At 45.6% G+C, this 70807-nt stretch overlaps 3 protein-coding genes across 23 annotated transcripts; 1 reads left to right on the top strand and 2 right to left on the bottom strand.

Annotated features, from left to right (window-relative positions):
• The first annotated feature begins 15980 nt into the window (after positions 1-15980).
• Positions 15981-18353, top strand: PGAM2 (phosphoglycerate mutase 2). The gene is made up of 3 exons (XM_006074767.4): positions 15981-16449; positions 16571-16751; positions 18150-18353. Exons 1-3 carry the CDS (start codon positions 16036-16038, stop codon positions 18314-18316), a joined length of 762 nt encoding a protein of 253 aa, XP_006074829.1. The 5' UTR covers positions 15981-16035; the 3' UTR covers positions 18317-18353.
• An 857-nt stretch (positions 18354-19210) lies between these two features.
• Positions 19211-31886, bottom strand: DBNL (drebrin like). Of its 6 annotated transcripts, none has more exons than XM_006074768.4 (13): positions 31699-31885; positions 27658-27713; positions 25761-25873; positions 25104-25178; positions 24028-24174; positions 23132-23209; positions 22642-22793; positions 22471-22519; positions 21974-22067; positions 21284-21379; positions 21069-21181; positions 20723-20819; positions 19211-20244 (listed from the first exon to the last, which is right to left on the bottom strand). In XM_006074768.4, exons 1-13 carry the CDS (start codon positions 31779-31781, stop codon positions 20105-20107), a joined length of 1293 nt encoding a protein of 430 aa, XP_006074830.3. In that variant the 5' UTR covers positions 31782-31885; the 3' UTR covers positions 19211-20104. The 6 variants fall into 6 exon arrangements, with proteins under 6 accessions (XP_006074830.3, XP_006074831.3, XP_025128382.3 ...); XM_006074769.4 differs by having other exon boundaries at positions 22471-22516; XM_025272597.3 differs by having other exon boundaries at positions 21974-22049; positions 31699-31884.
• Positions 31887-38375: 6489 nt separating this feature from the next.
• On the bottom strand, positions 38376-64085 carry LOC102389850 (ubiquitin-conjugating enzyme E2 D4). Of its 16 annotated transcripts, none has more exons than XM_044934289.2 (10): positions 62151-62214; positions 61855-62065; positions 54490-54553; positions 50606-50637; positions 50439-50516; positions 47131-47236; positions 45331-45424; positions 43817-43858; positions 42913-42943; positions 38376-40638 (listed from the first exon to the last, which is right to left on the bottom strand). In XM_044934289.2, the coding sequence occupies exons 2-9, from the start codon at positions 61885-61887 to the stop codon at positions 42916-42918; spliced, it is 477 nt and encodes a 158-aa protein (XP_044790224.1). In that variant the 5' UTR covers positions 61888-62065; positions 62151-62214; the 3' UTR covers positions 38376-40638; positions 42913-42915. The 16 variants fall into 16 exon arrangements, 14 of the variants coding, with proteins under 14 accessions (XP_044790224.1, XP_044790223.1, XP_044790227.1 ...); XM_044934288.2 differs by having other exon boundaries at positions 38376-40063; XR_006547521.2 differs by having other exon boundaries at positions 45287-45424.
• Positions 64086-70807: the final 6722 nt, after the last annotated feature.

Here is a 70807-nt window from a genome sequence, read left to right as displayed (position 1 = left end):
ATACTGTTTTTCCTAAACTAACAGACTAAGAGATATATAAGCAAAAATGAAGAAGCAGAGGAACCACTCTCAGTTAAAACTAAGAAAATTCCTCTGAAGGAAAAGTGAAATAAACCTCTTCAGTCTAACAGACACTCAGTTCAAAAAGAAGGTAATAAAAGTGCTGAAGGAATTAAGGAAGGATAGTGACAGAAATGAAGATTACTGTAAAAAGGAACTAGAAACTATAATGAGGACACAAGAAAATTTAGAAAATCCATTTGCCAAGATGAAATCTGAGCTCAAAGGAATGAATAGCAGAATGAATAATGCAGAAGAATAAGTGACCTGGATGATAGACTAATGTAAATTACCCAATCAAAACAGCATACAGAAAGCAAAAAAAAAGAAAAGCAAGCAATATAAGAGACCTAACATATAATATAACACAGGACAATCTATACATAATACGGATTCCAGAAAAAGAAGAAAGAGAAATGGGATTAAACATGTATTTGAAGAAATTATGGCTGAAAATTTCCAAAATCTAAAGAATATATTCAGAACAGATACCCAGAACAGAAAGCACAGATGGTTCCAAACAAAATAAACCCAAACAGACCTACACCAAGACATATTATAATAAAAATGACAAAGATTAAAGATAAAGAGAGAATTCTAAAGCAGCAAGAGAAAAAAGAGTTCCTTACCAAGAAACCCTCATAAGGCTATCAGGTGATTTCTCTATAGAAACACTGTTGGCCAGAAGGGAGTGGCAAAATATATTTAAAGTTTTGAAAGAGAAAAATCTGCAACCTTCCCACCAAGATTATCATTTAGAATAGGAGGAGAAATAAAGAATTTCTCAAATAAGCAGAAGCTAAAAGAATACATTAATACTAAACCTATCCTAAAAGAAATAATGAAAGGTGGTCTCTACATAGAAAAGAAGCAAGAAGAAAACAGGCGGGAAGAAATCACAAGTAAGTCACTTAAACTGGGCTTCCCAGGTGGCACTAGTGGTAAAGAACCTGCCTGTCAATACAGGAGACATAAGAGACAAATAACCTATTTATACGGAGAAGGCAATGGCACCCCACTCCAGTACTCTTGCCTGGAAAATCCCATGGATAGAGGAGCCTGGTAGGCTGCAGTCCATGGGGTCGCTAAGACTCGGACACGACTGAGCGACTTCACTTTCACTTTTCACTTTCATGCATTGGAGAAGGAAATGGCAACCCACTCCAGTGTTCTTGCCTGGAGAATCTAAGGGACGGGAGAGCCTGGTGGGCTGCCGTCTATGGGGTCGCACAGAGTCGGACACGACTGAAGTGACTTAACAAGCAAGCAAGCAACCTATTTATGAAAATAATGATAAACACAAGCAACAGCAAAAGAACAAACACAAATATGTAAAAAGGGACATCAATATCATATAATTCAGGAAAGGAAAATAAGAAAATGAAGATTCTTTTTTTAGAATGTGTTTAAGTCTATAGGACTATTAGTCTAAAGCAAGCAGATATAGGAAGGGGTTAACATAATTTAAAAATGGCAACCCCAAATCAAAAACAATAGAACAGATTCACAAAAACCTAATAGAGAATACAAGCATTAAAAAGAAAGAAATCGATCAAACCACAAAAAGAAGCCAAAAAAAAAAAAAAAAAAGGAACAAAGAAGAAACAAAGAATCAACCAGAAAACAAGGTTTGAAATGGCAATTAATACATATGATTCATGTCAATGTATGGCAAAAACCACAATATTGTAATCAGGCTCCAATTAAAATAAATAAATTAATTTTTAAAAATCTATTTAATTGTAAGAAAAATACATATGCATCAACAATTAACTTAAATGTCAATTGACCGGATATTTGGCTCAGCTGGTAAAGAATCCACCTACAATGTGGGAGACCTGGGTTTGATTCCAGGGTTGGGAAGATCCCCTGGAGAAGGGAAAGGCTACCCACTTCAGTATTCTGGCCTGAAGAATTCCATGGACTGTACAGTTCATGGGGTCACAAAGAGTTGGACATGACTAAGCAACTTTCACTTTCACTTTCTTTCCAATCAAAAGACAAAGAGTGACATACTGGTTTAAAATAGAAAACACAAGAGCTTATAATATTCTGTTTACAAGAGATCCACCTCAGGACAAAAGACACATACACTGACAGTGAGGGGATGGAAAAAAGATATTTCGTGCAAGTGGAAATGACAGGAAAGCAAGAGTTGCAACGCTTATATCAGACATAGTAGACTTTAAAGCAAAGGCTATAAAGAAGGACATATATAATGATAAAAGGATCAATATAAGAAGATATAAAGATAAAAGGATCAATACAAAAAGAAGATTTTACACTCATTAACATATATGTACTTAACATCAGTTCAGTTCAGTTCAGTTGCTCAGTCATTTCCGACTCTTTGAGACCCCATGAATCACCGCATGCCAGGCCTCCCTGTCCATCACCAACTCCTGGAGTTTACCCAAACTCATGTCCATCGAGTCAGTGATGCCATCCAGCCATCTCATCCTCTGTCATCCCCTTCTCCTCCTGTCCCCAATCCCTCCCAGCATCAGAGACTTTTCCAATGAGTCAACTCTTCACATCAGGTGGCCAAAGTATTGGAGTTTCAGCTTCAGCATCAGTCCTTCCAATGAATACCCAGGACTGATCTCCTTTAGGATGGACTGGTTGGATCTCCTTGCAGTCCAAGGGACTCTCAAGAGTCTTCTCCAATACCACAGTTCAAAAGCATCAATTCTTTGGCACTCAGCTTTCTTCACAGTCCAACTTTCACATCCATACATAGAAGAACCCAAATAATAAAACAAATACTGACATAAAGGGAGAAATTAATAACAATACAATAGTAGTAGGAGACTTTAATATCCCACTCATACCAATGGACAGATCTTCCAGACAGAATCAATAAAGCAACAGAGGTCCTAAATGATACAATATAACAATTAAACAATTAATATTTTTCAGGACACTAAACCCCAAAAAACCAGAATACACATCCTTTTCAAGTGTACACAGAACATTCTTTAGGACTGAACACATCCTAACACAAAACTAACCTCAACAAATTTAAGAGTACAGAAATTATATCAAGCATTTTCTCTGATGCCAATGGCATGAAACTAGAAATCAACCACAGGAAAATAAATTAGAAAAAAATGATTACATGGAGACTAAATAACTTTCTATTAAAAAGCAAATGGATCAAAAAGGGAATCACAAAGGAAATTTAAAAATACCTTGAAACAAATGACAATGAAAACATAATCATACAAAACCTATGGTCCACAGCAAAAGCAGTTCTTAAAGGGAAGTTCACAGTGATATAGGCCTTCATTAAAACAAACAAAACAAGAAAAATCTCAAGTAAGTCTAACCTATCACCTAAGAAAATTAGAAAAATAAGAACAAACAAAACCTAAAGGCATCAGAAGGAAGGAAATAATAATAATCAGGGAGGAAATAAATAAAATAGAGATTAAAAAATAATAGAAAAAATCAATAAAACCAAGAGCTGGTTTTGAAAGAGTAAACAAGATTGACAAACTTCTGGCCAGGCTTACCAAGAAGAAAAGAGAGGAAACCAAATAAACAAAATAACAAATGAAAAAGGAGAAATCTCAACTGTATCACTAAAATACAACCATTAAAAGAATACTGTGAACAATTATATGACAACAAATTTGACAACCTAGAAGAAATGGACAACTTTTTAGAAACACACAGCCTACTAAAACTGAATCAAGAATAAACAGATAATTTGAACAGACCAATCACTAGAAATTAAATAGAATCTGTAATAATAATAATAATAAATTTCCTACAAACAGAAGTCCATGACCAGATGGCTTCACAGGCACATTTTACCAAACATAAAAAGAAAGTATACTAAAAAAAAAAAAAAAAAAAAAAAAAGTATACTGACTATTCTCAAATTCTTCCGGAAGACCGAAGAGGAAGGAACATTCCCAAAGTCATTCTATGAAGCTACCATCACCCTGATACCAAAACCAGACAAAGACACCACCAAAAAAGAAAACTACAGGCCGATATCCTTGATGAATATAGATGTAAAAATTCAACAAAATATTAGCAAACTGAAGCCAACAAGATATAAGAAAGATCATACAGGGGATTACTCTGGTGGTCCAGTGGTTAATACTTAACCTTCCAATGCAGGGTGTGCAGGTTTGACCTCTAGCCGGGAAGGTAGGACCCCACATGCCTCAGAGCAAAAAAAAAAAACAGAACAAAAAAACAAAAAAACAAACAAAAAAAAAACATGCCTCAGAGCAAAAAAAAAAAAAAACAAAAAACAAAAAACCGTAGCAATATTGTAACAAATTCAATAAAGACTTTAAAATATGGTCCATTTCAAAAAAAAAAAGATCATACACCCTGACCAAGTGGGATTCATCCCAGGTTCACAAGGGGATGCTTCAATATATGTAAATACATCCATCAATGCAATACACCAATCTATCCTAAAGGAACTTAGTCCTGAATATTCACTGGAAGGACTGATGCTGAAGCTGAAAGTCCACTACTCTGGCCACCTGATGCGAAGAACTGACTCATTTGAAAAGACCCTGATGCTGGGAAAGATTGAAGGCAGGAGGAGAAGGGGATGACAGAGGATGAAATGGTTGGATGGCATCACCACCTCGATGGACCTAAATTTGAGCAAACTCTGGGATTTGTTGATGGACAGGGGAACCTGGACAGATGGACATGCTGCCATCCATGAGGTTGCAAAGAGTCAGACATGACTGAGCAACTGAACTGAACTGAACTTTATACTAACAATGTATCAGAAAGGGAATGTAAAAAAAACCAATACCTTTTAAAATTGTACCAAGCCCCACTCAACCTAGGAATAAAACTGACCAAGGAGGCGAACAACTTATACACTAAGAACTATAAAACATTTTAAAAAGAAATAAAAGATGATTTAAAAAAAAAAATGATTCCAAGAAACAAGAAGATATCCCGTGCTCTTTGACTGGAAGAATTAATACTGTCAAAGTGGCAATAATACTCAAAGCAATCTACAGATTTGAGTCCTATCAAATTACCCATGACATTTTTCACAGAATTGGAACAAATAACCCAAAAATATATATGGAAAAATAAAAGACCCAGAATTGCTAAAGCAATCCTGAGGAAAATGAACAAAGCATAAGGCATAACTCTCCCAGACATCAGACAATACTACAAAGCTAGAGTATCAAAACAGTGTGGTATTTAGTACAAAAACATGTATATGGATCAATGAAACAGAATAGAGAGCCCTGAAATAAACTCACATGCCTATGGTTAATTAATCTTTAACAAAGGATGCAAGAATATAAAAGGAGGAAATGACAGTCTCTTCAGCAAGAGCACTGGGAAAGCTGGACAGCTGCATGTAAATCAATGAAGTTAGAATACACCTGCACACCATGCACAATAATAAACTTAAATGGCTTAAAGATTTAAACACAATATATGACACTATAAAACTCCCAGAAGGCAGCATAGGCAAAACATTCTCTGACATAAGTCATGTTTTCTTAGGTCACTCTCCCAATTCAATAGAAAGAAAAACAAAAATAAATAAATGGAACCTTATCAAACTTATAAGCTTTTGAACAGCAAAGGAAACCAGAAAAAAACAAAAGATAACCCCACAGAATGGGAGAAAATATCTGCAAATGATACGATAGACAAGGGCTTGATCTCCAAATCGCTCATCAGTTCAGTTCAGTTCAGCTGCTCAGTTGTGTCCGACTCTTTGCGACCCCACGGACTGCAGCACACCAGGCCTCCCTGTCCTTCAACAACTCTCAGAGTTTACTCAAACTCATGTCCATTGAGTACGTGATACCACCCAACCATCTCATCCTCTGTCATCCCCTTCTCCTCTCACCTTCAATCTTTCCCAGCATCAGGGTCTTTTCATATAAGTCAACAATAACAAAGATTGGATGAAATCTCAAAAATGACAGAATGATCTCTGTTTGTTTCCAAGGCAAACAATTCAGTATCACTGTAATCCAAATCTATGCCCCAACCAGTAACGCTGAAAAAGCTGAAATTGAACGGTTCTATGAAGACCTACAAGACCTTTTAGAACTAACACCCCCAAAAGATGTCCTTTTCATTATAGGGGACTGGAATGCAAAAAGTAGGAAGTCAAGAAACACCTGAAGTAACAGGCAAATTTGGCCTTGGAATACAGAATGAAGCAGACCAAAGACTGATAAGAGTTTTGCCAAGAAAATACACTGGTCATAGCAAACACCCTCTTCCAACAACACAAGAGAAGACTCTACACATGGACATCACCAGATGATCAACACCAAAATCAGATTGATTATATTCTTTGCAGCCAAAGATAGAGAAGCTCTATACAGTCAACAAAAACAAGACCAGGAGCTGACTGTGGCTCAGATCATGAACTCCTTATTACCAAATTCAGACTTAAATTGAAGAAAGTAGGGAAAACCACTAGACCATTCAGATCTGACCTAAATCAAATCCCTTATGATTATACAGTAGAAGTGAGAAATAGATTTAAGGGCCTAGATCTGATAAATAGAGTGCCTGATGAACTATGGACTGAGGTTCGTGACATTGTACAGGAGACAGGGATCAAGACCATCCCCATGGAAAAGAAATGCAAAAAAGCAAAATGGCTGTCTGGGGGAGGCCTTACAAATAGCTGTGAAAAGAAGAGAAGTGAAAAGCAAAGGAGAAAAGGAAAGATATAAGCATCTGAATGCAGAGTTCCAAAGAATAGCAAGAAGAGATGAGAAAGCCTTCCTCAGCGATCAATGCAAAGAAACAGAGGAAAACAACAGAATAGGAAAGACTAGAGATCTCTTCAAGAAAATCAGAGATACCAAAGGAACATTTCATGCAAAGGTGGGCTCGATAAAGGACAGAAATGATATGGACCTAACAGAAGCAGAAGATATTAAGAAGAGGTGGCAAGAATAAACAGAAGAATTGTACAAAAAAGATCTTCACGACCCAGATAATCACGATGGTGTGATCACTGACCTAGAGCCAGACATCCTGGAATGTGAAGTCAAGTGGGCCTTAGAAAGCATCACTATGAACAAAGCTAGAGGAGGTGATGGAATTCCAGTTGAGCTATTTCAAATCCTAAAAGACAATGCTATGAAAGTGCTGCACTCAGCAGCAAATTTGGAAAACTCAGCAGTGGCCACAGGACTGGAAAAGGTCGGTTTTAATTCCAATCCCAAAGAAAGGCAATGCCAAAGAATGTTCAAACAATAACAAAAAAACTCCCTAAAAAATCCATTCAAAAAATGGGCAGAAAAACTTTAGATGTTTTTCCAAAGAAGACATACAGATGGCCAGCAGACACATGAAAAGATGTTCAATATCAGTGATTATTAGAGAAATGCAAGTTGAAACTACAATGAGGTATCACCTCACACCAGTCAGAAAACACAGCCTTCAGAACGAGAGAAAATAATAGCAAACTAAGCAACTGACAATTAATCCCAAAATATACAAGCAGCTCATGAAGTTCAAAACCAGAAAAATAAACAACTCTATCAAAAAATGAGCCAAAGAACAGACATTTTTCCAAAGAAGACATACAGATGGCTAACAAACACATGAAAAGATGCTCAACATCACTCATTATCAGAGAAATGCACACTGAAACCACAATGAGGTACCATTTTATGCTGGTTAGAATGGCTGCTATCCAAGAGTCTACAAACAATAAATGCTAGAGAGGATGCAGAGAAAAGGGAACCCTTTTACACTGTTGGTGGGAATGCAAACTAGTACAGCCACTATGGAGAAAAATGTGGAAATTCCTTAAAAAACTGGAAATAGAACTGCCTTATGACCCAGAAATCCCACTGCTGGGCATACACAGCAAGGGAACCAGAATTGAAAGAGACACGTGTACCCCAGTACACAGTGTTCACAATAGCTAGGACATGGAAGCAACCTAGATGTCCATCGGCAGATGAATGGATAAGAAAGCTGTGGTACATATACACAATGGAATATTACTCAGCTACACAAAAGAACACATTTGAGTCAGTTCCAATGAGATGGATGAAACTGGAGCCTATTACAGAGAGTGAAGTAAACCAGAAACAGAAACACCAATACAGCATATTAACATATATATATATGGAATTTAGAAAGATGGTAATGATGACCCTATATGCAAGACAGCAAAAGAGACGCAGAGGTAAAGAACAGACTTTTGGACTCTGTGGGAGAAAGCAAGGATGGGACAATAGGAGAGAATAACATTGAAACATGTATATTACCATATGTAAAATAGATGACCAGTGCAAATCCGATGCATGAAGCTGGACACTCAAAGCTGGTGCTCTGGGACAACCCAGAGGGATGGGTGGGGAGGGAGGTGGGAGGGGGCTTCAGTTTGGTGGGACACATGTACACCCATGGCTGATTCATGTCAGGGTATGGCAAGAACCAGCACAAAACTGTAAAGTTAATTAGCCTCCAATCAAAATAAATACTTTTTTTAAAAAGAAAAAAAAATTTAAAGCTATAATTCAAAAAGATATATACACCCCTATATTCATAGCAGCACTGCTCATAGTAGCAGCACTGTTCACAGCAGCCAAAACATAAAAAGAATCAAAATGTCCATCAACAGCGGGACAGAGAAAGAAGATGTGTACATACATATGATGGACTGCTACTCAGCTATAAAAATTAATGAATAATGCCATTTGCATCAATACAGATGCAACTAGATTATTATCGTAAGTCAGAAAAAGAAAGACAAATAACATATGATATCACTCTGATGGGTTCGATAAAGGACAGAAATGGTAGGGACCTAACAGAAGCAGAAGACATTAAGAAGAGGTGACAAGAATACACAGAAGAACTGTACAAAAAAGATCTTCATGACCCAGATAATCACGATGGTGTGATCACTCACCTAGAGCCACACATCCTGGAATGTGAAGTCAAGTGGGCCTTAGAAAGCATCACTATGAACAAAGCTAGTGGAGGTGATGGAATTCCAGTTCAGCTATTTCAAATCCTAAAAGACAATGCTGTGAAAGTGCTGCACTCAATATGCCAGCAAATTTGGAAAACTCAGCAGTTGCCACAGGACTGGAAAAGGTCGGTTTTCATTCCAATCCCAAAGAAAGGCAATGTCAAAGAATGCTCAAACTATCACACAATTGCACTCATCTCACACGCTAGTAAAGTAATGCTCAAAATTCTTCAAGCCAGGCTTCAGCAATATATGAATGGTGAACTTCCAGATGTTCAAGCTAGTTTTAGAAAAGGCAGAGGAACCAGAGATCAAATTGCCAACATCCACTGGATCATTGAAAAAGCAAGAGAGTTCCAGAAAAACATCTATTTCTGCTTTATTGACTATGCCAAAGCCTTTGACTGTGTGGATCACAATAAACCGTAGAAAATTCTGAAAGAGATGGGAATACCATACCACCTGACCTGCCTCTTGAGAAACCTATATGCAGGTCAGGAAACAACAGTTAGAACTGGACATGGAACAACAGACTGGTTCCAAATAGGAAAAGAAGCACGTCAAGGCTGTATATTGTCACCCTGCTTATTTAACTTCTATGCAGAGTACATCATGAGAAATGCTGGACTGGAAGAAACACAAGCTGGAATCAAGATTGCTGGGAGAAATATCAATAACCTCAGATATGCAGATGACATCAGCCTTATGGCAGAAAGTGAAGAGGAACTAAAAAGCCTCTTGATGAAATTGAAAGAGGAGAGTGAAAAAGTTGGCTTAAAGCTCAACATTCAGAAAACGAAGATCATGGCATCTGGTCCCATCACTTCATGGGAAATAGATGGGGAAACAGTGGAAACAGTGTCACACTTTATTTTTCTGGGCTCCAAAATCACTGCAGATGGTGACTGCAGCCATGAAATTAAAAGACACTAACTCCTTGCAAGGAAAGTTATGACCAACCTAGATAGCATATTGAAAAGTAGAGATGTTCCTTTGCCAACAAAGGTCCATCTAGTCAAGGCTATGGTTTTTCCAGTAATCATGTATGGATATGAGAGTTGAACTGTGAAGAAAGCTGAGCGCTGAAGAATTGATGCTTTTGAACTGTGGTGTTGGAGAAGACTCTTGAGAGTCCCTTGGACTGCAAGGCGATCCAACCAGTTCATCCTAAAGGAGATCAGTCCTAGGTGTTCTTTGGAAGGAATGATGCTAAAGCTGAAGCTCCAATACTTTGGCCACCTCATGCGAAGAGTTGACTCATTGAAAAAGACTCTAATGCTGGGAGGGACTGGGGGCAGGAGGAGAAGGGGACGACAGAGGATGAGATGGCTGGATGGCATCACTGACTCGATGGACGTGAGTCTGAGTGAACTCCGGGAGTTGGTGATGGACAGGGAGGCCTGGCATACTGCGATTCATGGGGTCGCAAAGAGTCAGACACGACTGAGCGACTGAACGAAACTGATCACTTATATGTGGAATGACTTCCCTGGTGACTCAGACAGTAAAGCATCTGCCTACAATGTGGGAGACCTGGGTTCGATACCTGGGTCGGGAAGATCCCCTGGAGAAGGCAATGGCAACCCACTTCAGTATTCTTGCTTGGAAAATCCCATGGACAGAGGAGCCTGGCAGGCTACAGTCCAGGAAGTCGCAAAGAGTCGGACACAACTGAGAGATTTCACTTGCCATATGTGGAATGAACCTATCTGCAAAACAGAAACAAACTCATAGAAACAGAGAACAGATTATGGTTGGCAAGGTAGTGGGTAGGGCGAGACAGGGGCCAGGAGTTTGGAGTTGGTAGATGCAGACTGTTACATTTGCACTGGATAAACATAAAGGTCTGAACGTACAGGGAGCTATGGTCAATATCCTGTGGTAAACCATAATGATAAAGAATATTTAAAAAGAATGTATATATGTGTATAACTGAGTTATTTTGCTGCACAGCAGAAATCGGCACAACATTGTAAGTCATCTATACTTCAATAACAAAACTAAGATAACAAATAAGGACCTACTGTTTTCACAGGGGACTCTACACAACACTCTATAATGGCCTATCTGGGAAAAGAATCTAAACAGTGGATATACATACATATATATAGCTGATTTACTTTGCTCTCTCTCTGTATATATATAAACACACACATATATAAAGAGATGTAGAGGTTATTGTATAAAGATAAAAGGGTCAATCCAACAAGGGTAATTTTAAATATTTACTCAGCTATTAAAAAGTATGCATTTGAATCAGTTCTTATGAGGTAGATAAAACTGGAGCCTATTATACAAAGCAAAGTAAGTCAGAAAGAAACACACCAATACAGTATATTAACACATATATATGGAATTTAGAAAGATGGTAATGATGACCGTATATGCAAGACAGCAAAAGAGACGCAGAGGTAAAGAACAAACTGTTGGACTCTGTGGGAGAAGGCAAGGGTGGGATGATTTGAGAGAATAGCATTGAAACATGTATATTAACATATGTGAAATAGATCACCAGTCCAGGTTCGATGCATGAGGCAGGGTGCTCAGGGCTGGTGCACTGGGATGACCCTGAGGGATGGGATGGGGAGGGAGGTGGAAGGAGTTCAGGATGTACACCCATGACTCATTCATGTCAATGTATGGCAAAACCCCCCACAATACTGTAAAGGAATTAGCCTCCAATTAAAATTAAAAAAAAAAAAGATGAATACCCCCCAAAAATATTTTGTACCTGCATTAGGGAAAGCAAATATATATTTTTTAATATATGTATATTATTATATATTTGTATAATTTACATCTTTATTAAATATATTTATGTTTATATTAACAGACATTAAGGGAAAATAGAAATACAGAGTAATAATTGGGGACTTTAGTATCCCACTTTCAACAAAGGATAGGTCATATAGACAGAAAACAAGGAAAAATTAGACTTAAAACTATGTATTACACCAAATGGACTTAACAGACATATACAGAACATTTCATCTATCAACAGAATACACATTCCTCTCAAACACACATGGAATATGCTCCAAGATAGGTCATATCTACAGACAAAGTTCTTAAACAATTTTCTTAATAAATTTCTTCTGCAAGAAGAAACCTGGAAAATTCACAAATATGTGGAGATGACATAATATACTCCTGAATAATCAATGAATCAAAAAAGAAGTCAAAAGAGAAAGCAAAATATATTTTGAAACAAATGGAAATGGAAATACAACATACCAAAGCATATGGAATGCAGCAAAAGCAGTTCAAGAGGGAAGTTCATAGTTATATACACCTACATTAAGAAAAAGAAAGAGCTTAAATAAGCAATCTAACCTTACACCTCAAGGAACTAGAAAAGTCCAAAGTTAGTAGAAGGACAGAAGTAACAAAAATCAGAGCAGAAATGAATGACCAGATAACAGTAAATATCAGTGAAACAAAGAGCTGGTTCTTAGAAAAAAGAAATGAAGCAGACAAAACTTTAGCTACTCATCAATGAGAGGAATCAAACAAAATTATAAATGAAAGAGGAAGAGGATACATTACAACTAAGAACACATAAAGGATCTTAAGAAACTACTACGAACAATTATATACCAACAAATTCAACAATCTAGGAGAAATCTAGAACTGTCAGAACTAATAAACTCAATGAAGTTTTGAAATACAAAATATACAAGTATCAGTTGTTTCTATATACTAAAAAATAGCAGAAAAAGAAATTAAGAAAACAATCCTATTTACAATTGTATCAAAAAGAATAAAATAACTAGAAATAAATTTAACCAAGGTGGTGGAAGATCTATACACTGAAACCTAAGACACTGATGAAAAATTTGAAGATGATACAAATAAGTGTAAAACTATTCTATGCTCATAGACTGGAAGAATTAATATTGCTAAAATGTCCATGCTACCAAAAGCAATTTATAGATTCAATACAGTCCCTATCAAAATTCCAGTGGCATTTTTCTCAAAAGAGAAAACAAACAAACAAAAAAGCTAAAACTTTGTATGGAACCTCAAAAGACCATGAATAGTTAAAGGAATTTTGAAAAACAGGAACAAAGCTGGAGATACACAGCTGTTTGTAACTATATTACAAAGCTACAGTGATCAAAAAAGTATGATATTGGCATAAAACACACACATAGGCCAACAGACAGAATAGAGAACTCAGAAATAAACCCATGAGTGGTCAACTAATTCACAACAAAAGAACCAAGAATAGACAATAATAGGGAAAGGACATGCAATAAATGGTTTGGGAAAAACTAGACTGCCACATACAAAATTGTCCTAGGTATTTTGGATATTGAGAGTCCGTTTAAATTCTAAGGAGAACGTTGATCTTATCATTTTGGCAGATAATCAGGTCACCAATGAGTTAGTCTAGGTCGAAGCCCACAAGTGCAGGGACCCAGGAATTCACTTGTAAAACTGTACTGAATCACTCACTGAATCTGTCTCTTCTCCATGCTTACCCAGATACTTGACAGTTCCCTGGCCCCTGCTTTTCAAGGCCACTGGCCAGCAATTTAGGGTCTTATTCCTCCTCCATCCCCCAGCTTGTTGCACAGCTCCTGTAGCTGCATGCAGTCCTCAGCTGCAGGAGAGCAGAGAGAGAAAGCAGTGGGTAGTTGCCATGCACTCTTGCAGACTCTCCTCCTCTGGCTAGAGGGTAGCTCTTCTCTCAGGGTTTTAGGTACCTGCCTGGCTGACAGGGCCACCTCCACATTACTGCCCAGGAGCTGTGGTGGTAAGAAGGGGAGAAAAGGAAGGGGCTTGTAGGAACTTTATTTCTATTCCTTGGACCAGAGATATTCTCTGGAGCCCTTTCTGTCCACATTGGGCACACTCCTAGTTTTCAAGTTGGGCAATTCTGGAAGAAAAAACATGCAACTTTGAATCTGACCCGCTTCATCTGCCTGATACTTTTCAGTTCTCTGAGATCTGCATTCTGCCTCTGTCCAGGATTTACAGCTCTGCTCATGGGGAGACCAGTGGAGGGTGCTCACTCCATCCTCCCATTAAAGAGCAGTCCTCCTGCCCTCTTGCTTGCTTCTCCATGGACCTCTTAACTGTCCACCATGCTACACACATCATGTTGTTGTCCATGTCCCATCACTGGGATGGAGACCCCCCCAGGCAGAGCCTTGCTTGCCCACTGCTTGAACAGCCCTGGCACACTAGACATGCCCAGCAAATACTTTTTTGAATGAACGAGACAGGTTGAAGTGTGCCACGATTGAGGAGCTGTGTGTCTTCTCGATCTTAAAACTTCGAGGTCCCCTGTTTTCTCAACATACCTCAGACAGACAGAAAGGCATGTCCCATCTCTTCCTTTGATTTGCAGTAAGCCCACTGGCTCCCCAGTCTATCACCTCCTCACCAGGCCATCTGCACCCAGCCCAGGCTAAGCAGCCTCATCTGCACCTAACCCAAAGCCACCACCTCTACCAGGGCCGTTGGCTTGCAATCCTGCCCCCACAGCTGCAACTGACTTTACAGCCATGCTTCAGACTCTCCAGTGATTCTCACTCATTAGGGCACATGACCCAGGCCCTCCATGCCTCTTTACCACACACTTGTTTGCTGTTCTATAGACTGGTTCTTTGCTGGTGCAGCTGCAACTTGGCATCTTAACCCTGCCCCTCTGCTTGGCTTCTTCACTGCCAAGACCCCAGAGGCCCTTGTCCCCCCAAAAACTGAATGCAGAAGTCCTGGGCCTGTACCCAACTCTACTGCCCCCAAGTCCCAACCTCAGCTGACCTCTGTATGCTTCTGTTAAGTTGGGTACAGACCTAATACGCAGTACTTCTGATTCTGAGTCCTGGGTTTCTTTTTCTTTTTAAAGGTACTTTCAACTGAGAATATGCCTGTCTTGCATGAAGGCAGGTAGGGTGGGAGAGTGTGGCAGATGTGGGTAAGAACTTGACAAAAGGATGTGAAAGCTGAAAACCTTCTGCCCCTCTTTGGCCCAAGCAGCCAGGCCGCAGCTCTCATTTGTCCTGGAAACCCACCTCAGCCCTTGCCCCACGCTGCTGCCACTTCCCACAGGGCCAGACCTCTCCCTTCAGGGCTGCGGCCCTCACCCATTCCCTCATTCTGTCCACAGCACCCTTTCCTTCTCCCCTGTCCTTTGAAGGGATTAGTGGAGATATCAGAGTTCCTCCCAGCCTGGCTGTCAGCCAGAGGCTTCTATACGACCCATCCTGTGAGCAGGTAAGGCAGAGCACGAGTCTGCCAGGGCAAGAGGGACCTGAGGAGGGAGGTCAGGAGTGCTGCGGAAGGTCCCCTGCCAATATACAGACCCCATTCATAGGTTAACAGAGCACAGCCACAGGCGGAGCCTTGTGGCAGCTCACATGTATGCACGTATGTGAGCACACAGGCAACATAGGTGTGAGTGCAAGGCACAAATATGTGTACATGTAGTATATGCATGCACACACACACGTCCTCACAGGCACACACACGTGGGTGGGCAAACACGTGTGCATACTTACATACTTTGGTTCCTTTGACAGCATACTAGTATCCTTACTGAAATGCAGGCTTGTGCCCCAATTGTGTTGAGTGACTTGAAGAAAGCAGTTAGGATTTTATTGTGCCTCTGCCTAGGAGTGACAAGTTCCCTGGGAGCAAACAGGGTGACAGGGCTGGGAGCGCCAACCTCTGGGGGTCTTTCCCCAGAGTCCCTCTGTTTCTGCTAGCCCATGCATCTCAGGTTTGTCAGAAGCCCTGGCTTCTGTTCTTCACACCCAGCCCTGCTCAGCAGCCCCACCCAGCCTGGGCTGTGGGCAGTGGGGACTGGTGAGGCTATTTTAAGTCCAGCTCTTGGCCTGCCTTACACCTAACTCTGCTACTGGCCACCTGCCGCCGCCTGTCAGGCCTGGAATGCTGATTGGCAGTTGGCTGGGGCGGGGGCTGGGGACAGACCGTTATAAAGCTGGGGCACCCTGGAGTCACCCGCCCCTGTCCACAGCCCACCAGTCTCTACCACCATGTCTACCCACCGCCTTGTGATGGTTCGGCATGGCGAGAGCACCTGGAACCAGGAGAATCGCTTCTGTGGTTGGTTTGATGCAGAGCTGAGCGAGAAGGGGGCTGAGGAGGCCAAGAGGGGGGCCCAGGCCATCAAGGACGCAAAGATGGAATTTGACATCTGCTACACATCGGTGCTGAAGCGGGCCATACGCACCCTCTGGACCATCCTGGATGGGACGGACCAAATGTGGCTGCCTGTGGTGCGTTCCTGGCGCCTCAACGAGCGGCACTATGGGGGTCTCACTGGCCTCAACAAGGCAGAGACAGCTGCAAAGCATGGGGAGGAGCAGGTGAAGATCTGGAGGCGCTCCTTTGACATCCCACCACCCCCCATGGATGAGAACCACCCCTACTACAAGTCCATCAGCAAGGTGAGGTGCTGGGCTGTGGGAGGGCAAAGGGAAGGCCTGGGGACCAGGGCTTCAGGGATGGAAGCCGGGTTGAGGCAGGGGTGCCCACGTGGGGAGTGAACAGCAGCATGGATGCCCCCAGGAGCGTCGGTATGCAGGCCTGAAAGCCGGGGAACTGCCCACGTGTGAGAGCCTCAAGGACACCATTGCACGGGCCCTGCCCTTCTGGAATGATGAGATTGCCCCTCAGATCAAGGCTGGCAAGAGAGTGCTCATTGCAGCCCACGGGAACAGCCTACGGGGAATCGTCAAGCACCTGGAAGGTGAGGCCCATCCTCACATTCGGAATGGGCAGAGGCGGGTGGGATGACACATTCCCATGAACCCATGAACCAATCAGCCCCCGACTGCTCTTTTCATAGAAGGGACAGTCACTTCGTTGAGGCAGCTTTGTGGACATTAGCATCAGGGTAGGGTTTTTTAATTGTGAACTCCAGTTCACAGGAGGGTTGAGAAACCTCTGTTTAAAAAAAAAAAAAAAATTTCTCTGTGTACTGGGACACCATGTAACATGAGTCTCCTTCTAAAGATTCTGGGTGAAAATGTCTGCCACCAGACTCAGGGCTCAGGCCCTGTACAGGGGTCCACTGGCCTGGATTCCCAAACTCAAGCCCTAGGTGAGAAGGGGGAAGGCCCAGGGGCTGGCATCCTGCTGAAGGACACCAACTCCTGAAAAGACAGGGCTATCTGGTTCTAAATCCCAGTTTGCTGAGTGAACTTGGTCAAGTCATGTTAATGGTAACCAAGGGCAAGGTCCTGCCCACACCCCGGCTCACACCCACTCCAAACAGATTAGTCAAAAGAAGGGAACAGGGTATGGAGAACACTAGAGACCTTAGGTTTGTAACTTGGCTTTCATTAAAAGAGAGCAACACCTCCCAGCATGACAGGCTCCTTCATGGACGCCCCAGCTGCCTTTCTGATGCTGAGTCCACACAAGTGCCTCACATTTGGCGTTGGGCCTAGCGGATGGAAAGACCACCTGCCCTCCCTCCTGGGACTTCCTGCAGCCTGGTCTAGGAGAAATGAATGCACTGAGGCAAAGCTGATTGGGATCTTGCACTGACCAGAGCATGTTCTCTTAAGCTCTCCTTGCATTAAGAGTGGGGTGACAGGAATACCAAAGGTCGAGCTGCTATTCCAGGCCACGGACTGGAGGCCAGCAGGCTTGGGTTTCCTCGGAGATCTCTCCTTTACACGTGGCAGGACCTCCCATCCGCCGTGGCCATAAGCAGCCCTTCTCCCTGTCCCTCCCTGCCCCCTCCCCCTCCCCAATGCACCGGTGCTCCTTTGCTTAGAATGTCCAGAAACTAGAACTCTCTAGAAACCAAATGGCTGTTTTCCCTGATCCCAAACATCCAGAGTCTGGCCAGAGTTCACGCTGGGCCAAGGGGGCTGATGGCATTGCCCCAGATCAAGACAGCTTGGGGTGGAGTGAAGTCCCTGGTTCGCCACAGCTATTTCTGTAGGCTGCTGTCTCAGTGCTGCCTTGACCTTCTTCGGGCATACTCCTGTGGCCTTGCTGTCAGGGCCAGTGGGAGGATTGCTGCCTGGCTGACGGCACTGTGGCCCATAAAGGTCACGAAACCTGCTAAATGCACGAGCAGGTGGCTAGCTGGTCAGCAGGCTGGACGGGGCTAAGGACTGTTCCTCTGGTCTAGGGATGTCGGACCAGGCCATCATGGAGCTGAACCTGCCCACGGGGATCCCCATTGTGTACGAGCTGGACCAGGCGCTGAAGCCCACCAAGCCCATGCGCTTCCTGGGGGACGAGGAGACCGTGCGCAAGGCCATGGAAGCTGTGGCTGCCCAGGGAAAGGCTAAGTGAAGGGCGGGCGGTGGCAATAAAGGCACCTCCTTCCACAGCGTCAAGTTCAGCATGGCCCCAGACGTCCAGCAGGTGGCTTGGCAGATGCCTACCCTCTACCCCAGCACTCACTCAGGGCTAGTTCCACAGGTCTGCAGCCTGGGATGCCACAAGCACAGCCCCAGGCCCGTGCTGCCTGCCCAACCCACCCCCAGTGGTGGTGGCCAAGACACTCCCTATGCCTGGCTATCAAGTGGCTCCTGACAACTCACCACGTAACCCCTGAAGCTGAAGAGCCACTTGGTAGCCTTCCTCTAAATTAAGAGTGCCCAAGGTCACCTAAGGGGTGTCCAAATGATGCAGCCCACCCCGTGGTGAGCCAGGACTGCAGCCAGGACACCACTTCCTTCACACTGGTTGTCCTCTACTATCTTTGCAGCCCCATGGTGGGAAGGGCAAGATGGTACCCTGGGCCCTGCCCTATGAGTGTCCCCTTGTCCAGGGACAGATAAGCCCACACGTGGCCTTAAAGCTGGCAATACATGATTCATGGAGCTCCCATGGCTGGGTTGAGCCTTGGAGTTTGTCCTAGGAAATCGGGACATGGTGGGACCTGCCTGCAGCTCAGCCTAAGTAGACATAAGTGCCATCTGCAGCCAGACAGGTGAGGGGGCAGTGGGGTTGGCCACCGGCCCCATTGGGTGGGGCTGGCAGCCTCCTCAGCACATCCTTTGTCCTACGCTGCTTCCGTCCGGCACTAGCAGGAGGAGCTGTAATTGCCCAGATGTGGTGGTGCAGGTGCCTCGCTCCATGCACACAGGGACATGGGCTGTCCTGGGTGAGGGGAAGTTCCCTATGGCAGGGATCAGAGTGGTCCTCGGCCCCTCCCAGAGAACTGAGATGCAGGAGGCTGACTTCAGTCACATGTAGATCTTTATGCCTCTTCAGGTGGCTAATGGTCGGTCAGAGGGTGTACACGTGAGGGCTACAACAGGGTGGATCAGAGCTAGCGCCTGTGTGGGGCAGGTGTTACTCCAAAGCAGACATGAGTGGGCTGGGGCAGAAATAAGGAAAGACAACAGCAACAGGCCACCAAGGTTACTTTTCCTGAACCTCTCAGGCACACTGGGGCCAGGAGACAAGACTGAGCCACATGGAAGGAAATGCAGTGTCTCTTGATGTTTTCACCTCCTCCTTCATATATTCAGATGGGGGCTTGGTTGTCCCTGTCTCCACTGCCTACAGCCCAGGCAGAGGGACAAAGAAATGGGGAGGACAGAGTAGGATCCAGAAAGACTGTGGTCAAAATTGTCATGACCCACTCTGACTTTGGTCATAAACTAAGTTCATTGTTCCCAATGATCACTGACATTCTAATTATAGAAATCATCCCTTGGAGCCAAGAGGAATAGGAAAAAAAGGCAAATGCAGGAGGCCTCGAGGTGCCCCTGCTCAGACCCCCGCCACCTGGCAGTGCCATACTCCAGGGGCAGAGGTTACTGAGGACTGGCTCTGGGCAGGCCTTGGCTCAGTGTCTTCTGTTGGGAGTCAAGGGCCAGGCTGGTTGGATCGAGTTTGGGAAGCTCTGGTAGCACGTTTGGAGATCACCAGCTTATTGCTGCATTTGGGGTAACAGAGGCCAAGCCACCCAAGCCAGAGGGAGCCAGAGGGCTTGTCCTCATCAGCAGATACCATTCCTGGAAAAGTGCCATATACAACCCTCACCCGACCTCTTCCAGCAAGAAGGAAATCACATCTGGGTGGGGAAGGGAAGGACAGCCCTTGGCTTCAGCCAGCAGTCGAGAGTCCTTACTCAATGAGCTCCACATAGTTGGCAGGAAACATGCCAAAGTGGCCATCTGGCCCATAGCCACGCCACCAGCCTTCGTCAATCACCTCAATGCCGGTGATGAGGTTCTCAGGGTCAAAGGAGATCTCGGTCTCGTCGGCTGCAAAGAAGGTGAGCCCAGATGCTGTGCTGAGAGCTCAGGGACCCTGGCCACCAGCCTGTCCTGATGCTGCTCCTGTGGCCAGTCCCCAAGGACACATCTTTCTACACAGTCTGGCTCTGGGACCGCTGTCCCAGTGAAAGGCTAGAGTATAGCACTTCCACACATCAGCCTGCTCCCCGAAGCCTCCACCCAAGGTCAATGGGAGGGGTACCAGCATCCAGGCTTGACCCATCCCTCTGGTCATATTTCTAGTTCCGGAACAAAGTGGGCAACCAGGATTCACACCAGTGGACAGCAAGCAGCTGCTCAGAGCATGTGGGGAGGCCTGAGTTGTGCAGGACACCCACCCATTCTTCCTTCTCACCCTCCTGTTTTCATTTCCGACACCTCCCAGGGCTATTTCCTTGAGGGGACCCCTAAATCCTGCCTCCTGATCTTGAGCCCTGTGGTCTGAGGTGGTTGGACAGCACATTACCTGCCTGGTAGTCATACAGGGCCCGGGCACAGAGCCCTTTCCCACTCAGCCCAGGGTAGTGGTCAATGGGCTCAGAGCTGGCATCTTGCTGCTGCACCTGCCCATGGACGGGAAAGAAGAAGCAAAGTCTGAGGTCTTGATTACCTCAGATTCAACCCTGCTTGTGACCAGGGCTCACCACAGACTTGTGGGGAGGGCACGTGGGACAGGGCCTCCTCCAGATCTAAGCAAGATAATTCACAGGTAGTGAGTCACTGAAGTTAGGTGTCCCATGATGGGAGAGCCAAGGAGTGCATTTCTGGGTATGTGGCCCCTTCACAAATCTGCCCTGCTGCAGAGAACCCACCGCTGGAGGCTCCTCATAGAAAGTTTCCTGCTCTGGGGGCTCCTCATACACAGCCTCTTCTTCCACCTGCACCGAACACGGAGGGATGCTGGGCACCGGCTCCTCGCGGAGATCTGTGTGAGGGGACACAGCTCACTCTGATCCAGGGGAGGGGAGAGGACAGCCCACGTCTCCCTTCCACCCTCAACCCCCAACGGGGCAGCCAACAGCCTTGCCTGCCCTGGGCCTTGAGGTGGCATGAGGTGACTCTCTGCTGATGGGGGTATCTGGTTGAGTGAGTTGCTTCTGCAGGAAGGGGCTCTTCAGCTTGCCTACAAACCAATGGCAAACATGTAAGACATGACACAGCTGGAAAAGAGGAAGAAGCAAGTACTTGCTTTTTCTGTGCTCTGTATTGCTCAGAGTGGGGACCTGTTCTGGGACAGTGAGCATCACACAGGGAGTGAAAGTGGACATGCAACAGCTACAGGAATACTACCTAGCATGCACACATCATATACGTGTATCGTGGGCTTTGTACAGTGTTCGAGAGCTGGCCAGCAGTGTAGTCTGATACAGCCTTTGAGGGCCAGAGAGAGGACTGATCAAGGCCCCTGAGGCCCAGATAACAGCCCAGCACGGGAGGTGTGCCAGGTGTACAGGGCTAGGACTGGTGAGTATTCTTTCCAGAGCCACACATGGCCCCTCCTGTCCTACCAGGTCTCTGGAGGAAGAGGTCAAGAGCAGGAAGGTGACACTTGGGTCCCAGGCTCGCATCCCAGAAGCTACCCACACGAGCACAGGCTCTCCTTACTTATCCCTTTCACGTTCTGATACATCTGTCACTAATTCAGGGCGGCCTGTACTGGGACCCCAGACCCCTTCGGCCATCCCCTGCTTCACAGCTGGACCAAGGAAAGTCTCACCTGGCTGGGGGCTGGAGATGGATGTGGTAGACATGGCCCTCTCCTTCTGCTTGAAAATCTCCCGTGGGTGTGCTGGCTGTGGACAAACAAACTCCTAGAGGAGTGCACGTGGACCCGGTAGTGAATGAGGCCCAGGAGTCCATCGGCCTGCCTGGCTCCCTGCAGCTGTGCAGGGGCGTCAGGAAGCAACACCCCAAAGCTGAGGGGCTCACAGGTCTTTTCCAGGACCACAGGAGACCCACATCGGGCCAAACTTCTGCCCTCAGCCTCCTCTCCACTGCCAGCTCTGAGACACCACGTGTCCTGGGTTCAGATCTGCCTAGCCCCCTGCAGGCCCCTTAAAGGAAGCCCCTCCCTTGGGCCTGTGGGGCAAGATGAGTGCATCTGGAGGAATCCATATGGCTATCATCGCTCCCAGCAGGCAGCCTGCACACCTGTCCTGGACGAGCTTCCACGTATTACTTTGGCCTCTCAAGGTGGGAGCATCCAAGACTCACCTGCTCCTCTCTCTTCCTTGAAACCACCTCATGCTGTTCATACTTCCTGCTGGGAGGGGCAAAGGGAAGAGCTGCAGCCTGGCCTCAGCATACTCCTTACCTGCTTCTGGGGGACACTCCTAGGGAGAAGAAGAGTTAGCCCCTCTGGGTAGGTGCCAGCCCCAACCTCACCTCTGGAGGCCAGCCTCGCCTTCCTGCTCCTGATAGCGCTGCTCCCGGAGGGCAGCCTCACGCAGCTCCCGCTCCCGGCGCTCCTGCTCCAGCTGCTGCCGCTCCTCCTCCGCGCGCCGCTTCTCCTCTAGCCTGCGGTTCTCCTCCTCCTTCTGCAGGGAGAGTCGCACCCGCCTGTCCCACTCAGCCTCTGCACTGCCAGCAACATAGACCTGCCCTCTCACCCCTGTCCTATTCAGGTAGGCTGCATAGGCTGTGGTCAAGTGTGGGCTCTAAAGCGACGCCCACTAGCTATGTTACTTAACACCTCTAACCCTTAGTTCAACCATTTGCAAATGGGTGCTAAAAGGGTTATTTATTCAAATCCCTTACTGAACAAATATCAGTGAACTTATCATAAGAAATACTGAGATGTAGCAGCTCATGTTTGGTGTACAGACAATGCTTCATAAATGCCAGCTCTCATCATTATGCCCTGGGCAGCACTTACCTCTGCTTTGGCCCAGAAGCTGTCTTTGCCAACCCTTTTGATCTCAGACACAGCATTGGTCTTCTGGTACACTGAGCCCTGAGAGGGACAGAGAATTCACTACAGGGCCACTGACAGGAGCACAGAATGGCTAAGAACTGCTGTGATGGCCATGGCAGAAGCAGTGCGCTTGGCCCAGTGCCTCTTAAGGAGGCCTGAAACAAAAACAGCCTGAAAGGCCCTGGAAAACAAGTGGGGATGCTCAGCCCCAGAGAAAACTGGAGTCGTCTCTGGTTGCACCAGACCCTTGTGCACGGACGCCAAGGCAGGAAAGGCCCCTGGGCCTGCCTGAGAATCCTGGAAGCTGGGCCGTGCTGAGGCAAACTCTGGATAGGGGTCCCCTCAGACAGCTAACTGCAATGCAGCACCCACAGAATACCCAAGAACCTCAGCTTTGTGTTGGGAGACTCAGCTCCACACCAAGCACCAGGCCACAAGCCCAGAGGTGTCTGGCCACAACTCAAGAGAGGCTTGCCCTGTACACCAACAGGAGTTTCTCCAAAGCAACCACTGTCCAGGGCTGCACAGGATACTCTGGTGCCATGGCCTGGAGGGTGGATGGAATTTCTCTGTAGAGAACCCCTGACCACACAGGCGCAGCATAAGAGGCTCCAGCACCACCACACAGGGTGAAAGGCCACTCCTCACGCACACTGGTGCCTGCCTCAAGGAGGGAATTCCTGCTTCTGTCAGGCACAGGGTCACCACAGGCACCTCAATTGGGCTCCAGGACTAGAGGCCAGACAGGTGGCAGCCCAGTCCCTTTGGGAATAAAGCACTGAATGTGGGTTTAATCAGTCTGAAGTTAGGGATTGCACACTCCTGTCCGGTTGCCCTCAGGCCCACATAGCACTCACCACTGGGGCCTGGGGGCCCGTGTCCTGGAAGCGGCTACTTTCCTTGTGGAAGGTGTAGTTAGCACCTGAGGCCCTGGCCACCTTTTGCATGATGCACTCGGGCTCCACATCCTCCTCGGCCCTGGCATTGATGGTCACATGGGCCCCCTGCAGCAGGAGCAGGACTTGATGAAAAAAAACCATTGCAGCCCCGAGAGAGGACAGGCTGCACACCTCAGTCTGCACAGGGCTCAGGGTCAGGAGGCCTGGTCTCACCAAGGCCTCAGGAAAACAAGCTGAGGGAAACCTACTGTTCTTGTCCCAGCTTTCGTGGAAGGCCCATGCCCTCCACAGTGTGGCCTGTTCAGTGGTGCTACAAGACAGCCCTGGCATTAAAGAGCTTCTTTCTAGTGAATGAAAACTAACCTCAAAAGGCACCTGGAAACAAGCACATTTTCTGCAAAAAGCAAGTTACTATTTCTCCATGAGAAATGAGAACTATGACCTTATTGGTACTAAATACCAATAAGCTTGGGACCCTCTCTTTTACCTCCTAGATGGAGAAACTGAGGTCCATCTGAAGAAATGTTGGCAGAACCAGAAAACAAAGTCCTGCATCTCCTTGCCAGTAACCAAAGAAATGCAATGAGTAAGCTAACAAGTGAACAACAAATACTTTTTGATCACAATGCTTTTGAAATGAAACAAAGTTCCATTATATGATGACTAAAATAAATATATGCAGAAATGGACTAGAAAAAAAAAGCATTAAAGGGAACATGCACATTGAGGTTGTGGACATAAGCAACTATCCTTCTCCTCCAGATCCTGAAAGTACTGCTGAAAATTTGTACTCATTAAACAAGTGGAACCCAAGGCTTAGCCCTGCCGTAAGACCTGCTCCAGCATGGCCTCCTTGTGGTCCTTCGTCCCCAGTGAGACCAGCTTGCAAGGGCTCTGGCTACATCCTGGGCAAGAGTGGAGCAGCCTCAGATGTAAGGCACACTTCCAACTCTGGATGGGATTCCCGCTAACTCACACCCTGGAACCTGGGGATCTGGTGAATGCTGGAAGGCCCCGTACGGAGCAGCACTCACCTTCAAGAAGCCGGCCATGGTGCTGACGTGGTTGGCGCATGCTCCCTTCCGCACGTCATTCACGCCCTCACCGGTCTGCAACATAGCACATTCCTCGGTGTGACCCAGGTCTCCTTGCAAAGTCACCGCCCACCCCAGGGACTCAGCAGTTTCCCTGTGTTCCAGGAAAGAGAAAACTGCAATCCTAAAGCAGAGGACATGGTGAGACCCCAAAACTCCAAGTTAGGGGGAGTCTGGGAGAAGGATGGTCACCTGTGGTAAGTTTCCTTAGAATTCCGTAGTCCCCACCCAGGGGAGCCATTTCATTAGTCCCTGTCCTATACTCCCAGAGCCCTCCTAGCCCTTATCCAGGCCCTCTGCTCCCTCAGGATGACTACATTGAAAGGGACAAGGACAAGAGTGTCCTATGATTGCCTGTACTCCATTTTACAGGAGTAATTCTGGGCCAGGACAGTGAAGTCTGCACAAGTAAGGCCCCAGGTGCCCTTTGGGCCACACTGAATGAACCCACTATTCTGTTCAGTCACCAGATTCAAGCTGTTGGGAAGTCAAGTTCTCCCCTGCTCCAGTCACAAAAGGCAAAGAAGGAAATAAGAAAAGGGAGTTTTTCTGGATCACATCTAGATGAGAACTCGGAAGCCCTCAAGTTCTACATACCCAGTTGATGAGGACAAACTTGGGCAGGCCGGAATTGGGGTCCTTGACCCTGCAGAAGGCGTACATCACCTTCCCACTGTTGAGCTCCTCCACCATCTCCTCCAGGCCCCCCTCTGCAGCAGTCACAAGGAGAGTCAGAGGTGGCCCAGGCACCCCACGCCCACCCTGGCACCTAGTCCACCAGGAAAGGAAACCCAAGCTGCTTCTAAGCCAAGGTTCTCAGTTCTATCTGAAACAGAATCAGATTCCTAGGCCTATCCCCATGAAGCTGACTTATGAGAACTGGATGGAACCCAGGGTCTGCATTTGTGAAAAGCACCTCAAGTGATTTTTAAGCTACACTAGTCTAAAAATCACTCCTCCTGCAAACCCACAGGTAATTCTGGAAGTAAAAATGTCATTTCTGCTGCAAACCAGGCAGGCACCAGACCTCCAATGGAGGAGCTCTGCAATAGTTTTACCACAGCCTGAACTCCACTAACCGCCCTGGGACAGCAGGGCCTGCTGTGAGTCACCCTGTCCTTACATGTCTGCTCAGACTCCAGGGCTACCCAGAGGCTCCTGAGCAGATGTTAACTGCCCATAGCCATATAGGGGCTCAGCTCTTAGACTCTGAGTAGGGATAAGGGAATGATGTGGAAATAGGAGTGGACGACCCTATGCCACTCTACCCTGACACTTAGGCTGTAAGCCCCATCATGTACTGGAGTTCTGGATTCTTCTCAGGTACCCCAAACATTCCCAGGTTGTGAGAAGGTGCTGGATCAGGTATTTTATCTATTGGGCTCCACAGAACCTGGGGCAGTCCTGCAGCCCTGCTCTGGGCACCCACAGCGGAGCCTGTGAATACCACTGTGAATGGTGGCATGAAAACTGAACTCTGCAACTCTCAGTTCCCTATGACATCACAGTGCACCTGATACCACTGTCAATGGCAGTCCTTCTAGAAAGACGACCACCAAGAACAACTGCTCATGGAAGAGGCTTTCTACCAACAAGTTACTAGAATCATTCATGCAGCAAGCAGAGAACATGCCAGTGAGCATGCACTGAATAATGAAGCTATGTCACTCAGGTCAGGTGAGCTGGCCTTGAGAATTGAGGAGTCAAGGGTATGAGGTGGGGGATCTACAGTTTATAGCCCTCTGCCCAGCACTGGCCAAGAGCCTGTTCTTCCCAAGACTTCCTATCACTCTGTATTTGAACAGCATTTTTCCAGGTCACCCCATCCCAGCTGACCATATACACTGATGTGACCTCTCCCAGGTGAGGGTATGCCCAGCAGATATTCAGTCCATCAGAAAAGGGGCAGAAGGAAGGATGTGTCTGTACCTTCTCTTTCTCCACTAATACCCAGCTCTGTGGGACTGTCATCTTGTCTCAGCTACAGCCTGGGGATAAGGACAGAGCACAGGCCAGGCCTTGGGCTGTCTGCAAGCTAGAGAGGGCAGGCCTATTCCCCATTTCAGCTCTTCCCAATTATGACACAGAGAACACTGCTGCCTTGCACCTCCAGGCAGAGACAGCCAAAGAGTAGGTATTTGCACTTAGAAACATCTGAAACCCAAAGCAAGCCAGAAGGAGCTGTGGGCACTATGGACTCCACACTGCTGGGGGAAAGCCTCTGTCCTGCCTGGCTGGCTGCAGTCACTCAGATCAGGGGAGCAGGGAATTCCTCAACATTGACACTGATGTGAGGCAGGCTCCTCGTTAGCCAGGGAAGGTGCCACTGGTCATGCCATGTGCAGGGAATACATCTGCACCCTGAGTGTCCCTCCTCCTGCTGTGATGGCGTCAATGCCAGCAGAGAGAGAGCTCTGATGTCACAACTCTCGCGCCGCCCCCCATCTCCTGATGCTCTTGTAGCCCATCTACTTCCTCATTTGACCATACTCACCCCCAGTGCCAGCCACACGGATGTCATTGCTGTTTCCTTCGTAAGTAAAGAGGGCCCTGAAACAAAACACAAACAAGCTTATAACCAGTGCCCTGGTAACCTTGTGCCCTCACTGAACCCACCAAAGCTTCAAGCTGCACCCCAAGAGCTCAGCCTGACAGTAACAACTGGGCTGACACAAGCCCCACTCTGAGGCAGGATCTCAGTAGGCTGCTGGGGCTCCCAGAGCTGAGCCTTCTCATCTGGAACTAGCCCAACTTACCAGAGCAGCTTGTCGTGAGGACCAAATCTATGGAGATAGGAAGCATGCATCTACTTTGCAGAAAACTAGGCTGTGAAATTTTATGGCAAAGTTCTACACATTTATGCGTGAAACATTTACCTGGCTACCATGTATGTCAACGGTGGTGGTGGTTTACTCGTTAAGTCGTGTCAGACTATCGTGACCCCATGGACTGTAGCCTGCCAGGTTCCTCTGTCCATGGGATTCTCCAGGCAAGAATACTGGAGTGAGCTGCCATTTCCTTCTCCAGGGATCTTCTCGACCCAGGAATCGAAACTGGGTCTCCTGCACTACAGACAGATTCTCTACTGACTGAGCTATGAGGGAAGCCCACGTATGTCCATATGAACAAGCAAAAGATACTTGCATATTTCTGAAACCAGAGCACACCAAGGAGAAGTAGGGAAGAGAAATACGTGCATTTTTAATAACCAATGCCCTTGTGCATGTCTGCAGTCTTCTGGAAAGTCTGAAAGGTTGGTGGAGCAGGTCTGTCTGGGCTTGAAACTCTTCCAGCAAATGCAGAATTTTATAGGTTGCATTCGGCATCAGAAACCATAGAGGCCATGACTCAACATGAAGTCAGTTTCCTCACATGACAGGCTCCTATGGGCAAGTTCTATAACCTAGCAGAGCCGCAGGTCTCCACAGGTGACCCTGGGTCATACCTTCCTTCTATAAGACTATTCATAAGAACGCTGGCAAAGATTTGGGCTTTTAAATCTGTGCTCTGTAAGTGTTGAGAAGTATGGTAAATTGTATTAAATCTGGGCCATGGAAGGTCCTTTGACCAGAACAAAGGTTAGTCAAAGAGAACATTCTAGAAGAGACAGCATCCATGCAGTCCACATAAAGCCCAGCTATCAACCTGAACTCTGCAGAAGCTCAGCTCCAGAGAGTGCTGGCAGACCCCAAGGTGAAGGTGATAATCCATGGGACAGTAAGTCAAAGGCAAAACCCAGTCTGGTGTGTCATCTCCCCATGCTCCAGAGCACAGGTGTGCCAGACAGAAACTGCAGGGTCAACAGTCTGAGAGGAACCAAATCAAATTCCACTCAGCTTTCCAAGGGCCTAGAAAACACCACTGGGCAGAGCTGCCTAAGCCTAAGAAAGTCAGAAGAAATTATACCCAGGTCTAAAGATCTTGTAGACCTCCAGAATCTGGTGGCCAGAGTTCTGACCAGCCTTCCTCCTGGAGGAAAGAAGCCCATTCCTCTTGAAGGCCACAAACCTTGGCTGCAGAAGACAGGCACACTGGACAAGCACCAAGAAACAGAGACTGCGGCTCAGGCTTAGCTTTTCCAAGAAGAGCTCCAGCAGCTAACAAGCCACGCCCCATGCCTCCCATCTACCCCTCTGACTTCATTCCCCTTTATTCTAGGCTCCAGCCTAAGCCACCTTCTTGAATGTTCCCAGTTCAGAAGTTCATCCAACATTCAATCCAACAATGCTTCTTCTAAATCAACATTAAAAAAAAAAAAAAGAGAGATGTGTTGGCTTGTGCAGGCACACAGCACAAGGAGCATGGGGGCACTAAGTACCTTATCATTCAATCACTTTCAAAAACAGTCTGAAAACCTGTTACTTGCTAGTGATGGAATGCAGCTATGAATAATCCTTAAAAGGACATAACCACAGAACTTACTAATGGGAGACAAAACACACATGCAAACACATCACACTAACATATTGTCAGGTAGTGAAGTGGGTACAGAAAGTGAGCAAACATGCCACAACCCACGGGAAGAATGTGGTTTCCCCAGGAGAAAGACCCAGTATAGACAGCTGATGTTAGGTCTGCTCCCTATTCCACCTTGCTTTAGGGCCTGTTCCAATGCACCCACTCTGAATGTGAAATTTTATGACTGGAGACCACTTCTTCCTTCTCTGCCATTTTTCCTGTACTCCTCTCAGTACCCCTACACCTGGGACAGAGATGGGGCCCACCCTACCCTTTCTGGTGATGAGAAAAGGTGACAAGAAAATCAATGAGGATGTCTAGTGTGTGTCTGAGGAAGTCAACCAGGGAGATGGGAATATTTGACTGCAACCAAAGGGACAGGAATCCAGAAAGGCCTCTCCAAAAAGGCAATACCAGAGCTTGAGAAATAAAGTTTGGGGAGCCCCCTTGGATGATGTAGAAAGGCACTCCAGGCAGAGGAAGCAGAAAGAACAAGGGTTGTGAGGAACACCAGCTTGCAAGTTTAAGGAAAAGAAAGAAGGCTGCTGCTGCTAAGTCACTTCAGTCGTGGCCAACTCTGTGCGACCCCACAGACGGGAGCCCACCAGGCTCCCCCGTCCCTGGGATTCTCCAGGCAAGAACACTGGAGTGGGTTGCATTTCCTTCTCCAACACATGAAAGTGAAAGTGAAGTTGCTCAGTCGTGTCTGACTCTTAGCTACCCCATGGACTGCAGCCTACCAGGCTCCTCCATCCGTGGGATTTTCCAGGCAAGAGTACTGGAGTGGGATGTCATTGCCTTCTCGAAAGAAGGCTAGAGTTGTGGTAAACAGGTGGGGCAGTTAGGAGCCAGGTCATGCAGGGCCTGTCAGCCATGGCAAAGAGTCCAGGCTGTATTTATGCAACAGGAAGCCACTGCGGAGTTTAAGCAGGGAAGTGACATGGTCAGATATTTTTTCAGCAGGTCTGTACATGCAGACCTGCCCACACTGACGTAGCACCAGAGATTCTGCAGACCCAGGAAGCTGGTATTCTGAAGCTCTTCCCTAAAATGCCTGGGAGTGAAGGAAAGGATAGGCACTAGTGTTCTCAATATCCCAATAGTACACTGTACAAAAGCCACTGGGCTGGGCACCAGGGAAAGCAGAGATGAGAAAGCAGTAGCACTTGACAACTGGAGAAAGACACAGTTGTTCAGCCTCGCCCAGAGAGCCCTTTTCCGGGCAAAGGAATAACGCTCCTAAAAGCTGGTCACCTTACTTCTTTATACTTAGCATATTTCTTAGAACTATAAATGCTCAAAACTGGTCTGTGAATGCAATTTAAGACATATGGAAAGTAAAAGAATTACTATGCATACTACGACCCTTGCTGCAGGACAGAACAAGGGTCTATGTGTGGGCTACCCTGCGCTCTGCCAGAGATTTCAGATTCAGGCCCTTTGTGCTATAAAGGCCCTACTACCAACATTCCAGCAAAGGATGTTACTGGAGGTGGAGGGAAGTTGGGAGCTTTTTCCAAACACACAACCAGCATCTTCCTTTCATTCACTCCCCTATAGTTCACGCATATGAAGTAGTATTCTTCTTAATGAAAGGGAGGTTCTTAAAATCCCTGGAGAGCCAAGGACCTAAACCCCTGAATTTCTCTGTTTGACGCCCCCAAAGCAAGGCTCCCATTTCCAGTCTGGCTGCTAGACCACCCTTCATTCGGAATGAAGGCAGATGTAGCTTCCGCTTTCTCAAGGAGGCCTGAGAGGGCTTTCTCAAAGTGCCCCATTGTCCACGGAAGTCCCCGAGCAGGAAACGAGAACCTGGCAAAGCCATCAAGCACAGCCAGGCCCAGGCTCCAACAAGGCCTGCGGGCCGAGACCGGTGGCTAGCGGAGTGGAAGGGCTGGGGACTTAGCGGGCCCCCACCCGGGTTTAAGCTGCACAAGCAGTGGGGCACGGCGTGAGGGAGGTGGGAACCTAATCTCGCGGGGTGTGGCGCAGGTGAGCAGCAGTCAGCGCTCCGCGCGCCCTGGCTCCCCGGCCCCGGCCCGCTCCCGGCCCGCTCCCGGCCCGCCCCGTCGCCCACCAGTCGGTCGAGGACTTCTCGTTGACCACACGCTCGTAGGCCTCCAGCAGCTTCGGCCCATTGCGGCTCAGGTTCACAGCCATAGCCCACACCTCGGTCTCCGCTACACTATCGCCGCCACCGCCTCTGCCGCTTCCCCGACCTGCCTCGCAAGGCAGCCCAAGGCCCCGCCCGGCGGCCGGAAGCCCCGCCCTGACGGCCGGAAGCGGAAAGGGGGCCGGCGGGACCCAGGGTGAGCGGGCGAATGTAGGCTGGGCGTTTGTTGGGCTGCGGGCGGGTTGGAAGCCCTGGGGGGGGAGGGGGGCAGGGGAGTCGAGGTATGTAGATAGCTGTATGGGGCGATGGAGGGAAGGTGTGGCCTTCTGCGTGTCCCCGTGCTCTGTCCTGCCGAGCCAAGGCACGCTCTCTGAGTCTGGCCGAAAGATACTACCCAGCCCTTTATTAGTTACACTCGCGGAGCACTTTCTTACTCTTATTACGGTTAAAGGCACTTGTTAGAGGATCCTGTGACGGGCACTGGGGTCCCTTGATCGTCTATGTGAACTCCAAATAGAAGTTTTATCTAAGAATGAAGCATGTGTGAAAATTAATGAGCAGAAGAATAAAAATGAACACTAAGTGATGGCCACACTGCCACAAAGAAAGTGAAGTCGCTCAGTGGTGTCCGATTCTTTGCGACACCATGGACTGTAGCCTACCAGGGCTCCTCCGTCGATGGGATTTTCCAGGCAAGAATACTGGAGGGGGATGCCATTTCTTTCTCCTGGAGATCTTCCTGACCCAGGGATTGAATCCAGGCCTCCCGCATTGTCAGATCAGATCAGATCAGTCGCTCAGTCGTGTCCGACTCTTTGCGGCCCCATGAATCGCAGCACACCAGGCATCCCTGTCCATCACCAACTCCCGGAGTTCACCCAGACTCACATCCATCAAATCACTGATGCCATCCAGCCATCTCATCCTCTGTCGTCCCCTTCTCCTCCTGCCCCCAATCCCTCCCAGCATCAGAGTCTTTTCCAATGAGTCAACTCTTCGCATGAGGTGGCCAAAGTATTGGAGTTTCAGCTTTAGCATCATTCCTTCCAAAGAAATCCCAGGGCTGATCTCCTTCAGAATGGACTGGTTGGATCTCCTTGCAGTGCAAGGGACTCTCAAGAGTCTTCTCCAACACCACAGTTCAAAAGCATCAATTCTTCAGCACTCAGCCTTCTTCACAGTCCAACTCTCACATCCATACATGACCACAGGAAAAACCATAACCTTGACTAGACGAAACCTTTGTTGGCAAAGTAATGTCTCTGCTTTTTAATATGCTGTCTAGAATGGTCATAACTTTCCTTCCAAGGAGTAAGCATCTTTTAATTTCATGGCTGCAGTCACCATCTGCAGTGATTTTGGAGCCCAGAAAAATAAAGTCTGACACTGTTTCCACTGTTTCCCCATCTATTTCCCATGAAGTTTCTGAATGTTGAGCTTTAAGCCAACTTTTGCACTCTCCACTTTCACTTTCATCCATAAAAAAGTTCCTCTTCACTTTCTGCCATAAGGGTGGTGTCATCTGCATATCTGAGGTTATTGATATTTCTCCCGGCAGCCTTGATTCCAGCTTGTGTTTCTTCCAGTCCAGCGTTTCTCATGATAGGCAGATGCTTTACCATCTGAGCCACCAGGGATGTCCACAAACCTACCTCAAAGTGCAGTTGTGTTTCTCAGACCTCACCTGCATTTTCTAGAGAGGTCAAGGATGGGGTAAGGAAGGAAAGATGAGAATCTGCCCAGTGCTGGTCCTGTTACCCAGCCAAACTTGGGTCCACTTGTCCGTTGGTGCCAGTGCAGTAGAGGATGAGGTTGTGGTGGGAAAAGTGCAGCAGTTACTGTCAGCACCAAGCAAGGAGTCCAGGCAACTAGTGCCCAGACCACCCACTGGCTTTCAGAAGGTTTTAAAAGATAGGGTGAGTGAGGGGGGTTGTGGGGTTCAAGATCAGCTTGTGGACATTCTTCTGATTGGCTGGTGGTGAGGTAATCAACAATCAGCATCATCAACCTTCTGGTTCCAACCAGTCTGAGGTCTACCTGCCAATGAGCAGCATGCAGTCAACTTCTTCCACCTGGCAGGGGTTTCAGTATATGTAAAAAAAAAAAAAAAATAGCTCAAGGATGTAGCTCAGAATATTATCTATAGCTCTTAAAAGGAACTAATGGTCCTTGACTTTATTTAGTGATGAAACTAATTATTTCACCTTGTTTGACTTTTCCTTTGTTTCTGCATTGTCTCACTTCTCTGCTTAAATTTCTTCTTTGAAATTCAGGGAAGGCCTAGGAGGCTAAAGTTTTTCTATAGACAAGAGGCACGCAGAGGACCTGGTGGTGGTGGAGGAGGGGGTGGGTGTCTGTCCCAGGGAGGCCTCCTAGGGTCCTGCTGTTATGGTTCTTATTCTTTCCAGGCCCTAGCTGACTGATGGAAGGAGCTCCCCATGCGTCAATCTGCACCTGACTGTGACTGACCTATCTGGAGAGAAACAGAGACACATTCCTGGCCTATAGCAGCTCACAGCTTCCTTCTCGCCTTAGAGAACTCTCATTTCCCTAAAATTCATATCCACAGTCCCATAGCCCATTAGAATTCCATGTTTGAAATTCAGTCTTTCAGTTTTCAGAAAATATCAAGTATATCCTTTGTACTATATAAACCATACCATAGGATCCTGAGCAGAATCTGGTAGTCAAATATGTTCATTTTTCCGCAGCAATGTCTGAGAAATCAGTTAAGTGGCTTATAGAAAGACTCTAACAGCTTCATGACAGTTCAGGTCAGACTTCACTGCTAAATCAATTACCACAATCTTAAGGTGTTGGGGTCTGGACTGCATATTTAAGGACTTCTAAGCCTTATTTGGGGAAATATACTGTTCATTTGTTGCATCAATTTTCATTTCTGTTCACATCACCGCTTGTCTTACAGGCAGAAACTCTGACATCTCTCTGATGGGCAGAGCAGTTACCTGGTCCCACCCTGGGGAAACCCTGGGTCCTAGCCAAATACTCCCTCCCTTCAGCAACTCCGTCTGCAGCCCTCCCCCCTCCCCCAGTTCACCCTGGATCTTTTCTTCTACAGTGTACAGGTCTCATTTCACCACTTTGACTTCACAAATGTGTTTGCATCGGAAAAACCAAACACTTGTAAATAGAGGACTCCCAGATCTCCCAATCTCTAGTCTTTTTTGTTTTGCTCAGTAACATCTATGCTGTCATTTTTCCCTCAGACCCAACCTTCAGGTGACTTCCTGATCCACCACAGTTCAGTTCAGTCGCTCAGTCATGTCTTTGTCACAACTCTTTGTGACCCCATGGACTGCAGCACACCAGGCCTCCCTGTCCATCACCAACTCCTGAAGTTTATTCAAACTCGTGTCCATTGGGTCGGTGATGCCATCCAACCATCTCATCCTCTGTCATCCCCTTCTCCCGCCTTCAATCTTTCCCAGCATCACGGTCTTTTCTAAGGAGTCACTTCTTCGCATCACATGGCCAAAGTATTGGAGTTGCAGCTTCAACATCAGTCTGTCCAAAGAATATTCAGGATTGATTTCTATAGGATGGACTGGTTGGATCTCCTTGCAGTCCAAGGGACTCTCAAGAGTCACCTCCAACACCACAGTTCAAAAGCATCAATTCTTCAGCACTCAGCTTTCTTTATAGCCCAACTCTCATATCCATACGTGACTATTGGAAAAACCATAGCTTTGACTAGATGGACCTTTGTTGGCAAAGTAATATCTCTGCTTTTTAATATGCTGTCTAGAATGGTCATAACTTTTCTTCCAAGGAGCAAACATCTTTTAATTTCATGGCTACAGTCACCATCTGCAGTGATTTTGGAGCCCCCCAAAATAAAGTCTGCCATTGTTTCCACTGTTTCCCCATCTATTTGCCATGAAGTGATGGGACCAGATGACATGATCTTAGTTTTCTGAATGTTGAGCTTTAAGCCAACTTGTGCACTCTCTACTTTCACTTTCATCAAGAGACTCTTTAGTTCTTCCTCGCTTTCTGCCATAAGCGTGGTGTCATCTGCATATCTGAGGTTATTGATATTTCTGCCAGCAATCTTGATTCCAGCTTGTGTTTCATCCAGCCCAGCATTTCTCATGATGTACTCTGCATAAAAGTTAAATAAGTGCGGTGACAATTTACAGCCTTGATATATTCCTTTTCCCATTTGGAACCAGTCTGTTGTTCCATGTCCAGTTCTAACTGTTGCTTCTTGACCTGAATACAGATTTCTCAAGAGGCAGGTCAGGCGGTGTTGTATTCCCATCTTTTTCAGAATTTTCCACAGTTTGTTGTGATCCACACAGTCAAAGGCTTTGGCATAGTTGATAAAGAAGAAATAGACATTTTTCTGGAACTCTCTTGCTTTTTTGATGATCCAACAGATGTTGTCAATTTGATCTCTGGTTCCTCTGCCTTTTCTAAACCAGCTTGAACATCTGGAAGTTCACAGTTCACATATTGTTGAAGACTGGCTTGGAGAATTTTGAACATTACTAGTGTGTGATATGGAGAAGGCAATGGCACCCCACTCCAGTACTCTTGCCTGGAAAATCCCATGGATAGAGGAGCCTGGTGCGCTGCAGTCCATGGGGTCGCTAGGAGTCGGACATGACTGAGTGACTTCACTTTCACTTTTCACTTTCATGCATTGGAGAAGGAAATGGCAACCCACTCCAGTGTTCTTGCCTGGAGAATCCCAGGGACAGGGGAGCCTGGTGGGCTGCCGTCTATGGGGTCGCACAGAGTCAGACACGACTGACGTGACTTAGCAGCAGCAGCAGCAGTGTGTGAGATGAGTGCAATCGTGTGGTAGTTTGAGCATTCTTTGGCACACCTTTCTTTGGAATTGGAATGAAAACTGACCTTTTCCAGTCCTGTGGCCACTGCTGAGTTTTCCAAATTTGCTGGCATATTGAATGCAGCACTTTCACAGCATCATCTTTCAGGATTTGAAATAGCTCAACTGGAATTCCATCACCCCCACTAGTTTTGTTCAGAGTGATGCTTCCTAAGACCCACTTGACTTCGCATTCCAGGATGTCTGGCTCTAGGTGAGTGATCGCCAATAGCTGCCTAATCCCACCAAGCAATTTACTAGCCCTGCCCCTAATACACCCACTAGTACTACAAAAATAGTCAGGGGGCTGTAAAGAGCCCCCACCTGCCAACTGGTGGGACTTTCCCCACTTTAGCACATGTACTCACCTCACAGTATCCTGTACTAATCTTTGTCAGCCATTGGACTCATTAACTGCTCATAAATATTCCATGAATGTGCTGTGCTTAGTTGCTCAGTTGTGTCTGACTCTTTGTGACCCCAGGGACTGTAGCCCACCAGGCTCCTCTGTCCATAGGGATTCTCCAGGCAAGAATACTGGAATGGGTTGCTCTGACTTTCCTCCAAGGAATCTTCCCAACACAGGGCTTGAACCCAGATCTCCCACATTGCAGGCAGATTCTTTACCAGCTGAGTGACCAGGGAAGCCCATTCCATGAATATATACATCTAATTATAACAGACTAAATTATAGGAAGAACATGCACAGTAGAGCACCTTGTTATATAACCTGCAGCTATCAATCAATGACACCCCCTAATTACACAAATGACCCTGCCTTAAAAACTGTACTCCAGCCCTCCAGGGCCATTTGTTTCCCTTGCACGGCCCTCCTCCCGAAGTTTTCCTTCTGTACTTTTTTTGTGTATACTCAGTTCAGTCGCTCAGTCGTGTCCAACTCTTTGCAACCCTATAGACTGCAGCACACCAGGCTTCCCTGTCCATCAACTCCCGGAGCTTGCTCAAACTCATGTCCATCGAGTTGATGATGCCATCCAACCATCTCATCCTCTGTTATCCCCTTCTCCTCCTGCCTTCAATCTTTCCCAGCATCAGGGTCTTTTCTAAGGAGTCAGTTCTTCACATCAGGTGGCCAAAATATTGGAGCATCAGCTTCAGCATCAGTCCTTCCAATGAATATTCAGGACTGATTTCCTTTAGGATTGACTGGTTTGATCTCTTTGCTGTCCAAGGGACTCTCAAGAGTCTTCTCCAACACCACAGTTCAAAAGCATCAATTCTTTGGCTCTCAGCTTTCTGTCCGACTCTCACATCCATACACGACTACTGGAAAAACCATAGCTTTGACTATATGGACCTTTGTTGGCAAAGTAATGTTTCTGCTTTTTAATATGCTGAGTTGTCATAGCTTTTATCCAAGGGGCAAATGTCTTTTAATTTCATGGCTGCGGTCACCATCTACAGTATACTCAGTCTTGTCCAACTCTTTGTGATCTGTTCTTTCCTGATTGTTAATAAACTTCCTTGCAACAGGTAAGACCTTAGATTCTTCTTTGCATCCTTACCAAGAACTGAGGCCCATAGGAGAAACAGTCTTGAGACTCTCCTTCTGCTGACAGTTCATAGTGTTCTCACATGGCAAAAGGGACCAAGAAGCTCTCTGGGGCACCTCTTTTATAAGCACACTAATGCCATTCATGACGGCTCCACTGCTGTGACCTAACCACCTCCTAAAGGCCCCACCTCCCAATATCATTACCTTGAGGGTTAAGGTTTCAACACAGGGATTTTGAGGGTACATAATCATTGACACCACAACAATCGGTAGAAAACAATAGGTTTTTATTCAAAGTCTTCATCCACAGAAGTGTCAATTAGCAAGAAAATAATTTTCTTAAAAACCACCAGGATTACATTTCTATGCTCCAGCCACACATGGCCACATTACTACAGAAAGGGAGAAATGAAATCATTGGTTTTCCTGCCCTAATAAGAAAACTTATTTATGCTGCATGGTAAGTGGAATCCAGTAAGCAAATACTTCACATCTTGAGAAGATTAAAACCAAAACAAAAAACCCCAAACCTTCCTAGTTGAATCCCTGTTATGATTTAAACAGAGGGTAAGCAGTCAAGGGTAGAAAGGTGGAAAGGCTGCAATCCTGAGCTTGATCTGTGACTCAGGCCTGCAGGTAGGGAATGGCCAATGTGGTCTGTGTGTCATTTAAGGCTTGGCTATCAGGGTCTGCCACAAGTCAGTATGTGGTGTCTCACAGAAAGGGAAAAAACACCTCCTTCAGGAGAAGCAGTGCTCTTTCCTGCCATCCTAACCCTTTACAGAGAGGGCATACTTGCTGCTCACATAGCTCTTGCTGTGAGGGCTTCTAGCTTCTCAAGTCTTACCGAAGCCTTGACCTCAAAGACCTGGAGACATGTGCATCAGCCAAGCTCCCTGGTGTAGACAGATGGGCCCACAGCAAGGAGTCAGCAGAAATTTTAGGTTCAAAGGGAACAGAAGGTATAGGTGATGGGGATTTTGCAGTTTAACTACAACTCTGCCAACATTTTAAACCCAAAGATGTTGACAGGTTATTGTTAGTTCTTCCTGTTCCAGGATGGTGTCCTGAGCTTGCTTCTGGTCACATGGCATGTGGGATCATAGTTTCCTGACTAGGGATTGAACCTGTGACCCTTACAGTGGAAGCACAGACTGCTAACCCCTGGACCACCAGGTTATTCCTACTGCTGGATATTTGACAAAGAAGGAAGAACTAGCCAAGTTCCCTCAGATGGGTAGTTAGCCTTTCACCCCTTGCCTCTGCCACCCCCAACTTTACAGCCCATGCCTCCATCTACATCCTTATTTCTGGAGCTGGTAGATCATTTTGTCCATTGAGCATGCCTGGCCTTCTAGTGCCCTGGCCAGGTCATTATTGCTCCTGGGAACAAGCTTTGAGATGAGGCTGGGCCCAGGCCTAATGTCATTTCGTTCCTTTCTTCATGTGGATGGAGGAACAGATGTAGCTCTGTGCCCATGTCCTTGCCCCTACAAAGCCCCTGGCCCAGTGATGTGCTTGTTTCCCTGGGAGTCTATGGTGCAAAATGGTTTTACACACCAGCTTATATGAACTATGCCATCCACTTAATATGAAAATTGCTGTTCATCCTGCACTCCTCTGCCTTCAATGATTCTCCAGAAAGGTGAGCCCTGTGCCACCGAGAAGGTAACAGGGCCCCAATTTCAGAAGGGCCGTGTGCGGGAGTGTTGCCAGGTTGCTGAGTGAGGTCCCAGAATGTGCTGTGCTTGTTGGGGAACACAGTCCTTTGCCTGTAGGACCCTCCTTCCTATCCATCCATCAGGTCCTACCCTAGTTTTAGCTCCGTCCTGAGGCCTGTGTAGTTCCAGTGAACTCCCAGAAAGCAACCACATTTTCTTTGTATAATTCTTTTCCTTTCCCCTCCTCTTCACACCTTGCACTTGGCAAGTGCTCATTCATTGCCTGGATAAAGCCACCTAAAGTCAATAGAAAGTAATGACCAGCCAGTGGTGATGGACATTCCCCGTGACTAGCCCCTTGAGCTACTGTGGTGGTTGGTGGTGGTGGGGTGGGCAGCATGGGTGAGAGGCAGGCTCTGAGAGGGCAATTCTGTCATTACCTCCTAAAGTGGAGCCCAGTCAAGCCTGTGCACCCAGAGGTAAGCTCTGTTGCAGGGAGCTGGACAGCTCAAGTGGGCCTATCTGAAGGTAAGGTGTAGGAGCCTGGGAGAAGTGCAGTGGAGATGGGGTAATATGGAAACGTGACATTTTTTTAGGAAAATCAAGAAACCACTATTTGGTTTGAGAGAGGTTGTGCAGATTTTCTGTAGCTTTTTAGTTTTGTTTTTAATAAAATCCCTCTGCCAACAGAGGAGAAACCCCAATGGTGGTCATGATGCAGCCAGAAGACTGGCTGGGAAGATCACCAGGCCTGAGGGAGCCAGTGTGCGTGCCTGCCTGCATGGCACCAGGCTGCTGTTGTGAGGGTGCTGGTGAGATAGGTTGGGGCCTGGGTCCCTTTACTGGAGTGCTCGCACCTGGACAAACAGCTCTTTGAGCAACAGAACACAAAGAAACTATAAGGGACTAAAAATAACTTGATGAATGCACAGTTGGGGTCAATTCTGACTAATACAAAAAGACCAAAACCCAACTGTCATTTCTGAGGTACGGGGAGCACATAGCACCACCATGTGGGCTGGCAGACCACCCGAGCCACCCTTCCAACCTGACCCACTGGTCCACCCCACCCTCACCTCATTTAAGGGACCAGCTCGCCCTGCCACCTGCAGGGGTCAAGCAAGGGCACCGGTTCACTTGTTCTTACTCCCCACTGCTGCAGTGTGAGTTCCAGTAAAGCCTTGCCTAAATTTCTTGTCTGATCTCTTATCAATTTCTATTGATTAAAGAGTCCAAGGACTCAGGTTGATAACACTGGTAAGCCATCCTGTTTCTCAGACTAGCTTTCATGGCTAGATCTAATCCTCACTCAACCAGTGCTGCCAGGGAGGAAGCATGTGTCACAGTGAGAAGAGCTGGAGGAACAGAGGCACAGAAGAGGGGGCAGGCGAGGGCAAGAGGGACAAGTGGCCCGTGCTGCTCCCAAGGCTTTCTCTGCCTCTATTAGAACAGGCCTTCTGGCCAGAAGCTCTGTTGATCAGTCTCACAAGCACCTCTTTATCACTTTAGGATACTTTGTCCTGAATTTGAGGACAGAAACCTGCCCATCCTTGAGCCTCTGTGGTCAGGTGGTGTGGGATCCCATGGTGCTGACACATGGGTCAGCTGTGAGCTGCCAGGCCCATTGGACATGGGAGTTCTGGTGTTCTAATCCCTTGTCGGGAGATTTTGACCCTTTGCCATATTCTTGGAACTCCTGGGTCTTCCTGTAGTCTGCCAAAGGATCAAGATCACAGCTCCATCCAGCAAACTGAGACACTACTGGCCACAGTTAAGTCATTTGTTCATGTTGGATTAATTGCTTAAGATCATGCAATTCCCTGCTATCTCTGGTCCATGGAGAAAACAAAGTATCACTGCACAGTTAGATTTTTAGATCTGCTGTTAAGTTACTGACCTGGGACTCGCCTTGGAAACATGATATCTATACCTGTGTGATACCTGGGAGCTGCCTGCACACAATGCATTTTAAAATAAGGGTTTCAACTTAAGATGCCTGTCCTTCAGGCTGACCTGAGCCCTGGAAGGCTTTAAAAGCAAGTTTCTCAGGGATACGGAGTCCAAGGAACTTGCCGGGGACAGGCCTGCAAGAACATCACTGTGCTGGCCTGTCTATCACTTGGCCTGGCACAAGTAAAGGGCTGTCCAAGTACAGAGTGCAAATCAAGCAAAGGGTGAATGGTAATTCATAGTGGGGATCCCAAAGGATAATTTTACTTTTTCTACTGCATTATCTCCAACAGAGACAGCAGGCTTGGGAAAATTTTAACTAGACAGAGAAAATTCATGAGCTTCTGGGGAGTCAAAGCTATTATGCTTGAAAGGCTGAAAATGGCACCCTCCAACTCAACACCAACTTGGCCCTGGATATTCTTCTGACTTGTCTCTGAAATTTGAATCTGTCCCACCTTCCCATACTTTGTTATATTTGGTTCAAGGAGTATTATGGCCACTGTCTGAAATGGCAGAGTTGTGTGGTGGCAGTGTTCCCAGGGGACACCTGAAGTTTATCATTTTGTTTAAGTAAAGACCAAAGGGGTAGCAAAGAGAGAAAAAATTAACAGGGCAAATCCTCACCATGGTACAAATCAGCGAATGGGTCCCATGGAACACAGAAAGCAGCCCTGTAACTGAGGATCCTAAATGCGGACCCCCGTAAAGTAAATGCAGACCAGGCTCAGACTGCTGCCTGCTTTGCTAAGGAAGTGGTGGTGACTAGTCCCAGGGAAGCTGTGCTACAACTTCAGAGTTTCTGGAGCAGGTCAGGCTCACATGGTCACCTGGGGCTGATCCCCAGGTGCAACGTCTGCAGGCCTCCTTCCAAACTCCACAGACCTGGCCATCTGGTTGAAGAATTTTAGTGTTTCTCCACTTCCTGGTCCTACTTACCCAAACATTATTCTCATAGGGCTGTTCTGGGAGTGGACTAGCTTTGAAAACCACTTAGAAAAGACTAGGCCAAATTGGATATTTAGAGATGTGAAGTCCCTCAATTTTCCTCCTCTCTTTGGAGGTTCAATTAGAATAATCCCTTTACTACCCTTCTCCTCACTAACCTAATCTCAAACCTCTGAACTCTAAAGGCAGCTCTTGAAATGTGTTACATCAGAAACTTAAGAGAGGAGGCCAGTTACCCGATGGGCTACCTGTTAAAAGTTTCCGAATCTTCTGTTCTGCCTGGAAAAAAAAAGAGACTTAAATGTCAGTTATCATTTAGGGTTATGAGTGCATTACATTTTTATTTACATTTAACAGTTCCCCTCTCTCCCTGTGTTCTGTTCAATGAATGGCTCACACTTTGACTTTATGTAGGCTCAGAGTGGGAGGAGGTAGGGGTGGCGAAAATCTCATCAGATAGAAAAGCATAACCCCAATCTTTTCAGGTTTCATAATTTTGTTCTTGCTTCTAAAAGGACAGTCATCTCTCATGGCATGTTATGTGCTTTATATCCTGACTTTCTATTTACAGCTTCTTGGTGTGGGAGGAGAGTGCCAGCATGTGGCACTGCCAAGGAAGACTGGTGGGAGCTGTGGGGCAAGGCCTCCACTTCCCAGTGACACTGTTTCCAATTCCCAGAACTCCTGGGATGAGGTGAGAGTCCTCAGGACGTGGTTTGTGGCAGACACGATGTGAGGAAAGCCTGCCCGCTCCTCCCTGGGCACTGAGTTCTAAAAGACAAAGAGCACGTGGTAAGGGGCCAGACTGGGGCCCCTGTGTGGCGCCATGGTAAGCGATGCCGCCTAAAGTGAGGCCAGGCAGGGGAGGCACACAGGTTCCCCGAACAGGTGAGCAGTGAGTTGGGGTGGAGGGACCGATTCCAATGTAGCCAGGAAGGCTGCAGATCACAACAGTGACTACTGATCTGGCACCAGAGACATGACGTTGTCAAAACCATGATGGCTGAGAGTGGTACCAACATGCTGTGGTTGGAGAAAGTGGGTAATCAGCATTTGTTTGCAGAAGAGATGACGCTCTGTGAGTGGCTCAGCCAACAGCTCAGCTCAGCTTCTCTTGGACAATGTCTCCTGTAAAACCTCTGAGGCACTTACATAGCATATTTCTGTGTCCATTCTCTTGCTAGTCTGTTGTACCTGGAAGAAAAAAGCAGAGGAAGTGACACCCTAATTCATAAAGGTCACTTCCTTTCAATGCGCAGTAGAGAAAAGAACTGATATAGGAGAAATGCTGTTGCTTCTCATCAAATACCTAAGATGGATGAATGAATGAAATAGACCGCCTGGAGCAGCAACATGTCATTCACGGCCATAAATCCCGAGCTTGGTGAGTCCTAGTAGTTCTTCACAACTATCTGCTGTGGAATATTTAAGAGCATAATAGACCTCCTCCCTCCCTCTCGTCTTTCAACATGGATGCATTTGGATCAGGAAGAGATACACAGAGGTCAGCTTGGGACAGTCCCTGGTATCCAGCACATGGGCTCCATGAATCTGGCCACCAGAGTGTGAGTCAGTGCCACCGTTGGCAGCCACAGAGCAGGTTTGGTGCCCATTGAGAATATGTGCATTTATCCACATTACTGTAATGAAACCTGGTGCCATGACACTGTAAGAGAGCTATGTAATCAGAGGAGACAGTGAAGAAAATCACTTCTAGTATATCTAAAATATATCATAATAAGTGTTGAAATAAATACAAATTAAGATCTCATCAATTAAAAATCACTTTTTCATACAGGAGAATTGAAATGAGGGAAATAATGAGCTCTATAAAGGTTTCAAGAAATATATGCTGGAAATAGCACATTCCATTCTAATCTCTTTAAATAGAAGAGAAATAATGAACTGAAAGACCTACTGGAGAGTTCTTTTAAAAGCCAGCAGCTCCACCCTCTGCACCCTGCTCCTGCCCAGAGCTGCTCACAGGGCTGCCACTGCTGATGCCTGGGGCCCTGCCTGGCTCTTTCTCACAGTGCTGTCAACGCTCAGAGGTTTTCACACAATGTACCTGCCCCAGCAGCCACAGACATCTGCTCAGGCTACAGTGCACACGGTTGTGTCCGGCCACATGAGTCAGAATTCTACAGTTATGAGTCTGGTAATCAGAGTTAGCAGTGAGGGTCTGTCAGTAAATCAGGAACACACTGCCTACTTCTTAGCCTCAACTAGCAAACTGAGCACAGCAGTGTTTCCCACCTCAGTCAGCCTTGGCCTCACCCTGAGCATATCTGAGCAGACACCCCATTATCTTGTGATAAAATCCTTGTATTTTAATCCAGAATTTTCTTGCTGTCAGATTCTTCTGAGTCCATTGTTGGCTGACCACTGACATTATTGGCCTCAAGGGCAGGTTTGGCAATAATATTTTAGGATTCAGTAGTGGCAGCTGATGAGCTATCCAGGAGGGGAAACTGCTTTTATCTCCTTCTCCCTCCTCAGAGTCAAAGGATATGTTAGTGAGAGAGGCAGGAGTCTCAGCCCAGCTCAGAATGGGCAGGATGATGTCCATGGGAAAACCCTGTTGGCCTGGAAGCACCAGCTTAGGGTATTTCTGGGAGCTACCTGGAGCAGCTGGGGCCCAAAGGCAATCCAAAGAGGACACATACTTCTCTCTATCAGCCTTGTAGGTATGGGCTATTTCTGGCACGAGAGGGTCATCAGGGTTGGGGTCGCAGAGCAGAGAACAGATGGATAAGAGAACTGGGAAGAAAAGAAACAATGAGTCAACTGCAGTCACAAGGCTCCCAGGTCACCCCAGGTCCAGTGAGCCCCTCAACTTGAACTCTCTGTTGACAGAGGAATTATTTTCTCTTCAACATCCCATCAAAATTATTCTGATACCCCAAGATTCATGAATGTATTTACTTTGTCCATCTATCAGTTGAACAGCAACTTTACCCTGTGGTGTCCCAGGTACATCTGCTCTAGGGCACTTCTGGCCTCCCTTTCCTGATCTCAAAAGTTCTTTGGCTCCGTGCCATGTACCTTTGTTGTTTGGTCCCAGGGGCCCTGTTCACTATTAAAGAAACCAGAACTCAGAAGATTCTGGTGACCTGTCCAAGGTTACAGACTTGGAACACCCACCAAATGGGTAAAAACAAGATTCAGAACCAGGTCTGTGTGACTGCCAAGCAAACGTGCACTGCCCTACACTCTCAGTTCTGCTCTGGACCTGTGAGGACACTCCCACCGGGGCTGTGGTTGGGGGCTGAGGAAGCGGTGCTGCTGGGATTGTTAGGGTCTAGGCTAAATGCATTGTCAATCCTAGATTTGCTCTGGAACCCTCTGTACCACCCCAAACAAGTATCATCCTTGCCTCAGTGAATCTATCCAAGTCCTGACCACAGTTAAACTATGGTAAACCAGGTACACTATGATTGAGGGATGATTTGTCTTTTTAAAGCGATTCAACTCTCCTGCTGTTCTGAGCTCAAAGGATGTGTCATGAGAGGGCTAATTTCTTCCTTCCTTCCACATTCAAGTGCCTACTCCTGGCCATTCTGATTTCCTCTCCCTACTTTCTTAGAGAGTGTCCTGACCCCCCACATCCAAAGGCATGCTAGGCAGTGGGGTGAGGATTCAGCTCAGAGAGGAGCAGGCCCCTAGTGTGGAGTTGTCTCCTGGAGGCCTGAGTACTGGAGTCAGCTCTGCCTCCACGGCATCTGCACCACCACATGGGAGTGGGCAGCTTTCCCTGGAGATTTACCACGCAGTCTCAAAGGGCCTGCTCTGGTCAGCTGTCCTGGTGCCTTGTGGCCCACCCCCCTGCTGCCTAAAGCTCTGCCACCTGCACTGCCTCACACTCCACTCTGTTTGTTGGGCTCTGGTACCCTGATTCTCTCAGGTTGCTTTTTTTACCACCTTACTCACTCCACTGACAGGTAACTCACACACTCTGTGTTCAAGTCTCAGTATTCATACAACCATGTTCAGCCTGTCTTAGTTGGGAAGGAATATCTGCGTCCTTTAAGTCCAATTTAGACTGGTTTCTTCACCCTCATGCAGAGCGCAGGCCCTGTGTCCTCTTCACTCAGGGCTGGTTCACAATCCATGTTGCATAAATGAATAAGTGAGAGAATGGAAGAGGCAATGTAATATTTACTATTTGCCTTTCTTACTTTTAGATCAAAAGTATAAATAGGATCAATATTTTCTTTTGTACCCGTGCAACAGTCTGGCTGGAGCACCCTGCAGCAACAGATCCAGGTGGACACGGTGGGGGTGGGGAAAGCACCACTTCAGCCTCCTCCCCTCCAGGCTGTGACCACGGGCTAGGACCGTGGCTGCTTCCCCGGAGCCTGAATTTGCTCTCAGGAGTGTGGGGGTAGAAACTCTGCTGTGACAGAGACGGGCATGAGACAGGCACTCACAGCATCAGAACCTAGTGTACACATCTACCTTTTTACCTTTTGACACAGTCAGTGCTGGAGACCACTGGGACCGCAGGATGTCAAGGCAGATGCTGCCGTTGCTGTTGATGTTGGGATGATAAATTTTGGTTGTGAAAACAACCTGCAGAGATGAGAGACCTCAGGTCAGACAGACCACAGGGACATTCTAGATTGTTTATCTGTCTGGAAAATGAACCAAGTAAGGTGGAAATGACCACTACTGGGACATACCTGGCCCTGCACAATCCTGGGTGGGCTGGGCATTATTCCAAACCAGAACGGGATACAGGAGGGTGCGCCTGGAGGCAAAGTCCCCCAACCCATTCCCTGCTGGGCTCTTGAACTAGACGCGGGGACTGACACCATCTCTCCCAGAATAGTGTGCTCTGAGGGCTAACAAGAAGAGCAATGGCCAGGACTCAGAAGTCTTCTTGAATAATGGAGTTCTTAAGCCAGATGATGAATACGTGGGCATCCATTATATGATTATCTACAATACTTTACATGCCTGAAACGGTTTACAATAAAACAGGATTTTTTTTGTTGGTTTCATTTTAAAACAACTCACTTCAGAATATGAGGAGAAGGAAGGCTGTGTACGTGAGGCTCAGCATCTGTTACCAAATGACTTTTTCCAGGAAGGGTTTCCCTGGTGGCTCAAAGGGTAAAGAATCTGCCTGGAATGCAGAAGACTTCCTGACAGTCCCTGGGAGGGAAGATCCAGTATACCCACTGCAGTAGTCTTGCCTGGAGAATCCCATGGACAGAGGAGTCTGGCAGGCTACAGTCCATGGACTGTATAGAGTTGGACATGACTGAGCGACTAACACTTTCACTTTTCACTTTTTTCCAGGAAGCATCAAACTTCCAAAGTGACTCAGGCACTAAATATTTGCCTTATTCTTTATTATCTCCTGTAGAGAAGATCATGCAACCTTGCCAGATTCCCCCCATAGACCCAGAAAATTCTTGCCCAAACAGCAATCTTACTTTGTCTTGTTCTCCTGTGGAAAGGAGATTTTTAAAAAGACAGAAACTCTTCTATTGTAGAAGACACAACATTTTGGCACACAACTCTCCTTGTTACAGTAAACCCAACTCACAGGGCTGACTTCAGTCTCTAATAATAGGCGCTGCTTTTACTTCGTCCTTGGGCAATCAGGAATCCTGAAAATGCCCAACAGACATACAGGATTATATCCTATCTGTTTACTTTAAAAAAGATGAGCAGCAATTTATACACTAATGAAGGGTATAAGATGCTAGTTTACAAGACACTGCAGCAAATCTCAACAGGGAAAGGGGAGAGTGGGGGTAGATTCAAGACCATGAAACATACTTTTTCAACCAAACCCCTAAAATAACAGTTACACTTAAAAGAGGTATTTTACTATCTGTCCCCCTGTGCCCAGCACAACCCAGTCTTCTTCATTAAAAGCTGGCAAAATCTCCAGAATCTTAACCACATTTAACTCTGATTTAAAATATGGAGGCACCAATGGCTTCTGGTGGTAATGACCAAGAAGAGCTGTGGGCTGGGAAGCCCAGAGGAGCTTCTTCTCATGGCTTAGATAGAATGTGCACACAGGGGTGAAAGGTCTGACTTTAACTAAGCCATTAAGGTCAACCTCAGGGCAGTAAGACACATCACAAACCCTGAGACAGGGGGCCCTGGCACAGATTCAAGACTTCTGTGTAAGTCTTCCTAAAATGCAAAACCTTAGGTCAATCCTGAGAAAACAGCACACAAACCCCAAATGGGGCGGGGGGGAGTCTCTGACAATGATCATTACCTCTCAAGAGCATCAAGGTCATGAAAGACCAGAGGAAATGGAGGTTCTGTTACAGACTGTGGAGATGGAGGAGACAAGACAATAAATACAGTGCAGGGTCCTAGAACACGAGGAAAACTGGTAAAAAAGTAAGGCCATCAATTTAGCTCTGAGCATGTGGCCAACACTGACTTCCTGGATTTGATACTTGGACTTCAATAAAGTAAGATGTTGACTTCAGGGAAAGCTTGACAAGGCATATATGGAAAGTCTGTACTATTTTTGCAACATTTTTCTAGGTCTAAAATTAATTTAAAATAATTAGTTACCAAAAAATAGGATGACACATCTGGGTTCAAGTCCCACCCTCCACTATAAGCCACACCATTATCAGGAAATGGAGTGCCTGTTCAAAGCCTCAGTTTCCTCATTCACAACCAGAACTGACCATTTTATTTTAAAAAATAAGAATTAGAATATATATTGGTATATGAAGCAAAACCCTGGAGGAATGTACACTGTCCCTGTCCCCTGTCCTTACCCTTGGGGGCTTGAAAGGATAATCGGTAGGGCTATTAGCTGTGATATTCTCTGGGGATAGGTTTATAAATAGACTGATTTCCATCTGTGTATTAGTTAGTTCTCCATATGCTCTAATTTTAAAATAACCCACTTTTATCAATTTTTCAATCAGAAAGATAAAAATATGTTAGAAATAATATGAATAACATACAATCACTGCTGTGTGACCACATCTGCCTGTGCTGTTGGCTCACTTTGGAACATGCCACCTGCGTTGCCATAACAACCAGTCTCTGCCCTACCCAGCCTCTCACCACAGCAGAGCAACTGACTGCACACCGTGGGTCCCCTTGGGGTCATTGTTCCCACCCCCAAACAAAGGCTTGCCCTCCAGTTCCCTGTGCCCCTTTCCATGCTCAGGGTGATCCCACCACCACCTGCCCTCACTGTCCTATCCCACTTTCCTGCTCTGCGCTTCTCCTCAGCATGGCGTAGCTAAACTTCTCCTGCATGGGGCTATGAATCTCATGAAGGCAGGACTCCTCCAGGTGCAGGAAGGAGGTGACTTTCCAGGGTCCTAGGCCAGCATCTCTCCACCTGTGGACATTCAGGGCCATCCTGTGCAATTCAGGATGCTGAGCAGCATTCCTGGCCTCCACTAGATACTAGAAGCAATCCTCTCCTCACCTCCCATCTCAGGCTTTATTATCACAAAAATCTCAGTGTCCCTGGGACAGGGGCTGAGAAGTCCTGTCCTAGACTGAAAGGGACTCCAGAGAAGGGAGCTGGAGCCTGAGACACATCTTAACTCGGCCACCCGACAAGGAACACCCCTGAAAACATGGCTTCAGTAGGAAGCCCTCACCACACCAGCTCTTGCTCACATGAAGAGTGAGTCCTGAAAGTCCAGAGTTTAATTCCTGGAAAGCTGTACTCCTGGTGGTGAATAAGGGCCCCTGGGAAAAGCCCCAGGTGCAGCTTTCTGTACCAGTGACTTCATCACACACTGTCCCTGTCCCCTGTCCTCACCTTTGGGGGCTTGAAAGGATAATCAGTAGGGAAGTGGATGGTCAGGAAGAAAACGCCTCCTTGGTAAGGACTGTCATTCTGGAGGATGAGACACCGAAAGCAGATTAGTACATGTGCAAGAGGCACAACAGGCAAAGCAAGGGCTGTGCTCAGCAGCTGCTACCTACCGGGCCCATGATGGTGGCTTGCCAGTGGAACACTGCAAGACAAAAAAGAGACAGGAAGGTGAGCTTCTCCAGCAAACACGTCTCTCCACCAAAGAGGAGCTGCTCTGTTCAGAGGGTGCTGTTCACACATAAGCCTGCCCTCACTTCTGACACCAACCACTTCTGTAGGGGTTTCTGTAATTTAATTGGACTCCAGACTCATGAAAGATTGTTGTGCTCACAGCTCTGATTTATCACAGTGAAAGGCTGAGGTCAATGTCAGCTGAGGGAAGAGCTCATGGGGAAAGTTCCAGGCAGAGTCCAAACGTAGACCTTCAACTGTCCTCTTCCCTGGAGTCCTGGTATTGATGTGTGACAACACACGGAATACTGCCTACAGGGATGCTCACCCCTGGCTCAGCGTACAGAGTTTCTACTGGAACTCCATCAGGTTAGCAGGATGGATTAATGGACTATTCACATGGCTGATCTATGTCTCCAGTTCCTCTGGCAATGATCCAAAACCTCCATCTTAAACCAGGTGACTGGTCTGTCTAGTGTGGCCTGCCCCCACCTAACTCACATTGCTGGTTTGGGTCAAGGCCTTCAGCTAAACAGACAGTCCTATCAGGCAGGGTAGTTTAGATATCGCCTTCCTGAGGCTAGGGACAAAGGCCAGATCTTTTAAGGAGAAAATTAAATTTTTTACTATCCAGGTGCCAGTAAACTACAATTCAATCTTCTCTTTGCACAGAATAAAGCCTTAGGTAGGCTTTAGCCACTTTCCATGTTACTTTTATAAACCTTAGTTCTTCTCCTTAGTTCTTCACTATTTACTCTGAAGCCTTCTCCAAAGGGCCTCTTCCAGGAGTCAATCACTGCCTGTGGCCCGGGGCTTCAGTGGCTATTTCCCACCTGTGTCCTGTCATACATCCCCAGGACTAGGTGACAAGCCAAGAGCAGCCCCTTGTGTTCTTCCCTCCCAGGTTCCCACCAACCTGGTGGTCAGGCCACGTCCCTCCTTACAGCGTTAGAGCTTGCTCCTGCTGCACGTCACGCCTGCTGCCCTCTCTGGAGTCAGGCTACTTTTACTGCTGTACACATCCCTAGAAAAGCTACTGTACGCTCAGCAAGACTGGCCTAGAGCAGGCGGATGACTCAGTTCCAAAGCTCCCAGGACACTGTCCAGTCTTTGTGGAAAGTGCCTATATACCCACCTGGGGGGTGTGCTGAGAACATCTGAGGGATCTGTTATTCTCTAGGGAATTCTGTCTCATGGATCCATCATGGGTGTGAAATCAGCCCCAATTTTCAGACCTGGTCCTGTACTGGGTTTCCTGCCATCTATTCAAATATCTCACAGACTCTGCCCTTGCCAGAAATTGCCAAAGCATGAGGAGGGGAAGGAACTGAAGGGACAAGAGAAGAGGTTTCCCAAGCCCCTACAGGTATCCAAACATAGTCATAGCAGCCCTTGCCCTTTTTCAAATGTTTCAAGAAATGCTACTGATGGGAACACTCCAGTGTTTTTGCCTGGAGAATCCCAGGGACAAGGGAGCCTGGTGGGCTGCCGTCTATGGGGTCACACAGAGTTGGACACAACTGAAGTGACTTAGTAGCAGCAGCAAGCTAATAAAGTGTCACTTCTTTTTCTTTTGACTGCTTTTATTCCAACTCATACTAATCATTAGCTGGTAGGTATACATTTTCCTAATCATAGTATAGAATGGAATTCCTTATTAAATGTTTTTTGATAATTAATATACAGAGAAGGGGAGGAGTAGATAATATGAGTGGTTCCTTCTGGCAAACAGGTGACCCTTTGGTCCCATTCACTTTAACCTCTGAAGTCTGCTGAGGGGCTGAGCAGAACCCAAAGGCACAGTCAGAACAGAAGGCTCCAAAAGAGAAAGGAAGAGAAAGGAAATTGTAGAGGGATGCCGGAAAGGGGCTGTTAACTCACAGGGCAGGCATGAAATGGCCCCAAAAGGTTAGCTAGTTTCCAAGACTGTGCAAACCTCATCAAAACTCAGGTACTGAGTATGGAGAGTGGCTAGACTCTCAAATAAAGATGGCTGCTTCCCAGTACAGGGCTGCAGTGAAGGGTGAGAATGTGTGGTGCAGAGGAACACCAAGGGGTACCTTTAGAAAGCAGAAGCTGAATCATTATCAGTTCAATCTTCTCAGTAACCCCAATTTACATTATTTTAAGCAAGAGGTAAGAGAGGGAAAATATGTTACTGAGACCTATGACACTTGGAAGGACAGCACAGATCAAGTAACAAACCGGTGAAGCTACACTTGTTTACTAACTCTGTATATGCAATGGGAATCATTTCTGTTCTGCTCTAAAGAATTATTTAAACTCTCACATAAAGCTTTTGGGATCCTCCATTTTCAGTAGCTGTCTGCCCACTTTCAGTTCCTCTAAGCATCAGCCCACAGAACATGCAGGAACACACACATATGACTTCTCCCTCACATATGACTACTTCCTCTTTTTTTTTTTTTTTCATCTCTGTGAAATTTTTCTTTCTTGCATTTTAACACAGTGAAAGTTTTTAAAAAATGTAACATATGGCTTCCCTCTGTCTGCATACGAGAGACCCAGGTTTGATCCCTGGGTCGGGAAGATCCCCTGGAGAAGGGAATGGCTACCCACCCCAGTATTCTTGCCTGGAGAATTCCATGGGGTTGCAAAGAGTTGGACACGAAAATGTAGCATAAAATATGTCATTTAGGCCATTTTTAAGTGTCACGTCAGTGGCATTAAGTGCATTCACAATGCAGTGCAACCACCAACATTATCCATTTCTGAAACTTTTCCATCACTCCAAACAGAAGTCCTGTACCATGAAATATTTTCCCATTTCTGCCTCCTCTCAGTGTCTATAAACCTCTCTACTCTACTTTCTGTCTCTATATCTGCCTTGTCTAGCTAGATAGTTCATATAAATGGAATCATATAATATGTGTCCTTTTGTTTCTGGCTTATTTTATATGGCATATTTTCAAGATTCATCCATGTTATTGCATGTGTCAGAACTTTATCATTTTTTATTGCTAAATAATATACTATTGTGTATATATGTATACACACACATACATATATACCACTTTGCTTATTCATTAATTTGTTAATGGGCATGTAACAGGGGATTGTTAATGGGGGATTATAAACAATGGTGCAATGAACACTGATATATGAATTCTGTTTGAGTACCTGTTTTTAATTCTTTGGTGTCCTTGAAGGGCACCACCCCCTTTTACACAGTCTCTCCCTCTCCAGCCTACTTTTCCTTCAGATGCAGCTATTAGAGCCTCACAGTAAAGGATGAGCATCCCAGAGCCTAAGATGCTCAGAAAGTAGAGGTGAAGTAGGATAGCAGAGTAGATTTGGGATGTCCAAGTGTTGGGTGGCATGGCCTATGGCCAGTCGGCTACAGAGGGTGGCAGAGGGCTGCCCACTGCAGCTCCTTCAGTCTCCCCCTGGGAGCAGAAGTGGGAGAAAAGAACTGTCCCTTCCCTTCACAGAGGCACGGAGCTAGCCCCATTCCCCACCTTTTATCAACCCTCCAGTTCTACCCCCAAGTGCAATAGCAACAGGTCTTCCATGATTAGTTTCATGACCATTTTTCCAGCAATGCCCCAAGTTTTAGTTGGCTTTCCAGATGGCTTTCTTGTGCCCCAATGGAGGGAGATGGGGATTTCCAGCAACATCTTGACCAGCTGGGCTATGAAGTCAATGCATCTAATGAAAGAGCTACTCACAAGTAAAGGAAGAGAAAGCAACAGTAACAACAATAGGTTTTCTAAAAACAAAAAACAAAAAAACTGAGGGATGGATAAATTTGGGGGTCTTAATTTCAAGGCTCATGGGATCTGGAGCCCTGAACGGTACTTACAATCATCTCCCACAGGTCCTGCGGAGCACTGGGCAGGGGGGTCCCTCTGCAAGTCAGTTAATTCCTGGAACACAAAATAGTGAGCTCAGAGCCGGGGTGTGAACTGGGGATACTGCTCTACACCCCACATATTTTGGCCAGAAGTGCATTCTCCTAGTGGGAGGGGGCTTCCAGACTTCAGGAGGGGGGTGAGCCTGGCTAATGAAAACAAGTGATCTGCAATACCCTTGAAAACAAGGGTCTGCTCATGTCTGTGAAGATATGTATGAAAAATGTGTTACCATTTCCAATTAATAAGCTAGAAAATTGAGAGGTAAAGAGGTTAAGTTACTTACCCAAGGTCACAGAGCTGAAAGGGGGCAGGGCCCTAACACCACTCAGGTGGAGAAAGGCAGGGGCTGGGCTTTAGCTCTGAGCTTCTGAATGGAAGCACTTAGCCCAGAGGAAGTGTCTAGTCAAGGACAGGCCTCCTGTATTTCAATCTCTCTGCCCCACTACTGCCCTACTCACCACTGGTTGTATGGGAGTCCTAAGGCTCCAAGTGGGAGATGAAGGACATGTGAGCCAGTCTAGCACAGCTATACTATGTACCAATGGGGGGAAACAGGAATCACATTATAACTGCTAAGTTGCTTCAGTCATGTCCGACTCTGTGCGACCCTATAGACGGTGGCCCACCAGGCTCCCCTGTCCCTGGGATTCTCCAGGCAAGAACACTGGAGTGGGTTGCCATTTCCTTCTCCAATGCATGAAAGTGAAGAGTGAAAGTGAAGTCACTCAGTCGTGTCCGACTCTTGGCGACCCCATGGTCTGCAGCCTACCAGGCTCCTCTGTCCATGGGATTTTCCAGGCAAGAGTACTGGAGTGGGGTGCCATTGCCTTCTCCAACATTATAACTAGATTCCCTAAATGGGATACAACTTGTGGACACAATCCCCAAAAGTCATCCTAGCCCAGATTAGCCTCAAGGTCTAAGATTTTGGGCAGTGACTTAAAAACTATAGTTTGTATGAACTAGGATGTTTCCTAATACTCCTCACTCTCCCTAAGTTCCAGATCTGGGTAAACTTCTTGTGGTCTCCAGAGGGGTTCCAAAGAGAAGGAATGAGGCACAAGTAATGGTCCATCAGGTTGCAGGGAAACTCCTCAGAGGATGGCAAATCCCAGGGTCTAGGGCATTATGTATGAAGTTTAAACCTGGCTGATCACATTCCTCCTTACCTGAACAATGCTTGAAACTGAGCTCATTCACAAAGAACCTCCTGATCCCACCTTGTAATCTCTGGGCATGCTGATCATTCTAATAATGCCTGCTTCTCTGGCCATTCTGTACTTATCCCACCTACACACAAATACAATTGGCCACAGTGGGAATATTTATATTACAGAAGCTGGCAAGCACCACAAGTCAGAGCCAAGTTTTATCCCAGAGGGTGGTTGGTTTTTAAACACCTACTAGTATACCACTGGTCAGTTCTTAGCTGCTAATGCTTCTCAGTCGCTTCAGTCATGTCCGACTCTGTGCGACCCCAGAGACGGCAGCCCACCAGGTCCCCTGTCCCTGGGATTCTCCAGGCAAGAACACCGGAGTGGGGTGCCATTTCCTTCTCCAAGGCATGAAAGTGAAAAGTGAAAGTGAAGTCGCCCAGTCGTGTCCGACTCTTAGCGACCCCATGGACTGCAGCCTTCCAGGCTCTTCCATCCATGGGATTTTCCAGGCAAGAGTACTGGAGTGGGCTGCCATTGCCTTCTCCATCTTAGCTAGTATCTAATGTATCTAAATAGGTTACTTTTTATAAGCACTTAGTACCCAGTGTTACTAGTTGTCACAATAGAAATGAGCTTGGGGAGCAACTAATGTCAGGTGAGGGGACCAGAGGACATGCTCAGAAATGCCTACAGGAAGCCCCACAGAACAGCCCCTTGCCTGCTTACCTCTACTTTGCACTTCCACGCCTCTACAACCACTCTGTAGGGGACTGTTTATACTCTCTGCAATCCTGTATGAATGAATGAGCTCTGTGATGAGGCTAAGGCAAATCCTGGAGAGATCACATGAGCAACTGGGGGCAGGAAAGCTAGCAGAACTGGCCAATTCCCCCCAACTCACCAGGTTTATCCATACCTCCAGGCATCTACATGGGCTGTTCCCTGTCCCTAGAAGGCAAATACCTTGCAAAGGGTATGGTGAATGGTTACTAACAGTTGATGATTCCTGAAGGCCCAGAAGTGGGTCTCAAATGACAGAGACTCCAACTAGCACCAAGGAGTTTTCAAATGCTAACTGGCATTTCAAGGAAGAACAGTGATTTGAAAGAAACTACCAATATATTGCATTCCTGTGTTTTGCCAACAGAGGCCAGAAGACCCAGGTCTGAATTCCAGCTTTGTCACTGGGAAAACAACTTTGACCTCTTTGGGCCTCAGTATAAATTATCTGTTGAGTTGTAATTACATTTGCCTGCCAACTGGCCAGCACTAATATTTGGCTATAATTTTGTAATGTTTATAATGTACACAAATGTACTTGGTAAAAAATCAAGGATGACAGTGTATAGAGGATTCAATTATTAGCATTATAAGAAGAAGAATGAGGCATGTATAAAGATACCTAGTACTGGAAGAGTACAGAAGAAACTAGTAACATTAATCACACCTTGGGAGAGGAACTGGGTGGCTGGGGACAGGAGTGGATGGGAGAGGTTTCCCTGTAGACTCTTTTGCATTTTTTGAATTTTGAACCATGGGATGGTTCAAATGATAATGCATAAATATTTCATAAATTGTAAAGGACTAAGCACATTAACATTGTGTAATACTTATTGTTTCAAGTAACGCTGATGATTAGTGAGTCTTGAAAAGGAAAAAGGTTAAAGTAGAGTGGATTACCAGAGGAAAATAGTGAAGCAAACATAACACACACTCATTTCTTTTACTGTGCTATACTCAATTCAAGATCTCATTCAATGCAAGACACAATCTTATAGGCAACTAAGAAAGAAAACACACTGGCAATTAAACTAAGACCAAATGCATTCTTTTCTTTCCATTTTTTAATTGGAGTCTTTCATTCTTGCGTTGTAAGAATTTTTACATATTCTGGATATATATCCCTTTTCAGATATTACTATTTGAGAAATACTTTCCTCCATTCTGTGGGTTATATTATTGCTATCTTTAAATGTTTTTTTTTTTTAAGTATAGTTGATTTACAGTGCTGTGTTAGTTTCAGGTGTACAGCAAAGTGATTCAGTTTTATAATTTTTTTTTTCTTTTTCAGATGCTTTTCCATTATAGGTTATTGCAAGATATTGAATATAGTTCCCTGGGTTATATAATAGGTCCTTGTGTATTTTATACTGTGTATTTGTTAAACCCAAACTCCTAACTTATCCCCTCTTCCCCTTTGGTAACCGTAAGTTTGTTTTCTATGTCTGATTTTTACTTTGTAAATCAGTCCATTTTTGTATAATTAAAAAAAAAAAAAAAAAACCTCCACATATAAGTGATATCCTATGAGATTCTTTACACTTAAAATTTTAATTTTAATTTGAAACTAAGCTTTAAGTGAAAGCTATGGTTTTTCCAGTAGTCATGTGTGGATGTGAGAGCTGAGCACAGAAGAATTCATGCTTTTGAAATGTGGTGCTGGATAAGATTCTTGAGAGTCCCTTGAAATACAAGGAGATCAAAACAGGTCAATCCTTTAAATCAACCCAGAACTTTCATTGGAAGGACTAATGCTGAAGCTCCAATACTTTCTCCAATACCTGCTGAGAAGAGCTGACTCACTGGAAAAAATCTTGATGCTGGGAAAGACTGAGGGCAGATGGAGAAAAAGGCAACAGATGATGATGAGATGGTTGAATAGTATCACTGACGCAATGCACATGAGTTTGAGCAACTCTAGGAGATGGTGAAGGACAGGAAAGCCTGGCATGCTACAGTTCATGGGGCTGCAAAGAGGCAGACACAACTTAGTGACTAAACAACAACACAAAGCTTACTTGGGCATATGTTTTTATTTTTAAATCATTCATGCATAGCAAAAAAGGAGTGGAAGACAAACGAAATAAATAAATGGGCTCTCCTCGTTTAGAGTCTATACTAACCCTGGGTCATGGGTATCCTCCTAGTCATCCCCTGTGCATTCCAGACGGTGGTGATGTGGCAATTCTTAAAAAAGTCCTCCATGAATGTTTTTGGAGTTTTCTTACAGAAAGGCCCACAATACACAATCTTTTGCACAAACTTCAGCAAATATAGGTGAGCCAGCCTCACTGACTAGAGGGTACATGGTATCTTCCTTTCTGTGGTCTATGAAGCATTTGGTTAGCTTGACATGGAAATAAAGAACTGCAGTCCCTTTGCCAGCAACATTTATTCCTTTAGTATAAAATTTATTCCCTACTGTTTTGTTTCTGTGCCTGTGTTCACAAAAGCTTTAATCTTCAGCATTAAATCAAAATATCTTTTTGGAGACATTTTTAAAGCAATTAAACTCAACACATCAACAATGCATTTAACCTCAGTATACACTGCTGTGACATGGCTTTCACACAATGACAGTCATACTGCCAGTGATTTTAAGCAGCATCCCAATTTCAAAGGAGTGACAATGTAAAAAACTGTTCATCTTAGAGTAGATGTAAATATGGTATTATCTATACTTTCCTGATTTTGCAAGTTATCTCTAAAGAACAATTAACATTTATAGTCAGATCATTACATCTACCACTGTGGACAAGAATCCCTTAGAAGAAATGGAGTAGCCCTCATAGTCAACAAGAGTCTGAAATGCGGCACCTGGGTGCAATCTCAAAAATGACAGAATGATCTCTGTTTGTTTCCAAGGCAAACCACTCCAAGTCTATGCCCCAGTCACTAATGCCAAAGAAGATGAAGTTGAACAGTGCTATAGAGGCCTACAAGACTTTCTAGAGCTAACAGCAAAAAAAAGAAGAAGAAAAAAAAAAAAAAAAAGACGTCCTTTTCATCATAGAGGACTAGAATGCAAAAGTAAGAAGTCAAGAGTAACAGGCAAGTTTGGCCTTAGAGTACAAAATGAAACAGGGCAAAGGCTAACATAATTCTGCCAAGAGAACACATTGGTCATAGCAAACACCCTCTTCCAACAAAACGAAAGAAGACTCTACACATGGACATCACCAGATGGTCAATATCAAAATCAGATTAATTATATTCTTTGCAGCCGAAGATGGAGAAGCTCTATACAGTCAGCAAAAACAAGACTGGGAGCTGACTGTGGCTCAGATCATGAACTCTTTATTGCCAAATTCACACTTAAATTGAAGAAAGTAGGGAAAATCACTAGACCATTCAGGTATGACCTAAATCATATCCCTTATGATTATACAGTGGAAGTGACAGATTCAAGGGATTGGATCTGGTAGACAGAGTGCCTGAAGAACTATGGGCAGAGGTTTGTGACATTGTACAGGAGGCAGTGGTCAAAATCATTCCCAAGAAAAATGCAAAAAGGCAAAATGCTTGTCTGAGGATGCCTTACAAATAGCTGAGAAAAGAAGAGTAGTGAAAGGAAAAGGAAACATATATTCATCTGAACGCAGAGTTTCAAAGAATAGAAAGGAGAGATAAGAAAGCCTTTCTCAGTGATCAGTGCAAAGAAATAGAGGAAAACAATAGAATGGGAAAGACCAGAGATCTTTTCAAGAAAATCAGAGATATCAAGGGAAAATTTCATGCAAAGATGGGCACAATAAAGGACAGAAATGGTATGGATCTAACAGAAGCAGAGGAACTTAAGAAGAGGTGGCAGAAATACACAGAGAACTATACGCAAAAGATGTTAGAGCCAGATAACCATGATGCTGTGATCACTCACCTAGAGCCAAACATCCTGGAATGTGAAGTCAAGTGGGTCTTAGGAAGCATCACTCTGAACAAAGCTAGTGGAGGTGATGGAATTCCAGCTGAGCTATTTCAAATCCTAAAAGACGATGCTGTTAAAGTGCTGCACTCAATATGCCAGCAAATTTGGAAAACTCAGCAGCGGCCATGGGACTGGAAAAGGTCAGTTTTCATTCCAATCCCTAAGAAAGGCAATGCCAAAGAATGTACAAACTACCACACAATTGCACTCATCTCACATGCCAGCAAATTAATGCTCAAAGTTCTCCAAGCTAGGTTTCAACAGTACATGAACTGAGAACTTCCAGATGTTCAAGCTGCATTTTTAAAAAGGCAGAGGAATCAGAGATCAAATTGCCAACATTGGTTCAATCACTGAAAAAGCAAAAGAGTTTCAGCAAAACATCTGTTTCCGCTTTATTGACTATGCCAAAGGCTTTGACTGTGTGAAAGTGAAGTTGCTCAGTCATGCCCGACTCTTTGTGACCCCATGGATAGTAGCCTGCACCAAGCTCCTCCGTCCATGGGATTTTCAAGCCAAGAGTACTGGAGTGGGTTGCCGTTTCCTTCTCCAGGGAATCTTCCCCACCCAGGGATCAAACCCAGGTCTCTCACATTGTAGACAGACACTTTACTGTCTGAGCCACCAGGGATCACAACAAACTGTGGAACATTCTTAAAAAGATGGGGATACCAGACCACCTTACCTGACTCCTGAGAAATCTGTATGCAGGTTAAGAAGCAACAGTTAGAACCAAACATGGAACAATGGACTGGTTCTGAATTGGGAAAGAAGTACAAGGCTGTATATTGTCACCCTGCTTATTTAACTTACATGCAGAGTATATCATGCAAAATACTGGGCTGGATAAAATGTAAGCTGGAATCAAGATTGCCAGGAGAAAAAAAAATTGCCAGGAGAAATATCAATAACCTGAGATATGCAGATAACACCACCCTTATGGCAGAAAGTGAAGAAGAACTAAAGAGCCTCTTGATTAAGGGGAATGAGGGGAGTGAAAAAGTTGGCTTAAAGCTCAACATTCAAAAAACAAACATCATGGCATCCAGTCCCATCAATTCATGGCAAATAGATGGGGAAACAATGGAAACAGTGACAGACTTTATTTTCTTGGGCTCCAAAATCACTGTAGATGGTGACTGCAGCCATGAAATTAAAAGATGCTTGCTCCTTGGAAGAAAAGCTATGACAAACCTAGACAGCATATTTTAAGCCAGCTTTTAACTCTTTCACTTTCAAGGCTCTTTAGTTTCTCTTCACTTTCTCTTAGTTCTCCTTTTTACAAATCTTATCAGTCTATATGTTCAGACATGTAAGTTCAAACCTACACCCTTACCTCCCTCACCTTACTCCCTGCCTTCAAAATGTCTGATTTCCAACACAGGCAATAACATTGCCATCCAATCAGTTATCCATGTTGTGCATCCCCCTCTCTCACTTTCACCACATACTCTTTCAAGTTCTGTCGATTGTATCCTTTGCATGTCATCCAAGCACAGGTCCCGTCTTGGCAACTGCTCCACGGTCGGTCACTTGGACGACAGCTTTGCCGGACGTTCACGGTGCCCTCAGTTCCCCCTCTGGCCACTCCAGGCTACAGCAGAGCCAGAAGCCTCTTTTCACAACACAGATTTGAGCATATCATTCACCTGTTTCAAAGTCCTAGGATAACAGATGACCTCTTTCAGAGAATAATTTGCGAAACATATTACTTTTAGGAGAGCTGTTTATTAAAAATGAGCCTTACCCTTAGCATCCCCTTGATGCTTTTGAATCGTGGTGCTAAAGAAGACTCTTGAGAGTCCCTTGGACTGCAAGGAGATCAAACCAAACCAGTCAATTCTAAAAGAAATCAACCCTGAATATTCATTGATAGTACTGATGCTGAAGCTGAAGCTCCAATACTTTGGCCACTTGATGTGAAGAGCCAACTCATTGGAAAAGACCCTGATGTTGGGAAAGACTGAAGGCAAAAGGAGAAGGGGACAGCAGAGAATAAGACGGTTAGACAGCATCACTGACTCAATGGACATGAATTTGAGCAAACTCTGGGAGATAGTGGAGGACAGAGGAGCCTGGTGTGCTGCAGTCCGTCAGGATGCAAAGTCAGACAGCACTTAGTGATTGAACAATAACATCATACTCTTAAGAGATCCCGCAATCCCACCTCAGGCAATCAAACCTAAGCTAACCATGTTGCTTTTAGTCACTAAGTCACAGCCGACTCTCGGGACCCTATGGACTATATCCCGCCAGGCTTCCCTGTTCATGGGATTTTCCTGGCAAGAATACTGGAGTGGATTGCCATTTCCTTCTCCAGGGGATATTCCTAACCCAGGGATCGAACTAGAGTCTCCTGCATTGGCAGGCGGATTCTTTACCACTGATTGACCAAACTCACCATACAATGATGCTTATCACAGTATTATTTACTTCTTATAAAATTTAGAGTATCAGTGGTCGTTAATTCATACTGAGCGCTTGATATATTCCACGCATGTACTAAACATATATCATCTAAGTCTAAAAAAAAAAAAAACCAACTTATAAAAACATGTGGACATGGAGGCTGGGAATGATTAAGTTCTTTGCCTTCTGACATCCATTTCCATGTGTTTATTCACTACAGGTAATGATTAAATTAATGGTCATATACTTTTGGAAAGCTGATGTTAAAAACTACAGTTATGAATACTATTTAACAACATGAAAAAATGCCTAGTTTAATGCTATGTGAAAAAGCGGGATGCAAAGTGTAATTTTTTTTTAAGAAAAGGGAAAAGACTGATAGTAGATATACTACGATGTAAACAAATAATATTGCATAACTGAAAATACTTTTTCTTCCTCCTATTGTGCATTTTCCAAATTCTAGTTAATATATTAAATGCCCATAAGGACTCCCAATTACCTACAGGATAAAAAAGTTATCCCAGCACTGCCCCTAATACCCCCACATAGTCCTGCCCACCCACTCCCATCCCCTGTTCCAGCGGCACTTAAACCCCAGTCATGCTCTCCCCACTCCAAGCCCAGCCACGGCATCTCTCCAAGACCGCGAACGCCCTTGTTGCTTTTCTGCACTTGCAGAGTTCATACTCATCCCCTAGAATCCAGCTCCAGCCTCGACTCCTCTGACCAGCCCTCCAGACACCCCCACAAGGGCATGCCCTCCTTCCTCCGAGACCAGGCGCTACCTCTCCGCCCAGACGCCCGGAACACAGCGGTCCAGGGTGCAATGAGCCCGCACCTTGCCACAGATGCCGAGATAGGAGACCCGGGAGGCGTGTGGAACGCTAACCCTCCGTGGCCCCGCCCGGGGCCCCGCCCCGTCGCGCGCGACGCTAACCCCACGTGACGCAGCCCCGCCCCCGCGCGCTGCGTGGTACCCTTTTAAGGCCGCGCGGGCGGCGGTTCCGCCTCCCTTCCTGGCAGGTGTAACCGTTCTCTGCTCGGTCTCAGCCGCCGTTCATTTGGCGGCCGTGGCGCCCCTACCCGGGAGTCGACGCTTCGGACTCGCAAGGAGCCCTCAGGCGGAAGGACTGCTTACCTTTTGGATCCTCTTCAGCGCCATCTTACCCCCGCTGCTGGGGAAGGGGGCGCCTGGCCCGGGGCTGCCAGAGGCGGCCCGCTGCCGGCTCGGCAGCCGCGCAGCGCTGCAAGCTGGGAACGGCCGCTTGCGCGCGTGCGCGCCGCGGGGCACTGTGGGTAGGCGTTCTGCGTGTGGCTGGTACCGGCGCGGGCAAGCAGAGCGGGCCTGGCCTGGGGAACCTGTCGTGTCGTCGCCCCGCCACCTTACCTCTGGGTCGGCGAGGGCTTGGGGAGGCCTGCGGAGAGGATCGCTGATTGGTTTAACAGAGGACGTTCCCGGGTCGTGCCCTTTTAGCTTCTGCCTGTATTCCATCTCAGGCTGTCACATATTCTTGTACATAGTGGTTCTTAGTGGTTCTCCTTTGAACTTAAGTCTGTAAGTATTCATACCTTTTCATTTGTTATATGTCAAATATGTTACAGTTCTTTCCATAGAAATACATGTAATAGAGCTTTATATGCAGTGGACCTGGAGGTGTGCATTTTCAGTAATGTTTCAGTCTTTTTTGATGGACTGCCAAGGTTGAGAACCAGGGCCTCAAAAGTGTGCATATCCAAACTTAAACGGTGTCTTTTTCCTCATTAAAACCTGACAGGCATCTTGGTCAGAGTTTTGGGATTTAGTTCAGTTCAGTTCAGTCGCTCAGTCGTGTCCGACTCTGTGACCCCATGAATCGCAGCACGCCAGGCCTCCCTGTCCATCACCAACTCCCGGAGTTCAATTACACTCACGTCCATCGAGTCAGTGATGCCATCCAGCCATCTCATCCTCTGTCGTCCCCTTCTCCTCTTGCCCCCAATCCCTCCCAGCATCAGAATATTTTCCAGTGAGTCAACTCTAAGCATGAGGTGGCCGAAGTCCTGGAGTTTCAGCTTTAGCATCATTCCTTCCAAAGAAATCCCAGGGCTGATCTCCTTCAGAATGGACTGGTTGGATCTCCTTGCAGTCCAAGGGACTCTCAAGAGTCTTCTCCAACACCACAGTTCAAAAGCATCAATTATTCGGTGCTCAGCTTTCTTCACAGTCCAACTCTCACATCCATACATGACCACAGGAAAAACATAGCCTTGACTAGACGGACCTTTATTGGCAGAGTAATGTCTCTGCTTTTGAATATGCTATCTAGGTTGGCCATAACTTTCCTTCCAAGGAATAAGCGTCTTTTAATTTCATGGCTGCAGTCACCATCTGCAGTGATTTTGGAGCCCCCAAAAATAAAGTCTGACACTGTTTCCACTGTTTCCCTATCTATTTCCCGTGAAGTGATGGGACCAGATGCCATGATCTTCGTTTTCTGAATGTTGAGCTTTAAGCCAACTTTTTCTCTCTCCACTTTCACTTTCATCAAGAGGCTTTTTAGTCCCTCTTCACTTTCTGCCATAAGGGTGGTGTCATCTGCATATCTGAGGTGACTGATATTTCTCCCGGCAATCTTGATTCCAGCTTGTGTTTCTTCCAGTCCAGCGTTTCTCATGATGTACTCTGCATATAAGTTAAATAAGCAGTTTTGGGATTAGGAACAATTAATGTGTGTCGTAAAGTCAATTTAATGTGTTGCAGCTCATCTAGGGTGCCAGCAATAAGGCTTGGAGTGGGGCGTGTGTTCCCAGCCAGAGACTGAGGCAGGGTCCTGGCAGTGAGAGCACCAAATCCTAACCAGTAGACATGTGGTCAGTGACAAAGGCCCTGGCTCTTTGGCTTTGCAGAGAAGAATTGCCCCAAACAAGGAAAATAGTGAAGCAAATAAAGGATTTAATAGGAGGAAAAAGAATACAGGACTTGTGGATAGACACACAGGCAGACTGAGAGTGAGTCGCTGAGTCACACCCTCAGGGTAGTTAGAATTACTTTTATGGGGCATTTCTTCTGGGTTTCCTTTGGCCAATCATTTTGATTCTCCTGTTTCACAGCCCATATTTGGTATATCTCAGGATCCACCCACGTATGCACATGCATCTCTTAGCCAAGATGGATTCTACTGTAAAGGCGAGTTGGTAGAACAGCTCTTGACATCACTCCCACTTTGACTTATAAGGAGCCTTTCTGTGCATGTGTGGTCAGGGAAGTCTCCTGACTTTGAGAAATATGTGGTCTGGACTGGGCCCAAGCCTCCTCCCCTAATTGTATTGTTCTCATCTTGGAGTTTTTTGGTCTACAGGGAATTAATCTCCAATCGCGTGGGGCTATCTACCGCCTGCCTCACAACCAATGTACATTTTTTTTAGTGAATTAGACTACAAAATCTCAGTGCATTTAGCATAGTAAAGGTGAGGATTGTGAAAGTTATGTGTGTGTGTGTGTGTGTAGATGATATTTATCCTCCAAACTTAGGCATTTTGAGAGTGAAAGGGGGTACCACTAGAAGACCAAAGGTATAACTGAGGCTGTGACCAACCAGGACATATGGTCATCTATATGTGAGGACTCATACAGTGTATATGAGTGTATCACAATATAAAGTGTATCACAGACATTTCCATTGTCCTCAGCCATCTTTGTCCAGAAGTCCTTAAGGATGTCCCATTGCCTGCATGGATCACATTCATTGCAGTGTAAAGCCCTTCAAAATCCAATGTCATCCAGTCTGGCTTAGTATCAAGAGGTTACTCACTGCTCCCTTGACATTCCTTTACTTCTGGTTGCCCTCTATAAAACTTTCTTTTTCCCCTAAAGCACACCTGTAAAGTCAGTTCAGCCCACCACTATCTCTCTTTGGTGTCACATGGTGTCACAATAGCTCTCCCTGCACAGAACAAGTGCTCCTCAATTTTTACGAATATTTATATATTTGTATGAGAATATGACCCTCAGTAACAGTGATAATTATCTCTGGATGGTGAGTTTACTAATGCTAATTTCCAGAGAATTTGCATCACTTGTATAATCTGGAAAAGAAGAAGAAACAATTGTATTTAATAGCAAAGGAAAAATTCCATTTCTCTTTCCTTTCGGTAGTCTAGAGCATAGTCTTCTAAACGTCTTACATAGATTTTTAGTTTTTTTATGTTGAAGTAATTTTAGATGTATAGAAGTATTGGAAACCAGATATAACATTGTAAAACTTTTGTGCTTTAAATAGCACTATCAAGAAAGCAAAAAGACAACCCACAGAATGGGAGAAAATACTTGCAAATTGTGTATTTGATAAAGATTCAGTATCCAGAATTGTTGCCCAGATGGCTCAAGCAGTAAAGAATCACTTGCAGTGCAGGAGATGCAGGTTCAATCCCTGGATCGGGAAGATCCCCTAGAGGGGGAAATGGCAACTTACTCCAGCATTTTTGTCTGGGAAATCCCATAAACAGAGGAATCTGGTAGGGTACAGTCCATGGGATTGCAAACAGTTGGACACGACAGCATGTGTCCATGCATTCAGTATATATAAAGAACTCTTACAACTCAATAAAAAAGATAAACTGATTAAAAACTAGGGAAAGGATTTGAGTAGAAATCTCTTCAAAGAAGATAGAGAAATGGTCAATAAAGCACATAAAAAAGTTCAACCTCTTTTCCTCTGTGTGTGTCTTACCTCATGTCGAAATTTCCCCTTTTTATAAGGACTCAATCATCGGATTAGGATTCACCACACCTAATGACCTCATCTTTACTTGACATCTGCAAAGATCCAAATTTCAAATAAAGGCACTTTTCATAGGTACTGGCATTAGGCTGTCAACATCTTTTCACTTCAGTTCAGTTGCTCAGTCGTGTCCGACTCTGCGACCCCATGAATCGAAGCACGCCAGGCCTCCCTGTCCATCACTAACTCCCGGAGTTCACTCAGACTCATGTCCATCGAGTTGGTGATGCCATCCAGCCATCTCATCCTCTGTCGTCCCCTTCTCCTCCTGCCCCCAATCCCTCCCAGCATCAGAGTCTTTTCCAATGAGTCAACTCTTCGCATGAGGTGGCCAAAGTACTGGAGTTTCAGCTTTAGCATCATTCTTTCCAAAGAAATCCCAGGGCTGATCTCCTTCAGAATGGACTGGTTGGATCTCCTTGCAGTCCAAGGGACTCTCAAGAGTCTTCTCCAACACCACAGGTCAAAAGCATCAATTCTTCGGCACTCAGCCTTCTTCACAGTCCTACTCTCACGTCCATACATGACCACAGGAAAAACCATAGCCTTGACTAGACGGACCTTTGTTGGCAGAGTAATGTCTCTGCTTTTGAATATGCTATCTAGGTTGGCCATAACTTTCCTTCCAAGGAGTAAGCGTCTTTTAATTTCATGGCTGCAGTCACCATCTGTAGTGATTTTGGAGCCCAGAAAAATAAAGTCTGACACTGTTTCCACTGTTTCCCCATCTATTTCCCATGAAGTGATAGGACCGGATGCCATGATCTTCGTTTTCTGAATGTTGAGCTTTAAGCCAACTTTTCACTCTCCGCTTTCACCTTCATCAAGAGGCTTTTTAGTTCCTCTTCACTTTCTGCCATAAGGGTGCTGTCATCTGCATATCTGAGGTTATTGATATTTCTCCTGGCAATCTTGATTCCAGCTTGTGCTTCTCCCAGTCCAGCGTTTCTCATGATGTACTCTGCATATAAGTTAAATAAGTAGGGTGGCAATATACAGCCTTGATGTACTCCTTTTCCTATTTGGAACCAGTCTGTTGTTCCATGTCCAGTTCTAACTGTTGCTTCCTGACCTGCATACAAATTTCTCAAGAGGCAGGTCAGGTGATCTGGTATTCCCATTTCTTTCAGGATTTTCCAGTTTATTGTGATCCGCAGAGTCAAGGGCTTTGGCATAGTCAATAAAGCAGAAATAGATGTTTTTCTGGAACTCTCTTGCTTTTTCCATGATCCAGCAGATGTTGGCAATTTGATCTCTGGTTCCTCTGCCTTTTCTAAAAGCAGCTTGAACATCTGGAAGTTCACGGTTCATCTATTGCTGAAGCCTGGCTTGGAGAATTTTGAGCATTACTTTACTAGCATGTGAGATGAGTGCAATTGTGCGGTAGTTTGAGCATTCTTTGGCATTGCCTTTCTTTGGGATTGGAATGAAAACTGACCTTTTCCAGTCCTGTGGCCACTGCTGAGTTTTCCAACTTTGCTGGCATATTGAGTGCAGCACTTTCACAGCATCATCTTTCAGGATTTGAAATAGCTCAACTGGAATTCCATCACCTCCACTAGCTTTGTTTGTAGTGATGCTTTCTAAGGCCCACTTGACTTCACATTCCAGGATATCTGGCTCTAGGTGAGTGATCACACCATCATGATTATCTGGGTCGTGAAGATCTTTTTTGTACAGTTCTTCTGTGTATTCTTGCCACCTCCTCTTAATCTTTTCTGCTTCTATTAGGTCCATACCATTTTTGTCCTTTATCAAGCCCATCTTTGCATGAAATATTCCCTTGGTGTCTCTAATTTTCTTGAAGAGATCTCTAGTCTTTCCCATTCTGTTGTTTTCCTCTATTTATTTGCATTGATCGCTGAGGAAGGCTTTCTTATCTCTTCTTGCTATTCTTTGGAACTCTGCATTGAGATGCTTATATGTTTCCTTTTCTCCTTTGCTTTTCACTTCTCTTCTTTTCACAGCTATTTGTAAGGCCTCCCCAGGCAGCCATTTTGTTCAATCCCTAGGTCAGGAAAATTCCCCTGGAGAAGGAAGTGGCAACCCACTCCAGTATCCTTGCCTGGAGAATCCCATGGACAGAGGAGCCTGGCGGGCTATGGTCCATAGGGTCACAAAAAGCTGGACACGACTGAAGCATCTTAGCAAGCAGGCAAAGCTGTTTGAAATATAATAACAGCAGAACACAGAGTCCTTGTATACCTTTCATCCAGCTTTTAATGTTTACATATTACATAACTAATTGATTGCGAAAACACCTGTACAATACTATTTACTAATTTACAGACTTCATTTAAATTTCACTATCCAAATTGTCATTTTTCTGGTCAAAATCTGATTTAGCATCCCATGTTGTTTGTTTTTCCTGTCATCTTAGCCACCTGCAATCTCAGACAATTCTTTAGTTTTTCTTGTCTTTGATGCCCTTGACACTTGGACTATTGGAAAGTTATTTTGTAAGATGTTCCTCAGTTGGGGTTTTCTGATTGATTAAATTAAGGTTATGCATTTTTGGCGAGACATATTACAGAAGTGATGTTGTATCTTTCTTGTGCAGCATATTATAGGTATATGAAATTGATGTCATTACTGGTTAAGCCTGGTTATTCTGTTATTAGATTTGTGTACTATAAACTTAAAATTTTTCTTTATAAATTAATAAGTAGCCTGTGGGGAGAAAATTTAAGACTTTGCCTTTACCTTATTTTTTAGAATCAAAATTTCATCCAGTAATTTTAGATTCTATTGTGGCTCACAGCATTTATTTATGTGGTATGTACCAAATGGTAATTTTCTTTCTATCTTTGTTAAATGGAATTCTGCTGTAAGGAATAGCTTTGTCCTTTCCCCTCCATTTATTAACAGACAGCCCCTGACTTACAGTGATTCAATTTATAATTTTGTGTTTTGCAAAAGCAAAAGTTGAGTGCAAACTGTACATGGAATTTTGAATTTTGATCATTTCCTGAGCTGGCGAGAAGTAGTATGATACTCTTAATGATGCTGGGCAGTGACAGTGAAGCTGTCAGCCACACATTCAGAAAGGTAAACTACAAATACGCTTGCAACCATTCCATACATCCATTCTAAATCTTTACTTTCAGTATAGTATTCAATAAAATACATGAGATATTCAATATTTTATTATAGGTTTTGTGTTAGATGACTTTTTCCAACTTTAGGTTACTGTAAGTGTTCTAGGCACATTTAAGATAGGCTTGGCTGAACT

The sequence above is a fragment of the Bubalus bubalis genome, chromosome 21 (genome assembly GCF_019923935.1).
Source record: "Bubalus bubalis isolate 160015118507 breed Murrah chromosome 21, NDDB_SH_1, whole genome shotgun sequence".
Taxonomy (NCBI): Eukaryota; Metazoa; Chordata; class Mammalia; order Artiodactyla; family Bovidae; genus Bubalus; species Bubalus bubalis.
Note: the sequence above shows the minus strand (reverse complement) of the source record. Positions and strands in the feature narration are given on the sequence as shown.

Bases quoted from the DNA above. Each gene is read 5' to 3' on its own strand.
- LOC102389850 (XM_044934284.2), bottom strand. From the start codon at position 61,887: ATGCAAAGGATACAATCGACAGAACTTGAAAGA. The intron at 50,638-54,489 runs GTAAGTACCGTT...TTTGTCTTGCAG, and splicing joins AGGACCTGTGGGAGATGATT to TGTTCCACTGGCAAGCCACC. The intron at 45,425-47,130 runs GTAAAAAGGTAG...TTTTCTTCCCAG, and splicing joins AGCACTGACTGTGTCAAAAG to TTCTCTTATCCATCTGTTCT.
- DBNL (XM_006074768.4), bottom strand. From the start codon at position 31,781: ATGGCTGTGAACCTGAGCCGCAATGGGCCGAAGCTGCTGGAGGCCTAC. The intron at 25,874-27,657 runs GTGAGTATGGTC...TGACTGCTGCAG, and splicing joins CCGTGTGGCTGGCACTGGGG to AGGGGGGCCTGGAGGAGATG. The intron at 22,520-22,641 runs GTGAGGTTGGGG...TGCCCCTCCCAG, and splicing joins GGCGAGGCTGGCCTCCAGAG to CAGGAAGTATGAACAGCATG.
- PGAM2 (XM_006074767.4), top strand. From the start codon at position 16,036: ATGTCTACCCACCGCCTTGTGATGGTTCGGCATGGCGAGAGCACCTGG. The intron at 16,450-16,570 runs GTGAGGTGCTGG...GGATGCCCCCAG, and splicing joins ACTACAAGTCCATCAGCAAG to GAGCGTCGGTATGCAGGCCT. The intron at 16,752-18,149 runs GTGAGGCCCATC...CCTCTGGTCTAG, and splicing joins AATCGTCAAGCACCTGGAAG to GGATGTCGGACCAGGCCATC.